Source organism: Rhyacophila brunnea, unplaced genomic scaffold (genome assembly GCF_057557595.1).
Source record: "Rhyacophila brunnea isolate RB1 unplaced genomic scaffold, BYU_Rbru_1.0 scaffold_149, whole genome shotgun sequence".
In the NCBI taxonomy this organism is placed as follows: domain Eukaryota; kingdom Metazoa; phylum Arthropoda; class Insecta; order Trichoptera; family Rhyacophilidae; genus Rhyacophila; species Rhyacophila brunnea.
Window position 1 is genome coordinate 80,911 of NW_028232805.1, and position 72,089 is coordinate 152,999.

Here is a 72,089-nt window from a genome sequence, read left to right on the forward strand (position 1 = left end):
TATCAACGACTGAGCCATCCCTCAAGAGTATTGCAAATATTTCCCCAATCATTTCCAAACCTTTTACAATTAACAATTATACACATTTGATTACTCTTCTAAAGATGAAGCAGATGAAATACAAGAAATATTATATTTCTCCATCACATTTTCCTGTTTTCCTCTCTGCAAAAAGAGAGATCTTCTCTACGGAAACAATCTTCGATGGATTTTTACAAAATTCTTTAAAAAACAAATTTTATGTTTTGAAAAATTCCATCTTGAAATCCCACGACAAAATAGTCTCTGAGAGAATTAAGAACATCAAGAAAGAAAATGAATTGACCATGAGGGCTTCTAGTATCTGTCCAAATACGGAACTGTCTCTCTTTTTGACACCGTCTTCTGTTTCTTTTGGAGATCAACTTCTATTCGATATGTATTCTTATCTTCAAGAGCATATGGCTCCTCTAGAATATTTACAGAAATCATACCTCATTTTTATTGAAAGCTTCTTAAAAAAAACTGATAAAATGAATATCAAGCAAAAAATTACGGAATTTTGTCAACTAAAATTTAATAAAAATGAATTCAATATATCCGTATTTGAAGGCCGGTGCTTATGGGCTGAGATATATATTTTCTATAGAATTGGATATTACACAGAAATCGAAGAGCTATTAGAAGAGTTTGAAAGCTATTTCGAATTTATGAATGAGGGTTTCAAAAGTCGATTTAGAGCCTTTATTGATAGGAATGAATTCTCTAATATCCAATTAAAAACAAATGAAGATAAATTTAAAATATTTCTGATAAATCTCATGAATCAGACCATGGTATCGGATGGATTTGTGATTCAGACTGTAGAAGATTACATTTTTACAGTTCTTAAATTGAACAATGGAAATTGTGATAAGCTAAAGATTGAAGATTTCGAGAGAAAAAACGTAAAGTTAATGGTTAGTCTGTTCAAAAATGAAAAGAAGATGGCAATATCACTCTTATTAAAATCTGATTTTTCGTTAATTTCTAAATTTTATCTTCTTAGAGAACTTTGTTTCAACGATAATAATATGGAAGTGGAAGATTCAACAGTAAGTTTAGTGTCCGAAGCTAATGAAGATACTTTACAGTACAATGTTTCTACTCAATTGAACTATAGAACTGTATTTCTTAAATTTGTGTTCAACATAGCTTCAAATCTATCCTCCCCTGAAAATAAAATCAGGCTGTTATCTCTTCTAAAAGACGTCCCAGATTATCATAACTTTATTCCAGTATATTTGGTTAAATATAGTTTATTTGATCTAATCAAATGCAAGGACAATCCACTTGATCAGAAGATAATTACTGGAGTGATCAGTCTGTTACAAAAGACGAATAAGAAAGGATTACTTCAAATTAGTGAATTAGTTGATGAGCAGATATTATCTAGTGTAATTGAAGAAGTAATAGAACAGTCAATTCTGACTGACTCTCCTATTAAAGAAGAGGTTTTTACTCATATTTCTATTGTAAATAGTAGCTTGAAGGATTTGAAGGGGTTCTATTATTTCAATTTTGATCCTTGTGTTAAAACTCTGAATCGTACTTGTCTATTTGATATTGATTGTGATCTTACAAATTTTAAATTGATAATCGAGCATTTATTTCCCAAGGTGGTGAATATTCTTAAATACAGCTTTGAAAAGGATAAAGCTAGAAAGTTATTTGAAATATGTGGAATACTTGGTTTGAATGAAGAATGTACACAAATGATTGCTCAAGATTTGGTAATGTTAATTTAATAAATATCAATTTCTTTATTTTTACAGCAAAGGAACTTTATTAAGGACTTGGAAAATAAAATCCACGCATAATAAATAATCTGCTAGACTTTGTTTGTGTTTTATATCGAATATATTATTCATTTATGATTCTTTTTCATTTGTTTTTGTCATAGTTACCTAATTAATAGCTATTACTATAATGTTAATACATTATGTTGATGATATTTTTCTAGATAATCAAATTAAAATGTGCAATAAATATTTAAATGCAATATGATTAAATTCCAAAACAACTGATTAGATCTAGTGATGATCTCCATTTCATAAGAGAAATAAGTTAATTTTCAAAACCTTGTATTTAATTCTTCTTATTGAATATAATTGGAATCATTCTATTATGAATACCGATTATCTTTCATTATTTACTGTTATAATTATGATATACTCTTGTGCCTATAGACTTCAGATCTATGTCTATGTTTGAAAAAATTAAACAACTAATTATATTAATATAATGATATAATGACAATTGTTTTAGTTTATCATTCACTCTTACAAATAAAAATATTTTGATGAGATTAAAAAAAATCATATATAATTTTACGGAAGGAATGATATAGATCCCAAAGATAAGCAGTAATAGGAAAACTTATAAGGAAATAGATAAACCTCAATTAACTAATTATGTAGGTTTTACAAATGTTAAGACATTAATCTGTGAAACTTGCATATAGTTCTTTCAGTATGCATTTTTTAATAAAGCCATTGAGGAATAACAAGCATAAAAGTAATATTTAATGATTGCTTTGCTGCTTCTCCTTTTCTACGATTCTGTAAAAATCGGCTGGATTTCCAAAACTAAGCTCCTCCTCCTCATTTTCTGTAGAAATCAATGTTTTCAAATATCTTCTACAGTTTTTAGAACAGTCTAACTCTTCAATATCAATAAATTGAGTAACAAAGTCCTTATTTTTTACAAATGGGCAACCAGTTGCTTGTGGATCATTGGATAGCCCAATCAATTTATGACAAGAAAAACATTGATACTTGGCCCTTTTCCCTTCAAGACCATAGTTATGTCGAATGCTATAGATCAATTCCTTTTCTTTCATTTGGATTAGTTTAGATCTAAAAAAGTTTACAGTGTCCAATACAGGAACATTCAAATCCTTAAAAAATAAGCAAAGGGCATTTCTATCGTTGAATTTCAAATGCTTCTCAACATTCAACTTGTGAAGAATTGCTTTCATACAAAGTGGAATAGAATTACCTTCAATAATTTGGGAAATACTGTTTGTACCCTCCTTTACAATAGCATAGTTTGTAAATACATCTGAATTCAACTTAACCAATCTTTCATCAAAACTGCGTGCAACAGCTTCGTAGAGCAAGTCCATCTTATTTTCTAAATTTTTACGAAATTCAGAAGCTATAAATGCCTTTTTAGTGTCTAAATTCAATGGTAAATACCCATTTATCATCGAATATTGTCTTTTTGGTATAACTTCACTGCATTTAGTGAAATGAATTTGAACTAGATTACACCATGATGATCTTTCAATAAAGATTCTTGAGCTGTTATATGTTGCGTATCTTTCGATTGTATCAAATTGACTAGAGTTGGACTGTAAATCATTAAAATTGGTATTCAGCGATATAGGCTTTGTTGTAGAGTTTATATGGTCTATTTTAGGTAGAAATTTTTCGTAGAAAAATTTCTCGATTTCTGATTCATTCATTTTATTTAATCTAAATTTAAAAAGTTGATGCTCCATATTTGTGAAATAAATCGATGACCACTTTGCTTGTGCTGCAAGTAAACGCAAACAAAAATGTGTTGTGCGATCCATATCCATATCTTCTATTGATGAGGCATCCTTAATATTATTTTCAAATTTACGTAATACCCTAAGACGTTCTGCAGCGCCTCTTCTAAAATCTTCATAATTCATTGTAATTATGTGTAATTGATCATAAAATGATATTTCGACGGGTTCTGGATCTTGCTTAAGCCGTTTCATTTTTAGGATTCAAAAAAGTAATTTTTTTAATTTCACTGGTACAATATATTTGTTGACACAGTGATGGAAATAACTATAGCTTTAAATCTAAATCGTTTATTTCATCTTTAAAGTTTTGAAGGGAAATGGTTATTAAATTTAATGCTTTTATATTGTGTTTTCTAGTATTTGAATTATGAGGATACCGTTTCAATGGAAACTTCAATATTTAAAATATTTTTCTAAATCCTTCAATGGCTCAAATCAACGAAAGAGATTTCTTTCTTAGTAAAATATCATCTACACAGGATAACTTAATAAACTATGATGATCAGAAGTCACAGATAGAGGAAACATGGGAAATGTTAGAAAAAATGAGCTTTCAAAGGAAGCATGATTACCTGGAAATGATTAAACAATGCCAAATTGAAAATATTACTGCCTTAAAAACTTTTGAATTGGCTGACAATGGTGTTTTGGAACTTGTATCCATTAATGACGAAATAGAAATAAATTCAAAAAAGAATTGCTCACTCCATACATCCATTCAATTAAATATCAGAAAAATTTTACAGATTGGAAAAAAACGCTTTGATGAAATGGAAAAAAGAGCAAATAAGATTTATTCTGTATTAAAGGAGCTAAAGCAGCAAATTATTCTCTATAAGGGCGAAATAAGAATATATTTTGATGAAATGAATTTTATTGAATTGAAAGACTTGAAGTTTAATAATATCGAAAATACCCAATCAGATAGCATTGATGTTTCTTCTGATTATACTATATCACCAGTCATTCTTAAGACGATATATGACAAATTTCAATATTCAGACACAAAAAGATTGGCTTGTCAGTTAAGATTTAAAGAGATTAGTCTATTTGGCTATATTGAAGATATTGATGCAATTAGTCTGTTTGATAGATTACAAATCTTTTTTGATCAAACCAAGTGTATACAAAAATATCTTAAAAAGTATCTTGAAATTGAAGTTTTCTTCACCGAAGTAAAGGATACGTACAACAATGAAATATGCTCAAGTATTTTAGTTGAAATTATAAAAGGCATATCTATAGATTTCATTTATCATAAAATTATTTTACTATTATCTCGTTACATTTTGAATAAACTAATCGGATCAAAATATACAATAATGCATTATTCTGGAAAGATTGATGAAGATGGATTACCTGAGATATTTTATGTTAAAGCAGATTCCTGGATATTCAAGGTTGAGAGATGGATGGACGATTTTGGAATAAGTAGAAATGGTGAGAATATTTTATTTAATACTAAATACCATTGAATCATAATAAATTGAATGTTTGTTGAAAGATATGATATAATTCAAGCCAAGATTATTTTTTTATTGGTTTTATGATATCAATGTTAAATTAAAATTCAATTAATGAAATAACCACCTTGGTGTGTATAGTTTATTTATTTTCTATCTTACCACTTTATTGTATTCTTTATATGCTACGAGTATTAGAAGGGCAACAATTACATACACCATGAAGAATATTGTCTTGTCCTTAATTTTTGTATAGGTATAGGGTATTTTTGATATTTCCAGGTTTGCTTCACTGAGATACCTATTTGCGCTTTCAAAATATCTGTCAATTGAATCTATCATGAAGGTATGATTTTTGATATTGATTTTCAAATCCATTAACACATTGGTTAAATTAATTAAGCTGTGGTTTATACCATTTTGAATTCCCAAATCAATACTAATACAATTACTCCCATACATTTGACTATCAACAGACTGTCTTACAGCATTTAATAAATTTTCATTGGATCTATGTGCTATGCCAGATATTATTTCATTAGTCACTGATTTTTTTAAATGATCTTGTAGAATATTGGTATACAGGATTATTAATTTATGTAGGTTTTTTTTAAAATAATTTCGAATAACTTCCTCAAGAATGTCATTTTTCGGCTTTTTTTTGTGTTTAGAAGTATTTGAGAGAAAAATTTGAGCAGTGACATTTTTAATTTCATCTTTAATTTGATTGATTTTCAGATCAATTTCCTGTTTAATACTATCGATTTCTATCAAACACTTTGTTGGTTGTTTAAAGCTTGGTAAAACATTTTTGTTTAAAGCTTTCTGTAGAATACCTATCTTTATGGTTAGCTCTTCAAATAATACCCTTAAAGCTTCAACAGATAATTGCTTTGTAAGTACAGTAGACTTAACATTTCTTAGTTTTATAAAATATGGCGTTTTATTTGTAATCATTTATTTATTCTAAAGTATACAATTTATTTTCAAAATATTTTGAAACATACCATGCTATTTACATAATTTTCACGGTAAAACAGTTAAAAACAAACATTCCACAACTTATTCTAACGAAAAGTAATTTAAAAGCTCAGTTATTTGCACTTTAAAATTGATAGATATCCTTTGTTTATTGATTTATCAAAGTATCTTTTGAATAAAAATCCAACAGCTTATTAAAAACCCAATCCATTATGAAAATAGGGGAAATTAAGTTAACAAATCTTAAAATTCTATAATAAAATGGTACAACTCTTATTTTTGTTCCATTTGCAATATCTTCAATCATAATATCAGCAACATAACCCTTATCCAATACCAATATGTCTTTGATGCAACCAAATAATCCAGTGTTGACTTTTGCAGGATGAATGATATAGCTATCAACACCTTCCCGTCTTAAACTTTCATTCAAAATCCTGATGAAAGATTTACTCGCACAATAAATAGAATTATTTTTTAAACCCGTGAATCCTAGTATTGAGTTGGTAAAAACAACTTTTTTATACTTAAAGATTTTGAGACAGTTCAAATGAACATTGATATTTAAAGACAAATGCTCTGTAACATCACTTAATGACATTTTATCAAATAATTTCAATCCAGGAGTTGATCCAACATTGTTAATTAAAATATCAAAAGAAATATTGGATAAATAGAGGATAATTCCGTTTACTGATGTTTTTGTAGGTCTAAAGTTTATAGACTCTTTACAGATATGATTGCTTGGAATAGTCTCCATCTCCGAAAAACAAATTCTCAAATCGACTGCATATTCATGGAAATTTGGATGATTTAATCCACTCCTTGATCTAGCCAAGTTATAAACAACCGCATCATAGTTTAACAATCGTTTTGAAATCTCCAACCCTATTCCTTTTGACCCTCCAGTAATAAGAATCTTCTTTCCTTTATAAAAATTTCCTATATAAGTCATACTGGGCAAATTTCATAAACTTATTTTTTTATAAGGGAAAAGCATGAAAACTTTATCTAAAATGATTTAAATTTATTTTAGTAGTTATTAGCTTTTTGATTAAATAACCATAGCTATCTATTCATATACAACCATTAGCTTCCTGAGCATCCACTACAGCCACAAATGCTGCATTCCGAAAAGTCTCGATTTTTATGACTAGGTACTCTGCAGATACATATACTTCCTTTTAATGTTTTTGACTCAAGACAACCGGAACAACAGAGAAATTCATAGCCTTTCACTTTCCACAAGTTTATCAGTTGTCTGTCAATAAAATGCATTCGACCTAAAAAATCAAATACTTCCTTTGAAATCAAACCACTACTTTTCAAATGCAATATTTTTTTTGTTTTTTGGGTTGTTAGATGATAAAGTCTCTTTTTAGACACTTCCAAATCAGTTAGAATCTGATCATCTGAATTTTTCACAAGCTGCTCTATTTCTTTTAGAATTTCACCTAAATTTGCCTCAATTATAGCAAGTTCTTTTGAGAATTGAACATTTGTAGTTTTCATAAAAGGGCTTTATATATGAAGTCTCATACTATTGAGGTCCAAATAGTTTTTTAAAATGATATAACACATATGTGACAAATAAAATACAAAATGGATCATAAAATCTACTAGAATACATTTGCTATCTAAATTATTATAATAAATGAAAACCCTAAGCCAAATAATTGAGCTATATATTAAAAAATATATATATATAATAAATCAAATTGATATTTGTTATAAATTAAAAATTTCATTTCTAAAACTTTACTTAGAACAAATAACTATGTTTTTCACAAATTTCATGCGCCAATGGTCTAATGGTATGATAATAGCCTTCCAAGCTGCAGGCCCGGGTTCGATTCCCGGTTGGCGCATTTTTATTTTCAAATAACCTTTTATACTTAATCTCATTTTATCAATTTTTTTATACTTGATGGTTTAACGAAAGAATAATTTATATTATTTTCTTCTATATTTACTAAATTAGCCAATTATAAACTAGTATCATAACTTTCCCACAGTCCTAAACTAAATAGCGTGCAAGCCTATCACAATATTCCCAAAATGTTATAACCAAAGTAATGTATTGTGAGAATTTAACAGTTTCTATGAGTAATCACGGTACTTAGGTGATTTCAGTCTGATGATGAGTTATTAGTAATTTTGCAATAAATAACTCATTAGAAAAATACAATTTAGTAAAAACAAATGTTATTTCACTAAATATTGGTGATACTTAGTTAGTTGTATTGAACCGTATGATTCATGCCAAACATTTGATATAAAAGATTATCTTCTTATTTCCTTGACTGCATCTGGAGATATCTATATATTTGATTTGAGAAATATTGGAAAAGGTCAATCTCCATTTATTGTTCAGACAACATTGACTGATTGTATAGATTTTGAACTAATAAATGATTACATTTATATCAGCACCGGAAAAATGATCCACAAAATGTTTGTAGATTTTAAAAGATTTACAAATGTTTGAAAATGATTAAATTATATTTTGACAATAAATCACTAAAAATATCAGAGTTGTGTAGCTATTGAAATGATACAATATATTACATTTCCAAAGTCTGCTATTATATATAAATCCTATTATCTTTCATGATCAACCTATTAATATACTCTTTAATCACCCTTTTTAAAACAATTCCCTAATTAATATTTTGTAAAAGCTTATTATGATTGAAATTTACCATTTTTTTATATTTCCTTCCATGAAATTGAAATATTAGTTTTACTGGAATCATTTTCTTGCTATTTCCTTCTCAGGAATATTAATTTATAACAAATATAAAATTTTTGAGATGGGAGTATTATGGCATGGCATGGTTTTCAATGGGCTGAAAATTTATATTATCATGGTAGTATAAATGGTGGACCTATACCTCCGGATGTTGCTGAGCAACCGAATAGTGATAGTGTATTCGACATGACTACGCAATTCTTCTATCAGTATAAGGAATTGATAATATTCGCAATTATTGCAGTTATTTTATCTACGATACTCGTAAGTCGTTTACCAAAACATCTCTGTGATAAGAAGTTCCCAAGGAATCAATATATAGGTTTTGTATTAAGTGTGCTTGCAATATCCCTTCTCCCATTTTTATTTTTGAGTCCTATATATGCTGTTATTATGGGGACTGTGATATTCTTAGGTGGTAATGGTGCGATTTATTATCATGCAGTTAAAAGGAGAGAAAATTTTGTTGTAGGTGAGGGTCAATTTTAGTAGTAAAATATGACCTTCTATTGGTGATTTTTACTCATTGCATCAATAAAGAAGTGATTTAAATTCAATTGTTTAGTAATAAAATAAGTTTTATTTAAGAAGATTCTGTAAAATATTCTTTGGAGTAAATAAATGAAATTGCTAATTATGTAAGTAATTCAACTCTTCCAAGAATTGTAAGCTTCTTCTGTATTTTATATCCACCAACAAAAACTGTTAATAATATTTTTCAAATAGTTGAAACTCAAATAAATGTCCTTCGAAAAATCTATAAATGCCCACAATTTTTAGTATCATTACTGTAGAAATAATCTTGGAATAGTTTTCTTCATATATTGATAATGCAGTTGTTAGAGCTGCTGCATTCAATATTTCAATAATTATAAAATATTCGAATTTTGAATAGCTCCAGAAATAAAAAATTATTTTAAAGTAATTGAACAGCGAGCCCAAGAGAATAGCATAAAGGATTTGCCGATGGGAGACATTGTTAAGTACATGTTTTAATACTATCAGCTGTAATAGTAAATTGGATGATTGGCTTACAAAGGATGGGTAAAAACATAGTTTTGAATCGATAGAATTATGTTTGATTATTTGGTTAAGATCCCCATCCATACTCCCTAGGATCTTATCTGATGAATTTTCGTATCTGTAATGTTGGTGGATTATTATTGTTCTAGATACAATGAACTGTATTATTAGCTCCAAATAAAGATATTTTAAAATCTTTTCTGTTGAAATTTCTTTATTTTTCAGGCAATGAAAAAATACTTCGGGCTTCAGTAAAACCAAGTCTAACACTTTGTAGATTGTTGATGTTTCCCTGTATTTATCAGCTCTCTTGCCACAATGACTACAATTTATTTTGGATACATTCAAATACTCTTTGCACTCGAAACAAAAAATTAGGGCTAAATCAAGTACATCTGCATTCCTCAGTCATAAAGATGGCCTTCCATGAGTCATTTCATTTGGACTGATATTTTCAACAACCACAAGTTTTAAGCTCATCAACTTTATTGATTGTTTAACCCTCCTACTTCTTTCAATGGACTCGCTTTACAATGATTCTAAGCTTTTTTATAAGCAGTTAGTTCACAAAATAGTGTCCAAAAATGTTGCTTTTGTTGATAGAGCGAAATTGCAGTCTCTCCAGAGAGAAGAGCTGATTTTTCTAAGAAATCGCTCCATAATACCACCAAGAGATCCAGACCCTAAAAGTACTTTTTTAACAATTACAGATGTCAATTTATACACCGAAGATGATCCAATATTGAGATTTCTCCCATCTGTAAAAACAGATCGTCCAACAGAAATCAACTGGTATGAGGGTACTGTCATGGGTGACAGACCATTTGATGCTCGAGATACAATTGACAAAATATTTTTAACGAAATGCAGACAATTTGGAAGTGAGAATGCTGGAAAGCGTTTTCTAAAGATTGGGGATGAATGTTTGGACAGTAGATTCCTAAAAGAGCCAGATAAATATAAGACTTCGAATGCGAGGAAAAACACCCTAGCTAGTTTTTTCTGTAACGTTTGCCTGATATTTAACTGTGGGTTTCACACAATAAATCCTGGAAAGGTTTTAAAATATAATGAAACTAATGAGTGTATTTGCAATTATATTCAAAGCTATGGTGAAGCAAGTAGTGGAAAGAAAGATCGCTGTAATGGAAGCCAACCAACAGATGGTCATTTGGGTTGTTTAATGGGGAATACACCATGTAGAAATGCATATTTTCCTTCAACTACCTCTGGAATTGAATTCTTATCGAAGAATGCTCCTTATTTAAGCCTGAAAGGATGTGTAATAAAAATGATCGCCAATCTTATCAATTCACCACTTGTGAATATGGATTGCCATAGCCTTCCGAATAAAAAAATTCCCACTAAAGCAATCTCTAATTCCACAAAAAGCACAGTAATTATGGAATACTTCACTCCATGTAAGCATGCTGGCCCATGTAGAAAGGGTATCTGTTCCTGTGCTACAAGGGGAATTGCCTGTGAATTGAGCTGTTTCTGCATTAGATGCAAAAATGTGAGATATTGCAACTGCAGCTCCAACTGTACCTTCTCAGAATATTGTTTTTGTAATGATCACGGAAGAGAGTGTACAGAATTATGTGGCAATCAAATATCGAATGAGCCAGATAAAAGCAAATCTAATGAAATAGAGAGTAAGAGGTTTGTGAAATCAAGTGGATTAGATAGTTTTGCAGGTAGTAATACAGCAAGTTCCATAGAAAAAAACTGCAGAGCAAGGGATGGTAGTTTAATCAAAAAACAATCTCAAGCATGCAACTGTGCAAATCGACCAATCCAAGAGAAGATCAAAAAGTCCACATCAATCTACAAATCGAAATTTCATGGATTTGGACTCTTTTCTAATGAGTCGATGATTAAAAAGGGTGAGTTTGTTTTTGAATATACAGGAGAGGTCATTTCAGATAAGGAAGCCGAAAGAAGAGGTAACTTCTATGAAATCAATCACTGTTCATATTTGTTTGATTTGGTAAAATTTAATGGAGATTGTTTGTTTTCTATCGATGCCTTTTCACTAGGAAATACATCAAGATATATCAATCACTCCAGCAGAGATGATAATTTGGATTCTGAAGTTACGATAGTAAATGGCCTGACTAAAATTGGCTTCCGGGCAAATAGAGACATTTATAAAGGGGAGGAGCTCCTATTCAACTATCGTTTTTCAGAAGAATGCAAAGCTAGGCATGGTATTAGAGAATAAGTCTAAGTAAATTGCATCTTTAAGCCATCCTACCTATTAAATGTAATTTCTATGTGTTATTGAATAAATTGATAATGAAAAGTTTATCAAATTTTATTGTTTTATCACATTGAATAATGTTTAATATTTTATTTATGACAGTTACTATTTATACAGGTGTTAATACTTGTTGGCCCATTGCCTTTTAGCCCTTAGTTATATGCTAGAAATTATTTCAGACACGAAGATATCTCAAAAAGCTATCAAAAAAGTTGTCAGTAGCCCATATGCAGTTGGAGGGCATGAACAATCTGTTACAATTTTGGAAAGTGATCGGCAGGCTCATTCTCATCCAATAATCAAACTTGTTTTCCAATTAACGGCAAACATTAATTCAATGGCAGTACACGATGGCAAGATGGCTATAGGCCTTCAGGATGGACAGGTGGGATTGAGACAAGTCGATGGATCCCTCTTTACAATTTATAGGCATGCACAGAATGTATGCAGTATAGATTTTAATTATGGCTGTATTCTAAGTGGATCTTGGGATAATTCGGCAATATTTTATAAAAATGGAATATGCTATCCTTTTCCACATCCTGCCTCAGTTTGGGCAACATTTATTCTATCTAAAAATTTTCTGAGTAATATGGCTTTTCAGGAAATTTTTTTGTTTCATTAATTATAATTCTTGAACTTTACCCCAATGAAAAGAAATAAAAGAAAATCATTTCCAAAAGTTAGCTATAAGGACAAAACTATCGAAAAAACTGCAGAGATACAGAAAGTGACTGAAGTTACAGCAGAAATATCCAACCCTATAGTTAATTGTGCGATTAAAGAAGAATCTAAAATGGATAAGTTTCAAGTCAGCAGAAGAAATTTACTAGTAAATGACTCCTCTATCGGTACTAGAAATCCAAAAGAAAATAGTTTTGGAGTTGGAAAAGAGAATTTAAACAGTACGCAAATACTAGCGTGTGAGCTACCCATACTTACCATTAATCCATATGAAAAACCTGTTGAGTTGGAAAATTTGAATCAACTAAAAACAAGTATTTCTACGCAAAAAATCGATAATTCTTCCTTAAGCACTTGCTCCATAATGGAAAATGGACCCTTATATTTGTTTTCTGGGAATTTTGTTAGAAGGGGCATTCTTGGAACTCTAATGCTGACTAGCTTTTTATGGATTTGTCATGGATCTATATATAAGCTAGTTATTTTAATACTTTTACTTACAATGATAGTTTGCTATGAAGTAATCCATTTAGTCAAGCCTCCTCATAAACTGTTTTCCTTAAATCCACTATTAATTTTTTATTTATCAGCACTGATTTACATTGGAAACGTTTTACCTCAAATTGGTATGATTTTCCCGGAAATACGTACTGCTTTACAGAGTATAGTACCTATTTGCAGGGTTAAGGTAGTTATTTTTTATGCATATTCTATTGGGTTTATATTGTTTATAAAGGCATTACGCAGAGGAAAATTGAAGGATCAGCTCCTATTATTCACCATAATTCACTTCTCAGCATCCATAACATCAATGACATGCAATGTGGCAGTGTCCAATTTACAGAAAGACAAATACTTTTTTGTCTTTCCAGTATTCTTGGTAATTTCCAATGATATTTCGGCATATTTTACAGGGAAATTATTTGGTCGAACTCAATTGTACTCATTGAGTCCTAAGAAAACTGTTGAAGGGTTTATTGGAGGATTTGTAGTAACTGGGATTGTAGCTATAATAATATCCCACTATCATATGAAAAAAGAAAATAATATCAGCAATATAATTAGCAACGATATAATAGACAAATATAGGGTAAGCACCAATACCACGATACTGCCTCCTTTATTCTTCAATTTCCCACTTATCTATTTCCATAATATAATTTTTGTCTTTGGAGCCTCTTTTCTGGCACCTTTTATGGGATTTTTTGGATCTGCAATTAAACGTTTATTTAAAAAGAAAGACTTTGGATCAATTATTCCTGGCCATGGTGGGGTGGCCGATCGAATGGATTGCCAATTGCTAATGGCCTGGTTCACTTACTATTATCTACAAGGAATGGCTGAGGCTAAGGAGAAGCAGATGTCCAACATATCGAATTATATTTTGAAAAATTTTACATCCGAAGAGATTAAAGAAATAATAAGCAAAATCACTGAATAAATTGATTCAAAGTCGTAAATGAATAGCTAAGATATTTATGTAAATTAGTTAGACATGAAAAATTATTAAGTTAACCATTGGAACTATGATTTATTTGACCTTGAACCTTGAAAGTTGTGTATCTTCATAATGGCTTAATTATTTTGCCTAAATATTAATTATTGTAGAATAATTGATGGATAGACCCCAACCGAGCAACAAATCTGATATTACAAAACTATGAAGTTTTATAATTTTTGTACTGCTAATGTTCTTTTACAGAGAGTAACTTCATTGAATTTTTTCTTTTTCCCCCTGAAATGTCTTTTTTAGAATTCATTGAATCAAACAGAATAAATCACGGGTATTTATCAAACAACTTCAAGGTTTATAAACGATTCTGCAACAAACAGAGTAGGAGAGCTGAAAATTTGCCATTACCCAAATTTGCTTACAAGATGGAGTCAAATTTATGTAAATTTAAAATGCTTAAAAGTAACAAATTTTTGAAGAAAAATACAAAAATATTAAAAAAAATCCAACAAGAAAATTGCAAAGCTTTTACACAAAATACAGAAGATAATTCCTCATCTGATACGTGTGATTTTGTTTCCATTTATGAAAAATACATAGAATGCTTTTTAAATCCATCAGTTCCAAACTTACTAGAATCTAGAACATTTCTCTGTGATTATCACACATTTCTTAATGACTTGTATACTCTTTTAGATGATAAGCATGATTTCACACAGTATAGGTTAAATCATCAGTGGAATGATATTACTCTTCAATTTGAGTCACAGAAACAACTACAGAATTTTGTAGAAGGTAAGTTATTACGGAAAACTTCGAGAAATAAAGGTTATTCTGATAACAGATTTAATGCACATATGGCAAGAAGGGCTGCGTCCTGGGATTTAAATGTGGAAAGATTCATACAAGAATTGATAAGTATTGAAGATGATAATACTACAGATCAAAAAATTATAGATAGCCAAAAAAAACTTTACCTATTTTCCAAAGAGTTGTATATCTCTGCAAATGAGTTTAATACATTTTTAATGGACAATTTTGTAGACTCAAACTATGTTAGAAAGACGACAATAGAATTTCAGAAAGTATATGAGTTTGTAGAGACATTGGTTAAGGGTAGTTCAAAAAGAGACCAAAGTACTATTGATAAATTTGTCGTTCCAGAAATTTTTGGAGCATATAAATCACATTTTGAAAAATTAAAACTCATCATCAAACCAAGTGCAAAGTCACTCAGAAATGTTTTATTAAATATTTTGAGAGACAACTTGACAAGAACTGACCGTACTAGAAATATGCCATTTTTACCTGTTACTTACGACCTAGGATATGATTTTATAAAATATCCCAATGATGAGAATGAAAATAGGGACAAAGCAGGATTTTTTATAAAATAAAGAATGCTTTCGTTTTTCATGCGATTTTGAAGTAAATTGTAGAGATTATGTTACGATTTATAAACCAAATTATTAATTCTAAAAAAGAAGTGGATCTTGTCTTTTAGTAATGGTAATGCATTAAATATCAATTTATTTGGTTTTTTATCTATATAAAACATTGATATTAAATTTATTTTTATCTATAATGCTAAAGAAATTTTCCATTTAATATTACAAAGAGTTATAGCATTTTCTTCAATATTACTATTTATTTATAAATTTATAACGATAAGATGCAACCTAATGAACTACTTTGGGTTAATTTTTATTTATCTGATCAAATAGTTCATTAGGGAGGAAAAAGTTCACATTGTTGAATTAATGGACTACGTAAGTAATAGAATACTAGATAAATTAATGCTTAGAAATAGTATACTGTTATACTGAGTTGTATGGCAACACATATTTCATTTTGTGATTGGTAAAATTTATTTTAGTGTTATTGAATTGTTTAATAATATTTAGATTATGCAAACAAATATCTGTTTTTAAAATGAAAATAATAGAATGCACAACAAGAAAAATACTGTCATTTCATGCTTCCGAGGCTGAAATCTTTAAATATTTTTATTAAATAAATTTGTTCTTTTTTGAAACAAAAATTTAAAATCTCTATTTCATTGTTTGTATTTCAAGTCAATGAAAGTAAATTATTGCTCAATTGTTTTCCAGATTTGGTTAATTTCATTGTTTTCTACAAAAAATAATTTAGTAAGTATAGCCAATTTTCCGGAAATGCAACACGAAGAAGTCAAAACAGAGTTGTCCACAATAACTACACAGAAGGAATCAAAAGTGAATTTATTGGATATCAATGATGAAATAGGTAAAAATAACTCTATGGGTGATTTATCAGATAACTCTATAACAACTCAGTTAAACAATTGCATTGCAGATATGAACGATCCCAAAACTCCTGAAAAAATGAATAACTCTTTGATAATAAATGATTTATCTTCAGTTAGTGACTCGTCATCTAAAAGAAGAATCTCAACCAATGATATATCGAAACTAGATATTCCTGCACATTCAGTCATCGCTTCATTTGATAATTTCTCTGATGATTCAAAATCAGAATTTAAAAAGTATGCCGTAAACACTGAATCTGAGATATGTAGCGATATTGGAGCCAGAATATTAAAAAATGGTGGTAGTGTTACAGATGCTGCTATTGCTTCGGCCATTTGTATTGGAGTAATTAATTCATTTTCAGCTGGAATTGGAGGTGGAGGATTTCTATTAATAAAACAAAAGGATAAGAGCTCCAAGGATGATTTTGTAATGTTTGATTTCAGAGAAGTAGCCCCAGAAAAGATAGAAATTGATCATTTCCAAAAATTTCCATCTGATGCTACAAAAGGTTTAAAATCTGTTTGTACACCGGGGGAAATATTAGGTTTTTATGAGGCTCATAAAAGATTTGGAAAAATTTCATGGAAAAAGCTCTTTGAAGAATCAATAAACATCTGTTTCAATGGGTTCCGAGCAACTCCAATCTTAGTTCAAAAATTGGAAAAAAACAAATCAGATGTTTTATCAGATCCTGGAATGAGGGAAATTTTTACAATGAATGGAGAAATAATTCCAGTGGGCCATTTGGTGGTGCGAAAAAATTTAGGAACAACTCTAAAAGAAATTTCAGAAGATCCCATGTCATTTTATACTGGAAATATTGCTCAAAAGATTGCAGAATATTCAGAGGCAAATGGAGGATATTTAACATTGAATGATCTTAAGTTGTATGAAGTGAAAGAAAGGTCTGTATTAAAAGGCAGATTCAATTCATTCGATGTATATACAACTAACTTACCTACTTCTGGATTGTTTGTGATACAAGCCTTGAATATTTTAGATCATTTTGATACAAATAAATTAAAGAAGCTGATTGGCAAGGACAACATTGCTTACATATACCATATATTAATAGAAGTGTTTAAGTTTATGTATTCTGAAAGAAGTCAAGTGGGTGATCCAGATTTTATGGAGAATTGGAAGCTTAAAGTATCTAAAATCATCACAAAAGTAACAGCTCACGATATTTTTACAAAACTTGATTTTCAGAATGTTCTAAATTCTATAGAATATGATATGAAAAGCCCATTTGCAGAAGATCATGGTACAACACATTTAAATGTGGTGGATGAATTTAATAATGTAGCATTATTAACCACAACAATCAATTTTGAATTTGGCTCTAAAAAGATGGATCCAACCACTGGAATAATATTCAATAATCATATAAGCGACTTTGCAATTCCAAATATAGTGGGTTTTAATGATATTCATAATAATGATGGGTTATCAAATGCGAATATTCTTAAATCTTGGAAAAGGCCCTTTTCATCAGCATCACCTGTTATTCTGATCAAAAATAATGGCAGCATAGATATTGAATCGGCATCTAAACAAAATGTTGATGATTTTTCGGAACTATTGGTCATTGGTGCCGCTGGAGGCACTAGAATTCCTACTTCAGTTGTAGCAACTATTTTTTATAATGCTTTGGGAATTTCTCTATTCCATTCGATATCAGCAACTAGAATTCATAATCAACTTTATCCTGAACATACATTTGTGGAGAAAAATTTCCCAAGTGATTTAATGGAACAACTAGAGCAATTTGGACATAAGTTTGAAGTTTCTGACCAAAATACTACCTTTACATCTGTGCAAGGTATACACATTACAAACGATAATGGACAAAGAAATATCTATGCCATCTCTGATCCACGAAAACATGGAAAATCAGCAGGATTGTGATTAATTGATTTTAGTATATAGAATTATGTATTATATAGTCTTATCATAGCAAAACATTCCATTTTCAATAAAAGATATCTACTTAACCCCAATTTGTCAATGTTAGAGTATTTGAATACTTTTTATTCCAATATTACATATTTCGATGATTCTTTTGTTATTGGAATTGATGAAGCTGGAAGAGGGCCTGTCTTGGGCCCAATGGTATATGCAGTTTATATAATGCCTAAGACTCTTAAGACAGTATATAAGGATTCAAAATTATTGACCCCAAGGCAAAGAACCGATTTTTTCTCTACAATGGTAAATTACGCCTATATTTCTATTGATCCTGTATACATAACAAGTCATATGGAGGGAAATAGTAAGAATTTGAATACAATTGCCAAGGAAACGGTTGTACTGCTGCTGAAAGAAGTTAAAGACAAAATATGCACATCGACTGTTTCTCAAAATTCTATCAGTGTCTATATAGATGGCCTTGGAAATAATGAATCATATAAGTCTTACTTACAGAAATATTTTGATTTTAATTTTATAGTTGAGAATAAAGCTGATTCCAAATATCAAGTTGTAAGTGGTGCAAGTATTGTAGCAAAATGCATTAGAGATGGAGTGGTAAAAAATATAAACAGTAGAGCCAGCACTGTGTGTAGTACTGTTTCCAGTGATTTGGGTAGTGGGTATCCTTCTGATCCAACTACTAAAAAATGGTTAAGAGTAAATCATTCGCCTTTGGGATTTCCTAAATTCGTTAGACATAGTTGGAAGACCATAAAAAATCTTTTACCATGTGTACAAGGGAGGAAGTTAGAAAATTCCTTAAGCGGATTTTATACTGGTCCATTGAAGTGACTTAATAGATGGACTAAAGTTTATAATAAACGATGAATTTGCAATCTGAGATATAATTCTGTTGTTATGATAAATTTGTACCAATAGTAAGCTTTTTGTTGAAGAGTGAGAGTTTATATCCATAGTCTCTTATCTATATTAATTTGTAATTTTTGGATAAGTGTTGTGACAAATTTTTTGCTGCACATATTGAGATTATTTTTCTCGAATCATTCTCACCCTACTTTTATGAAATTGCTAATTACTTCAGATAATCATCTTGGATTTCAAGAAATAGATCCAATACGAAAGAATGATTCTTTTGATACATTTGATGAGATTCTGGAGCTCGCAGTAAAAGAAAAGGCGGATGTCGTCCTACAGGGTGGAGATTTATTTCATTACAATAAGCCCAGCAGGCATACCTACAATCGAATATTACAAATATTAAAAGCTCATTGTTTGCAAGGTGCAAAAAATCGAAGTACATCAAATTCCGGCATTTACCCTTCTGTAAACATCCTTTCAAATGATATTATGGTCAATATTCATAACTCTAATCTTTCCATTTCTTTACCCATTCTTTCCATCCATGGAAATCATGATGATCCTTCTGGGTTTAATTCTGTATCACCTATAGATATTTTACATTCTGCAGGATTTGTAAATTATTTTGGTAAAGTCCATGATGTAGATGATATAGAAATTTATCCTGTTTTGATGGAGAAAGATGGAGTATTTGTAGCGCTATATGGTCTGGGACATATTAAAGATAGAAGATTATACCAGACATTTCTGAAAAAGAAAGTTAAATTTATTAAACCTAGTGAAATGATTCTACAGAAAAAGAAGGAAGATTATGATAGAATAAATAATGAAAAAAACCATAGGGCCGCGGTTGGTGAAAATTTTAATGAATCTATCTTAGATCATTATTCTAATATGGATTCAGATTATTATAATATCTGTATGGTTCATCAGAATAGAGTGCCAAGAGAAATGGAATATCTTCCTGAAGATTTCTTACCTTCTTTCTTTCATTTGGTAATTTATGGTCACGAACACGAAAGTATTAAATTTAGACATAGAAATTTTCACGTGATCCAGGTGGGTAGTTCAGTGAGAACAAGTATTTGCCAAGGTGAAAATGGAGATAAGTATGCTTATATTTTGGAATTGACCAACAAAAACAGATATAAGAATCAACAAAGAATTGATCAAATAGATTCTATCAATGAAGAGTATGTTATTAATCTGAAGAATAGTTTAGAAACAAATTCTAGTACAGAGTACAATTTGAAATTGGATGTCAGTCAAAAATATGGTCTATCAAATATCGATAACCATAAAACCTCATTTGCAGATATGGAGTCTATTAGAAGAATAAAATTGAAAACAGTAAGGCCATGTGTGTTAAGTACAATTAAAATTAAAGAGGCGGATAATGTAGAGAGGATCATTGAAGAAAAGGTAGAAGACATCATTCGTAAAGAATTGGGAATCGTAGGTATCAAAGGAAATAATAATACTTTTTTGGAGTCTATCTGTAAATTGGGTTTAAAACCATTACTTAGAATAAAGGTGGATCTAATTAATTGCAAAAAAGTTAATAGATTTGCCATAAATTCTAAAATTAGTCAGATATGCGCGAATCCGAATGATTGGCTAAGAATTAACAGGAAAAATCAGTCCATTGTAAATGTAGAAAATTCAGTAATAAAACTCAAAAAAAACAATATTTCGGATATTTATTTGCAGATATTAAAAGGCATAAATTTGAAGGTAGTTCCTGATCAAAAAATGATAGATAGTTTGAATGAATTTGTTGAAAAAGATAATAAAATAACATTTACAGAAATGATCTATCAAAATATGGAAAGAATTACAAAATATATCAGTAAAAGAGAATTAATATTGGAGGATTTAGAAAATATGATCAAACTGGTTAAAAATGATATTGATAATATCTCGATTGGTAGCAACAAGTGCTTTATCAAACCTGTTGATGTGATGAACAATGGTGAAATTTCCAATGTTTGCAACAATAAACCAGATTCTCCTCTCATTTATAATTCTTCTATGGATCTTATAAAGCACAATAAGAAACTAAAAATTGATTTTGAGGACAGTTTAGAAAATAATAGAAAAGTTGCCAACGATGAAATGGTTGAAGATATCCCCCCATATGCTAACGAATCAGATATTTCTGATTTTTCCTTCATTAACTATTCATAAATATTTTTTAAAAAAATAATAGTGTTTTTTATCTTGAATATTTATTATGTATTTTTCAATTTATGATAAATAATACAACCGTCAGATCTAGCAAAGTTTCAGACCGGATGTTCTTTGTTTACAACACCTTTTAGAAATAAAAATTGCTCATATCACTAGGATTATGAATATTCAAAGGTACTATGATGATTTCCCATTTTCTTAAAGATATATTCATATCTTTGAAGAGTTCATGGTATTGGATGACTATACTATCGAATGCAAAAAATATTATTTTGATTATTAACATTCTTATATATTCATTTAATTCATTAATAGTCGAAATCTTAGCACTCAAAAACATCTAATTGTTATGTCAACAAATATTTTCGGTAATTGATAAAAATACTAGTTCTTTGACGTCTATGATTATTGTGTTTTAAGCTGTTTCATTTTGTTTCAAATATTTTTTGTTTTAACAACTTCACTATCTCTTACCATGCTTAGTTATCTACTTTCCATTTTGTTGGGATTCTTGATGTTTCCATTGCTTTATTTAACTCTTCCATATTCTGCAAGTTTTATAAAACTAAAAAAGAGATTCTCGATTTTCAAATTAGATTCATTACCTATATCTGACAGATTAAAGGATCATCTAATTCGAGGACAGACACAAGGGCAAGAAATTAGTGTGGTTAATTCTCTTGTGCAGCGTACTTTCATTGAGATGGTAAGAAATCATAACTTTGAAAGTAAAATTAGGCAGTTACTTTTGAAGAATTTTGGACCAGGGTTAAAGATGGGGATTTTTAAGGGAGTAGAAATTGAAAAAATAGAGTTTGGATATGAGGCTCCATATATTAATGATATAAGGATAATTAATGATAAAGAATTTGGCAGAATTATCAATAAAGGAAATAAAACAGCTGAATATTCTCCAAATGATTCTTCAAAACAACTTGAGAAAATCACTTTGGAGTTAAAACATCAATTGGAAGCATCTAACATCACAAGATTTCTAGATAGAAGCCATGATTCAACTGGTATAAATGACAAATCTGAATTGGCTTTATCACATAATAAAGATTCCGTACCTTCTCCAACAAGATTTCCCAGTAAAATAGAGTTTCAACACGATACTTTGAATAATGGAGAAGAAATTACCAATGAAGATTTGATTAATTCGAAAAATTTTTATCGAAACATTTATGAGCATCTAAAAATTTCCGGAAATCTCGATTATTCGGGAGGGTTTATCGTTTCAATTAAAATCGAACTACCGAAGCATATGTTTGTAAATTCCGTAATTTCCTTGAAAAGCCTCAAAGGAACTATTATTATGCAAACACCAGCCAAAAACTATTCCACTCGTTATGAATATTGTTTTGCAGATGATTTGGAATTTGATATTAATGTACATTCTGGGTTGGAAACAGGTTCCAATAAGATTTTTTTTCAAAATAGTATTAGTACTTTTGTTAAAAAGGCAGTGAATTATACATTTCGTCGGTTTTACGAATATCCACAGTGGAACTATTATACTCAACCGTTTATTCCTTATAAATTGAGGGTAGACCATATGAACAATTATATAAATGGAACAGATATACAACAGTTTGCTCCAATTTTGGATAATATACTTAATTTGATGGATTTGGATTATAAAATTTTGGGAAGATACACTCAAAGTTACAGCAGAAATATACTCAACAATAAGTATTCTACTAACTTATATGGTAATTTTTCAAAACACACGTCTTGTATAAATGATATCTGTCATAGGCAAAGCACTTTTAAGGTTAATGGTGCTGATTTTATAGATTTGTTTGAATTTCAACTACCAGATACAATTGAATGCAAGGGAGATGATTTCTTTATCTTCAGCAAACTAAATATTCATGAATCCAAGATTCTAAGTAGTTTTGTTGATTTATCGATTCTCAAATATGCTTTGAGTTCATTTTTGAGTTTGGAAATAGTTCATGGAATTCATGATAATCTTCAAAATAATTTGATGCATTGTGATATACCGAATTCTACTATTTGTGTTGAAGGTAAGGTGTCCCTAGTCAAGATATCATTTAAGAATTCAAAAGGGAAAGGTATTACTACCCATGAGTTTATCAGAGCCATTTGTAATAATGCCATAATATTTCAACGGAATGATGAGTATATTAATGATTTTTTTGCTTTCAAGATCGATCAAAATGGTATCAAAATTTTTTCATTCGCTCAAAATTCAGATTATAGGTTTAAATTAAATAATATCAGAAAATTAAGGAGCAGATTATTCAATAGCCCACTTGACCAACTGAATCCTAACACACTGACCGATTTTCTTCAAAATTTGAATTATAGAAATATTAAGCTCAATAATTCAGATATCAAGATAACGACCTCTGATGGTCACGAAACCAACCGTAGGGAAAACAGTCCCATCATCCAATCTGAAAGTCATTTGTGTAATTCTACCCAGAAATATCCCACTGAGTTAGAAGGTATATTTGAAACTGCATTGAAAATTGATCATGAAAATATTGAAACTTATAAGGCTACGATTGAGGTCTCAAAGGATATTTTAAAGGAAATTATTTTTATGGATAATATTCGAACTAAGATATTTTCAGAATGTGGTAGAATCTGCAGTATAGTTGAGGAATCAGACAAAATCTGTACAATCATTTTGGAGACAAAAAAGATATTAGATGATTTTCCTCGACGTCAAATCAATGAAGACATTGTTATACACTCATTTAAAACCTCAAAATTTATTGTAGATTTATGTCTTGAAAAAAATCTAATATTTCTTTACAAAATATCACCTGATACTATTTATGCAAATCATAGTGTGATTAATATAACCTGTAGAAAGGACATGAATGTGCTGTACCCATCCTATTTTATTGAGACAATTCAGCTTCGTGCTAGTCATATGCGATTTTTAATAATGATGAAAAGCATAGAGTCAGTTCAGCATTGTGGTGTCTTAATGAATGGAATTGCAGTGAAAGAAGGTGCAGTATATTTTGAATTTGATACAAACACAGAGGAAGAGTATAAATTTAAAATATTTAGTTGCAAAAAGGACCAAGCCATTTTTGAAATTCCAAGAATCATTTCACGTGAAAAATTTACTATTTTGATACCTACAGAAAACGATTATTTAAAAATATTTTTAATTCCTAAATCAAAAAAAAGAACAAATGTTTTTTATAAGATGAGTAATTTGGATGTCAAGGTTGATTACTATATCGATGGAATCATTAAACTATCTACAAACTCGCAAATTAACATTCCTATATTTGGAAATCCCACACATGTGATTTTTTGGGATCGTGAAATTGATATGAATAATCATGATTTAAATAACTGTGAATCTTATATTTCTGATGGGATTAACCAAACAAAAATAGAGAAATGTGGTGTACTAAGATCTGAAAGAAAGGAATATACAAGAATTTACAAGAATCGAACAAGAAAAAGCAGAATAGTAAAAATTTTTACTGGACTGACAAAATTAAATTGATCGACTAGTTTAATATAAGCAAAATATTATCGAATTAGTACTTAAATTATCTTAGTAATTATGAAAAAGATATTTTGTAATTATTAATATTAAGCCAATAGAATTTAAATAAATTTGCCTTTTGAATATTTTGAAATAATATCTCTCTACCCATACAATATTTGAGGAAATATAAATTAAAAGAGTTTGCAATAATATATTGTTGATGATAATCTTTATTCATTATCAACCCAAAGAATCATATAATATCTAGATGAGACATAAAAAGTTCAAACATCTAAAAATCATATTTTCTTTTTCTCAATGGTTTAATTTAAAAAATTCCCAACCAGGGAATCGAACCCTGACCCCTAGAGTGAAAATCTAGAATCCTAACCGTTAGACTAATCGGGATACATATTGTCTAATCAAAATAAATGACATAGAAATAGTATGTTGTTCATATTCTCTATCTGAAATTCTTTTAAATAATTAGCTACGAAGAATATTGAATAAGTATTTATTAATTAAAAATCTTGTTTTGAAGGGACTCGCGAAGTAATATATCACATCCTTGATATTTCCTCGTACAACAGATCATATCTAACTTTTTGCAATTTTGAAAAATCATAGCTAGCCTTAGCAATGAATGCAATATTTTCTCCGCGAATTGCAATCAATCCAAGCCTATTTTCAGCATATCTATCTCCAAGAAATATTCTCTCAGTAACAAAATTTAACGAGATACTGTTGTATTGATCGTATGATTTCAAGGTACCATACAAAAACCTGTTATCAGTAAGAAGGACAATAACTTGTTTGTCAATATATTCTTCATACTCCCTTGTGTTAACTTCATCCATGCTGCCATCTAGAGAGTCAATGCCACAATTATTAGCATCTCCAGTGATAGAAGTTTTTTTTTTTGAGTCCATGGGGAACAAAAAATAATAAAATTATAAGAGAAATTCTGGAAATATTTTTTTGATTCAACAGATGGAGCCTCGATAACATAAAAGAGTGATTATGATATACATAGTTGTATAAAAATTTTACTTATGGATACGAGTGTAGTTATTCTATAGAATAGTCAGTTAATAGCTGTTATTAAATTATATGCATTTATTTTAATGTTTTCGTCTATCTACGATCCATTTCAAATATAATTGTAATCATCATACTCGTGATTAAATTCCTCTATTTTCTTTCTAATCTTAGAATGATCAGCCCATACTACAAATTCTTCCATTCCACGACTAATGAGCATTGAGGTATCATTTACAATTCTGTTCCCCAATTTTACATGTCCTTGCTGTACAAATTGATCTGCATTCTGGAAATTGGGCATCATCTTTTTACTTACCATTACCATAGGTAATCTTCTCTGGCAAATTGATGATACTGTTACTTTTGTGCAATCAACTAATTTTTTATTGGAAATAATTCCAACATCATACAATCTATTTATGAGTTTTTTGCCTACAAATTCCTTAATTCCATCATTATCTGCTAATCGAGCAATACTTTCTGATAATTTACGAATCATACCAACAATTCTGTTATATTTTTGATATTCATCCCTGTTCTTTAACAAATATTTGGATGTCACGAGCTGCTCTCTTGTCGTGTTGGTCTTTTTCCACTCATCTAGGTTGACTTTTTTCAGAAGTTTCTTTTCGTGATATTTGAGATTTCTCATACGAATTGGGGAAATTTATAAAAGAAAATTTTAAAATAAAAACTAATATTTTGAATATCTGACACTATAATTTGTTAACTTTAATAGTCTTTTTTGAAATGACTAATACAAACTCTCATGGGGTTTCTATAAATGTATTTAACAAATAATGCTCTAAATGAATAAAAATTGTAGAAATAGTTGGAAACAACGATGAAATTTAAAATGAATTATATCGATAGCTATATATTATGATGAGACTTCATCCTCATAACACAAATGATCTCTATTTCAAAAAGAGTTGATCTACCCACAAATCAAAATATAATTACCATACATACTGCAAACTATTTTCTAACCATTTTTATTATACAATGCTTTGCCAGCCCAAATGGATTTTGGACCAATTTGAATACCTATCATTTCTGAATTTGGTTCTACTATGACAAAATCTCCTAAAATACTACAAGATCCATTTTCAACGGAATGTATTAGAGATCTTTCTTTAATTGTACAACTAAACCCTATTAATGAGTTTCTAATTACACAATTATCTTCGATCACACAATTATCAAAAATTGTACAATTATATAGATCTACATTTCTACCTATCTTAACATTTCTGCCAATACAAATACTCCTTACTGGACAGTAGAAAGGTGATGAAAATACATTGGAGAGTAAACTGTCATCTGATTTTGATCTTTGAATTTGTTTAGTTTTAGAATTATTTTCTTCTACTGTTCTTATTCCAGGAATAGCAGTTACACTTCCACTAGAATTTAAGTAACTTGGATTGATTTTTGATATTATCTTATATAAACCATCAATATCATTGGCTAAAACCTTCTTTTGGCCATTGAGGTATTCAGAGGGAACACCAATATCAAACCAAATTGAATCAATTAAATAATGAGCCATAAGCCCACGTGATGCTATTAATGGAAATACTTCCGTTTCGATGGACATGTTTTTTAATTCAATATATTTTAATATCTCATTTTTAAAAATATATATTCCTCCGTTTATAATATTGCTTATGATATCTTTTTTTCTTTTGGGTTTTTCTAGAAACTCCAATACTGTTTCACCCTCGGTACGAAGTACTCCATATCGTGTGGGATCATCTACCATTGTTGTCATTAGCATTGCAATTATTTTAGGAGACTCTTCAGATTTTTTTATTTTGGAAGATATATCCCATTCTTCAGAATTTGGTCCTAAATCTACACATTTATAGAACTGAGAAACCATAGCATTCAGATCCAAGTTGCAATATATATCTGTGTTCATAACAATAAAATCATCACCTCCAATATATTTTTCTGCAAGTTTTAGAGGTCCAGCAGTTCCAAGAATTATACTTTCTTGAGAATAAATTATTGTTAAATCGTATATCTTTTCCCATAACTTGGATGATTCAATAATTTGTTCAGAAAAATAATTTAACGCCAAAATTATTGTTTTGACATTTGCCTCGGCCAGTTTTTCAATTTGAAACTGAATAATTGGTATATTACAGAACAGGATCAATGGCTTTGGTCGGGTATGAGTGAGAGGATAAAGCCTACTTCCCCTCCCACCAACCAACAACACTGCTTTTTTAATTGTTTTGTTTGGTAAATTCATTAGGGTTTTGGTTTGAAAGTATTATTAAATAAAAATTATACTAATATGATTTGCTACTAGGTAAAGAAAGTTTTTAGTTGGATAATCAAGAAGTATCAATCAAAAGGATTAGTTTTTAAGATTCTACCTAATTACTTTGTGAAAGCAAATATTATTGCTACTGAAGTGATCACTATCGGATTTAAGTGATTGAGTTTGTAATATTATGGTACTTAAAGTCTAGATTAATATAGGCGATTGGTTTAGTTTTGATTAAAATTGCTTTTACTTACAGTACACTTGAATAATATTTTTATAAGAAACTCGTAAATTAATTTTTAGACTATATCTAACAATAAAAGATATCTAAATAATAAACTGAAAACGCTCTGTACATTGTACTTTATTTTCAGATGTTTTAAAATTAAAAGATTCAATCTGGACATTAAATTACTATCTTAAAGTATTTTTAAATATACATGGTATTTTTTAATCCATATCCCTTCAAATTATAAGTTTTTTCATCCCTGTTTTGTGTATGAGTAATGATTCCTCTTCTACCAATAGAACTAGAATAAGCTCTTCTTATATGATAGATGAAAATCCTTTTAATGCTGTAAAGTACACTGAAGTAAATTCAAAAGAAATCTGCACAAATCAAAAAATAGTAAAACCAATCCTTTCTATGGAGCTGTTAACAACAAAGAAGGTAGATAACATAAAGATTGTAAATACTATCAAGAAGATAGATGGCATTTACAATGAGATTCATATTTTTTCCAAAAGCCCATTAAACATTTCAGAGTTGAAATATTACGTTTTTCCAATGGATTTGGATACTAAGAATGATGATAGTGACAGTTTTTTGAAAAACCATCAAGCATATTTGAAAGCTCTTAAATCTGCATTCAATAACTTTAAGAAATTTGGACATAAATTTACTGTACAATTTGAGGGAGGTTTGATCTTTTTTCTGAATAAATTGAAATGTACATTAAATCTAAAATCTATCCTTAAGACTAATGATATTAATTATTCTATAAACTCTACAATGTTATTAATTGAAGATAGTCCCAATTTAGTTGTGGATTTATTGATAAATTACAATATTCGAAAGGGAACAACAATTCCATTTATTCTAGGATACTATGAGTTTAACTATTCATTTGTTAGGTTTATCACGGTAAGAAACGGTCCAATTGTGGAGAGTGGTAATAGTAGGGAATATATGTACAGTATTGATGGACCGGTGTATTCAGGTGATTTAGAATTTTCAGAACATATTAGATTGCAATATAAATAATGAATGGTATAATATATATCAGTTTTTCCTTATAACTTTATGATATTATCTTTAGAGTCACTTAAATATATATTTGCTTTTAAATATGGCTCATTTGACTGTTACCAATTCTGCTTTGTTGATTACCTTGCAAAATGGTACTTGTAATCATATTTTTGGATTTGATTATTTATTCATTTGTTTTTCGCATACAGTGTGCTGAACAGACCATTTTTTCAACCACAAACTGGCTTTCAGAGTCAAAATAACTATTCTGATAAACATAAAACGGTTCTACTACAAACATCTTTCTACACAGATCACATCGATTTTGATGCTTAAACATGGCATTCTGCCATGCTTCGAGTTTATGGTTCTTTCTTAGCATCTTTGTAAAACAAATTTGAGCCAAGCTATTTCCAATAGGTATTTTATTGGAAATTTTTTCATAAGGGTTATTTGACAATCTGATTGTAGTAGACTCACAGAACGATTTAAATAATTTAAATGGGATATATTTTAGCAAATTATCACTAAGGTCAATCATATTTACGCTGCTGAGTGTTTCAGAAAATGCCTCCCCAGAAATGTTTGAAATTTTATTGTTCCTTAAGTTTAAATATCTCAATTGGCTACAATAGATACCGTCAACAGGAAATTCAGTCAACAGATTATCACTAAAATCTAATTTTTCGATATTTTTCAATCGAAAAAGACCGGGGTGAATTTTTGTAATTTTGTTTTTAAATAAAGGAAGTATTTTTAAGGAAGTTAAACTTGACATGTCAGGAACTTCATTAATTTCATTCATACCCAATCCAAATTCTTCAAGCTTAATTAGTCTGTTAATACACCTAGGAATCACCTTGATTGCATTGTTGGATAGATTTAACCAGCTTAGATTTGTTAACAGACATAGTTCATCTGGAATTTCCTTAATTCGATTGTTACTAAGATCAATTTTAATTAAATTTTGCAAAAATTTGATATCAGGTGATAAATGAGTGACTTGGTTACTAAAGAATCCAAATTTTCTTAAATTTTTTAATTTGTAGACTGATTTTGGGATTTCAGAAAACTCATTTTCCGAAAGCCCTAAACCTGTTATCTTTGTTAAATTGCCAAATTCATCAGGTAGAGATTTTAATTTGTTTCTTGTCAAATCAATCCAATTAATATGGTTACAATTTCCTATTTCTTTGTCAATACATACAATTCTATTATCATTTAAGGCCAGTCTAGTCAAATACCTTAATGTCTTGATACTACTATCAATGTTTCTGATTTTATTATCACTTAGTATTAGCCAATTTATATCTGAATCAATCGATTTGTATGGTATTTCTGTCAAGTCAGATTTCGTTAGATCGATACTAGATATTTCCATTATGTTTATACAAACTATTTTTTTATAACTTGTTTTGGGTTTCAAAAAATAAATAATGTAAAAATAGTTTCAAGAACATCTTATTTAAAGGTAAATATTATAGGCATAAAAAATAGTTAGTCGATCAAAATAAACAAAATGATTTTAGATCTCGTTTAACAGTTAAAGTATTTAGTAAGTTGTTGTATGTATCTGAAGTTTTGATAATTCAATAAAATAAACCATGATTAAAAGCCTATTTATAATCAACTCAAGTTAAAATTACAAGAAATTACTAAACTAATTTATTATTTCAATTAGCTATTGATTAATACATATATTCAAACATTAAAGTTCAATAGAAAACCATCTGTATTTATTCAAGCATTGTATATATTTGGTGAGTCTAATTTGTTGAAGCCTTATATTTTGGAAGGTATATTATTAAAATATCATTTGTAATCCTAAGTGGTTTTTTAATAATAAAACATTTGGTTGGTGGAATCAGATTAACAGTTTCTCTATTGGCCCAATAAGATTCATGATGATCTTTAGAATCATAAATCAAGTAAAAAAGAAAATTATTTGGCAACAAAATACCCCGTACCAACTAACTGCATTGTTTCAAGTAACTATCCCCTACTAAAAATGTCTATGACATCTCAAACCAGTTTCATCATTTTCGATAGTTTTAGAAGCCATGAATTTATCAAAATCAATTTTGTTTCAGTGGTATTTTTATAAAAAAATCTTTGGATTTTTCTATGGGTTCACGTACCAGTATTCCTAATAGACCGATAGCAATTGCAAAGATTAACAGAAATGCCCCTTCGATGCATAGATTATTCCGAGTTCCAGATCATTTATTCCAATTTGACATAGATAAACCCCGAGTACCATCATTCAGAATGCTTTTAAATGTGATGATGGAGGAATTTGACAATCTTATAAAGTATAATATAGAAAAAGTTCCAATAAGCGAACTACGGTTTGAGTCATATGAGCTGTACAAAGAAGAAATTCAACCTGAGATAATACTTGAGGCTTGTATTGAATCTGATGAAAATACTGTAGATTACATGCTAGATCCAACATCAGACAACAAGCATATCTATCTGTGTAGGCATTTCATTACAAATCTAAATGAAAGCATAGGGCTTGTAAAGGAACTAGATGTATTACAAATATGCTGTAACTATTTATATAGAATCCCATATTCGATAAAAAATCTGACAAAACTCAAGTTACTTATTTTATCAAGAAATAGACTAAGAGACTTACCAGAAGAAATTGGATGTTGTAGAGATTTGAGAGAGATAGATGTCTCCAGCAATCAACTAACTAACCTTCCAAAATCAATCGCATCTTTAAAACAACTAAATACGCTACAAATATCAAACAATAAATTTGATATTTTGCCCTCTGAGATTGGTAAAATGACTTCTCTTAAATACCTTCACTTTTCAAACAATCCAGTGTCTACCATTCCATTTGAAATTTTAAAACTGCCCTTCCTGGCTGCTATATCATACGAAAACTGTCCTCTTGATTTAAAGACAACATTTTTGAAAGAAATAGGGCAACATACACTTTTGGAAATATCTGCAAGATCAATAATACGTAATAATTGTAGAGTTTATAAAAGTTTATCTTCACAATGTAGGGCTTATCTTCTTTCAGTCAAAGAATGTGCATTTTGTGGAGGTCCATTTTTTGAATATCATTTTGATGTAAGAGATATGCACGAATTTGATGGGAGGCTTATGCCAATAAATTACAAAATGTGTTCAGAACACTATTCGGATCACAGATTAAGAATCTCAACCCTTTTTCAGCATGAATTGGAAACATCGCCTACAAAATTATTAAGGGATAAAATGCCCAATATTACAGAGTTGTTTGAACCATATTGTCATAACCCTGAGCAGAAAAGCATTGCAGAAAAAGAGTTTGATTCAATAGATGGAAAAATTCCGCTAATCTGTCTTTCCTTATGGAATACTCGTTTTTATAAGTCCTATTATAATGAGCAGAGAAAGGACACCTCTGTATTTGGTTGGAACAGCAAGATACGTGGAGATTCCAGGGATGAAACAAGTTAATTGTTAATAAAAATTGTAAAAAGAATATAATAGTATTTAAGTAATTGATTCTCCAAAATTTGGAAATGCATTAATTATTAGCATTAAACTTTATTTTAAAAAAGTAGTTTTTTTCTCATTAGAATTATAGGTTGTGATGATAATCTAGAGAAAATTTAATTTTGATGGTAAAATTCCAGATAGTTCGTTCAAAAGCAACTCTAAATATCCTTACTGTCATGAACTACATCTCTACCACATATTCTTTAAAAAAATTTTTATTGATTTAGGAGTTAGAAAGTTAATTCATCTAAACTGTTGACACATCACAACAATTATGGGATCTAGAGGCTTTACTTTACTTAAGAAAAAAGATATGAAGCAAATATAGAAATCTAATAATACGTTGAAGTATAGCTATAGTACATTCATAATGTCATAAAATATTCTTTCATAAAAGTTTTTATGAAGGAACGACACCACCATTAAACTTCCGAATGCTGTTTATTATTAAATTTCCTGATCTTCCCATTCATCAACTTTCATTTTATCTATTTTATCTTTCAAATTTTGCTCAGAGTTTCTCGATTTCGTTTTAAAAATACCAGCTAAGCTTCTAACCGACCACTCTTTGTTTTCAATCTCATCTTTATTGGCTTTGAGATACTTTAGTATTTTTTCAATGATTCCAAAACATTTATCCTGAGCTTCCTTATCACTCAATTTAGAGCATAGTAGAGGAAGTAATTCAGAACTAAGCTTATATTTATCGAAGAATGGAAAATACTTTTCCAAGCAGGAATAAGTGGCAGGCTTGTTTTTATTTGCTAGCAAAAAACTTACAAATAGCTTATAGATATTTCTGTAAAAACTACGAGGATAAGTAATTGGAATACTAGTTGTATCCTTACTTAGAAACTTTTGACAGATTATTCCAATAGAATCCGAATCTGAGATATTTCCAGTCATTATTTCTACAAATCTGTTCATGGATTGCTCACTAAAATTGATTTCATTTTTAAAAATAAATGCGATAGTCTCCAGCTTTAGTGATTTATCCTTCACCCGTAATCCTAGACCAATTTCCTCTACTGCATCATCCAAATTGTCAATTTCATTTATATTTGTAAGAAGATAAAATCGAACGCTTGTATCAATAACCTTGAACAATTTTATCAAATTTTTTGCAAATATTCCATCGTCTAACTCCTTCAAAAATTCCAAAATCTCCAATTTAAATGGCTTTTCAATATCATCTCTACTTAACTCGCAGATAAATATAGAAAAGATATTTTTTTTTACAAAATCAATTATTTGAAATTTGTTCGTTATTATTTTATGCATAGTTTCCTTTTTTTTTAAAATATCCATTGTTCTTAAATCTGATAGTAAATGCTCGATATCGAAATATATTCCCTCATCTTTAATTCTATCAGCAGATATATTAATTATTTGTTGGGAAATATTGTTCAGTTGGGTGATATCATGACTGATGAATCCTGATGTATCATCATGTGGGCTATAAGATATAATATCTGAATCTTTATGAGATAGTTGTATAGCTGGCTGAACATTGGTTGAATGCTTCTTTAAAGAGTTGTGCTCAGTACATTCTAGTAAATTATTGTCTTGGTTGCATGGGTTATCATCAAAAGTATGGATTTGTGCTAAGATAAAATTTCCTAACAGAGGATTTCCTATTTCATCGATAAAAATGGATTCTAATTTAATATTATTATGGCTTATATGATTACTATGGATGATGTCAATCGCATTTATAATCTTAAACATTACGAATTTATTAAACTCCCTATTACTTTCTGAGTATATGGATGAGAAAGGTATCACTTTTTTGGTAAATATAGAGTGTGCAGTTATTCTAAAAACGGGCAAAATATTCGAATTCATTACAGCCAATGACTTTACTTTGGAGTATATCTCACCAATATCTCCAATGCTTATTTCTCTGTAAAATGATATTTTGCTGGCACTTTTATTGTTATATTTTGTTTTATATATTTGACAATCGCTAAAATTAAATTCCAGTGTCTCTTTTGTGCCAAAAAGCGATTTAAACATTTCTGGGTAATTTTTTGTTTGTCATTTGCAAACAAAATATACAAACTTCATAATAGTTTTAAAGAATTAAATTGTAATAGTAGAAGGAATCAATTTTAAGCCTTTTAAAGTGAAAAATTGTATCCAAATAATTTATTAATGGATTTCCGAAGATTACGATGCCTGGAAGACAGACTTATTCCAATACCAACTCCCTTTTCTGAACTTTTCTGGTATATTCTTTCAATATTGATTTTTTAATAACCTTATCAGTATTTAAAAGATATATATAGCAATACATAGTCATACATTGCATTTCTACATCTAATATCTCACATGCATCTAACATGCAAGCCATAAAATAATCCTGAAACTCCCTAGAATCCTGTATTTCTTCTCTCAGTAGATTGAAGAAAATACTTGCCCTGGATATCACATCCTCTATGTTATTTGTAGAATTAATTTCAGAATCAGCAACAATCTCTATGAAAAAAAGAGCAAATGCCTCAATGCACTCCATCTTGTTAGCATTCCAGAATATCTTGAAATGTGTAATAGTTTGTTGAGCGGAACTTTCAATAATTTGTTGAATGGGCTTTTTTATTGTTTTTTTCATATAATTTATGAAATCATCAAAAAATGAATCTTGAGTTTTGCAATCAAGTTCTTTGATACACACATCAATATATGTGTCTATTTCAAAATTGTCAATAACACCACCATTACACAGAATAATTTTACATTCTCCAATATTTTGTGCATAACACACCTCCCATGCTGAAGATTCGATAAGTACATCTTCATTTACAAGATAGATGGATTCATCATACCCAGCGTTTTGGGACAATTCAATATTAGAATGGATGTAAACCATGCTTGGATTTACTGTGATCGTATTCCTATTCCTGAGCCTATTACTATCTTGAAAGGCAATACTTGCCAACCCTTCAAATTCTCCATTTATCATCAAATAATCCCATAGTGTTATGATCTCTCTGCTATAATAGTTGTTATTCCCAGAAGATATGTACTTCTTACTTTCAAAATTATCCACTGAATTGTTAAATTTAAAATTTAATAACTCATGATCGCGGATCGTAAAAAACTTCATTGATGGAAGAAATGCCTCCCCAATGGAATTAATCAAATCAGGAATATTTCTACAATCAAAATTATCTATAAATAATTCAAATAAGTGTGGATTGGCAAAAAATATTGTGGGCGAAGAAAGAATCTCCAATCTATATCCATAAGATGCGCTATCCAATGATGATGGTGAACTAAAATATTTATCGCATATTCCATTTAATTGAGATACTTGACTAAAGATACTATTTTCAGAGCTTTTACTTATTCCTCTGTGTTTTTGAGCTCTTTCTAATCCTAAAATTTTGTTGTCTTTTGTTAATTTATATATAAATTCTTCTGGATCATTTGACTCTCTTTTATATACAAAAAATGTACAAATTTTATCACTAAGCTTGTGAAATTTTTCAAGTTTCTTCAAATTAACATTTGAGAAATGATTTGAATGAATTACAAGAAAGTCCTTTTTGAAATCGAATTTCACTAGTCCTCTAAAAAGCGTTCCAAGGTCTTCCAAGTAGGAGCTCTCACTCTTGACTTCATAGGTATCATTATAGTAGGCAAATTCCATGCTATTGAAAAGTATTGTAGATTCAATCATTTTGATGATCGGCTTTAAATGTTTTCCTGCAATAATAACTTTTGTAAAATTCTGTTCTTTTAGATTTTGCAAAATATAATAGATTAGCGGACAATTGTCGACGGGAAAAAGTGAAATATTTTCTAAAATATTTGTCATGGCTAATGGAATTTCTTTAGCTTCATAAAAATCACAAATCAGTAATACAAGGTTATTGTTATATGCGAACTCTTTTGTTAATGGTTTCATAGAAGAAGGGTGGTTAAAGAGAAAAATTGTACAGGAATTGGCTATAGATAGAAATCTATCCAACAACACAAAGATTTGATATCTTTTAATGTATTTATAAATCTTTTATTTCGAAATTTATTTCAGAGCTTTCAATTGATCTTGTTTCCTGTATTTTTCATCTTAAAATATTTTTTGAGAATATAAACACTACAAAATCTATATTTAATATTCAATATATTGCTTGTTTCCAATTTATAGAAATTTTTTATTTTCCTTTTTGCCCATGATAGATGATTCCTCGAGCAGTGATGATGATTTTTTGCCAGTGGGATTATCTAAAATGAGTTTAAATAAACTCAAACCACAAACTGTATCTGTGTTGGCTCGGAAAAAAGTTTCAACCAATGAGGAAGGTGTTATTTCCAATTTGCGATATGAATCCCTATTGAATAGAGCTAAGGATATTTTGAAAGCAAATAGCTCTGACGAATCAAGAAAGAAATTAAAACTCGTGGTAACTCGAAAAAATCGTAAAACACAGGTCAACATCAATGAGTTGGCAGTTCAGATGAATCGCCAGGTAGAACACTTAACCAAATTTATTCTTTCCCATCTGTATTCTGAAGGTTCTGTCAATGAAAATGGAATTTTGAATATTGATGGAAGATTTGTTCAAAGTGAGATTGAGAATGTTTTACGAAATTTTATAGAGTTGTATGTTGTGTGTAAATCATGTGATAATGTAGATTCAACCGTTATAATTAGAGAAAATCGACTTTATTTCCTAAAGTGTGAAGTATGTAATTCCAAAAGGTGTGTAGGGAATACAATAGAGGGATTTAATTTGAAAGAAGATGCTAAGCAAAAAATGAGAAATATTTTATAGAATAAACCTGATCAATTTTATATAAATGTGTTTAATTAGATATGTGGTTTTCTTGAACTCTTAATGCTAGGAACGATCTTGGATATTCAATCTATATGTATGAAAAATGGGGGATGATATTGGTCAAAGATTGTTATATCTTCAGCTTCATAATATATGCAATTTTTTAGCTCTCATTTATATAATTCAACAAATATAATTCAAATAAATATATCTTGCATTGTTAAAAATAGGAATTTATACTTAAACCATTTAATAAAAAGCAATGTATTGTATCAATTTCCAAATAAAACTATGTTGATTCATTGAATGAGAATGATCATATTATAAAAGATTATCGATATAAACTTACTATTAAGTGGTTTGTTCAAGCATATAGGGCCTTTTACAATATAAATTACATTATAATCATCTATTTTTCAATAGTTTTATTGTTTTGAAATATCGTCAATTTTCACATAAGGTTTTGCTGGTAGTTCTGGACCATAGGTATTGAAGCTTTGGGATATAAAATAGTAGAACGCTAGTAACTACCCAAAGTAAAAATGATCCAAAGCTTTGGCTTTTTTTCTTAAGACATAGATCATCAAAAAATTCCTTAAAGCCGTATGGAATTCCAAAAGTGATATCAGAGATAGTTAGTAGTAATATTGCCCCGATAATAGAATAAGATATGGAAATTAAAATAGTGTTGAGCAGAAAAAAGGTTGCAGATGTAAATATAATTCCCAGAACTGGATGGCTCATATTGAGCAATGCTAATTTAAGTTCATCAGGAACATCTTCAGAGATATTCTTAATCATAGGTTCAAAAAATCCGAGCAATGTAATCAAAGTGCATGTGTAAAGAACAAAGCATATATAGTATATCACACTATTAAATGTAAGTATGATGGTAGTTGATATGATCAATGTAAATACGAAAATACTTGAATTTTGAAAATTTTCAAACGTCTTTGATAGTAATTCATTGTCTATAAACCTACGAGAATATGATTCAAGATATGCCTTGATTTTTGCGCTGCTAGAAAATACTACCATAACAATCAATGGATATGTAGCAAATACCCTTTTGGAAGGTTTTACCATAATTGCAGTCAAAATGGAAATTGGAATTAGGGTGGTCCAAAAAAGAGGGACAAGAGAGTTAAATGAATTGTCCGAGAGAACCTTTTTTAAATTTTCTTCATACGTATCAATTATAAATTTAAGTGTAAATGACAAAAACGAGAAAGCAAATAGCAGAGTTGAGCTGAAAAATTCCATTTGGGGTCAAAAAAGTATTGATTTTCAAAAATCAAAATTAGGAAATAGTAAATTCATCCAAAGAATTATTAATTGAAACGAATGGGATTATCAAACCTTATTGTTCTATATCTCACAAATAAATGTTTATAAATTTTCTTTTGTTATAAAAATAAATAAAAAAATGATCGTTGAGCTGTGATAATATTTCATTCAAATCTTTTATACTATGAAAAGCATACTGTAATATGGAAACTGTAATATGGAAATAGAGTTTGAGTAGTATACTTATTAAGTTTTTAATTACTGTAGATATATGTGAAAAATAAATAAAAAGGTTAATATCAGATATTAACAACTTACTAAACCAAGGTTGTAGCTCTTTTTCGATATATTAATGACATTAAATCATCAATATTTCACTTTTGATACATTAAAAAATCAATTAATTAAGCTGAACGAGTGTTATTTTAGACACTTTGTGTTACCTATTCAAAAAAGCTATTAGGGTTTAAAGAAGGAATAAAACAGTGATATTTTAAAATAGTTACTTCTACTGTTAAAAACATCTAAATAATGGTGATATGCTTATAAAAGATTATACTGTTAGATTTCAAACCAATTAATTATTTTTTCATGATTTATTACAAAATCATCTTAATTAAAACCAACTTGATCCAAATAAACCAAGGGATATCGGATGATGGTGTAGCTAGATTACTTTTCTTAAGAATTTAAAATTTAGTTTTGTAATTATAAAGGGATATTATTGTATTAGCCAATCATTGATCCTGAAACTAGGAATGAAAAAATACCAGTAGATATAAGTTTAATATATTTAATCGTTAAAAATTTTCTTATAAGGTGGTATTCTCATTATAATGAATATATTTCTATTTATTATCCAATTTATTCAACCAAGCTTACATATGATTAAATTTTCCAATATAAACCAACCATTTATTGATACTTTCCCTCCTTTTAGTAATAAATTCTAAATTTCTATTACCCCTTAATGGAAGTTCAAATGATGATATTTTCTTTGCTTATTGCTTTTGGTAGTCTGTCATTTTGCTTTCTACCAAGAGTTATAGCAAAGACAACATCATTTCGTGATTCATATGCACATATAACAGTTTTTACTGCAGGACTACAACTTGCAACAATGCTCGTTGATATTATTCCTCATATGACAAATCCACATGATAGTCACGATAAGTCTCATGCAGAACATACTCATACACATTCTGAGCATAATCATGGCCCTAAAGGACCATTTATTCTGACTGGAATAGTATTTATCTTTCTACTTGCAGTTGATGTATTGGTTTTACATAGTAAAAAATCTCATAGTCATGATGATAAGAACAATTCCTCGAATAATCAGCATTCACATGACCAAGATGATGAAGCCCATCATAACGAAAATTCAAGCCATATGAATGAGTTTCATAGTGAACATAAGCATGGATCTTGTGGTGAAAATATTGGGACCTGTAATACAGCAACTTTATCGAAATCAAAGTCAAAGCTTCAAGCATTGATAACTCTTATGGCCATTTCCATACATTCATTTTTTGAGGGATTAGCAGTTGACTCCGCTAAAATTCAATCATCCTATAATGTTGGACTTATTCTTCATAAGTTTTTAGAATCATTTTCTGTCGGTGCTTCTATTTTTGATTCATCGTTTACACTTTCAACGAACTCTCAATTGGTTATTATTTATTCTTTCCTAACACCTTTCGGTATAGTCTGTGGAAATATTTTAAGAGAAAAAAGTATGAAATTTGCTCCATACTTCCATGCAGCATCCCTGGGATCTATGCTGTTTGTTGTTTTTATAGAAATGATTGGTCATTCATTTTCTGGAAGAAAAAATGAGGTAAAGTTGCTATCGCTCGCATCTGGTTACGTAATTGGTTGTGCTGTTATAGATCAAGTTCACGAATAAATACTTTAGAAGCTATTGTACAATTTAATCTAATACAATCTTTTGATTAAATGGATTATTTGCATCATTAGATGCTACCAAGATAATGTTCGTTTACTAATACTTATAATTGGGTAAATTTTTGTAGAAAATAGGTATGAAGCCTGAAGCCCATTCTGTTTACTATTTTTAAATAAACTAGAAAATTATTTGTTTGAGGAGGGGATATACTTATGCACTCACATCTTCTCAAAATACTATTTTTAAATTTAAGTAAATATTAAAAACGTCAACGACAGGAATCGAACCTGCGCGGGATATCCCACTGGATTTCAAATCCAACGCCTTAACCACTCGGCCACGTTGACTACAAGATCCCCGCATAGGTGTTAAGAAGTAAATAACTTAATAATTATATGTAAACTTCTACACTATAACAAGTTGCACAAATGGCCAAACACCATATTTTCCTTGCCATCACGTATTATTTTTGTGTAATTATATATATTCCAGGATTATTAACAATTTAATTTTAATATTAGTAGAAAATTGAAGGGTTGTACAAATTTCATTTATTTTTTTTCTCTGTTTTTTCATATAACTTATTATATTCATCAATATAAGAAAATCCACTCACCGAAGTGTCAGTAACTGCTGAATCTTCAATATAGGTATTCTCTATAAAAGTATTATTAAGCTGATGTTTTTTTCTGCCTCTACGAAATGTGATATTATGCTTACCTAATAGTCCTTTTTTATAATTAGTAGGCTTATGATTATTTAGCAGAGGCTTTACTTTAGTACTTCCATCAGCCGGTGAATTATAAGCTTTTTTAAATAGATGTTCATTAGAACTTGATATTCGCTTTTTATTGTTTTTTAGTTCTTTTTTATTCGACGGTTCTTCCACTTCATAAGCTTCTTCGATTTCATCTGAACGATGTTTATCATCATCCTTCAATTCTATTTTAGGCATTTTACACTCTAAATCCTCTTTATTATTTCCAATATTTCTCTTATCCATTTTTTCTTGAAAGACTTCTACTAAACTAATAAATGGAATATCTAGATCCAACTCTTCTAACTCCGTTCTAATGTCATGAACCATTTGTTTTCTCAATGCAATTAACCTATATTTACAATTCATTTTAGATTTAATAATCTCCGGGGAAATATCCATTATTTAAGGGTGGAAACTCATTTAATGAGTTTAGTATCAAAACAATCTGTGTGGTAAATATAAATTATTTAATGATTTAAAAAAATCAGCTTACAATTAGTAATCATCAAGCTGAATCCTGATTGAAAAACTATTTAATCAAATTTGACTAATAAATAACACAGCCATTAGAAATATAGAGTTTTTAAAATTCCTAAAAATTTGTTGAACTATTGTAAGAGATATTCACAAAGAAAACTAAAATTTAAAATAAAAATCCGTTGGTTTATTTAAAGTTTTTTTAATATTATATTGTGAAATGGAAGGTCAGTGAATTAGGTTCAAAGCATATAATCTATGGTGAGTAAATAATTGAAAATTCCAAACACAATCCGATACCTTATAACTTTTAATAGATATTGTAATAGTTTAATTGGAGTCATTTATTATTAAATCATCATTGAAGACACTGTAATTCAAAAAATCAACTAACTCCTTTATTCATCATCTGATAAACAAATCGACTTAATCCACCCAGGTCGTTGAATAAATTAATTTTAGCTCTAAGATGACTATCATCACACTCATCAATTCTCATACTATTAATACCCTCACAAATACTGTTTCTAGCAACACAAGTATTAATATTTTGATAGTTTGTCTCTTCAATTTCATATGGTTTTGATTTTTCAAAATTATTAATATTTTTACATTTCTTTACATCCTCAATAGTTTCATCTACCTCAATTTCTAGGTTACTTTTTATGAAAAACACGTGACTGATTCTGCTTTCGGGGATTATTTTAATGTGATATTTGTTATTTGAGTAAAATGATTCTATTTTGAATTTTTCTTCTAATTTTTCCACTTCTTTCCTTAATCCATTTAATATGTATATTGTATGTATAATTTTATAAACAAAAGATTTTAGATTAATTTTTTGATTAAAAATTAATTGAGTTGTCAATAATCGCGTTGAAATAGATGCATTATTGTTCAACTCTGTGGAAAAATGGTCAAAATTAGCATTTAGTTGAACGTTATTGGTATTTTTCACAGTTTTAGCGTCTACAATATGATTAAGCGTTGTTGCATTCTCACTTTGATTGCTTAGCTTTATACAATCTTTCACAAACTCCGTAAATGAGTTTCTTATATTACTTTTTACCGAATATTCTATGATGATATTATCACATAACTTACAAGTAAATTCAAAACCACATACTTCAAGTGTTAATTCACTCGAGTGGATTTTTTTGATTTGAATTTTAAGTAGTTTTACTCCGAAAATATTTTCAAAAGAATTTGCTCTATTTTTCATTTCAAATAACTGACTTTCATCAACATTTTTCAGGTAAATTTGGTTGTTCAGTTTTGATATATCTCCTTTTAGGATTTCGAGTCTATCACTTATGATTCTGATTTCCATTTCCTTCTCCATTTGGTGCTTTTGGATTTCCTCATATTCTTTCTTAATATTTTGAAGAATTCTTTTATGATCAATAACTTTACTCTGAATTTGAGATAAAATAGGATTATTAGAGTTTAGTAGATCATTATTTTTTAATAGATGGTCATTATTCCCCATGGTGCTACTATTAGTAATATTAAGCACATCATTTAAATTGATGTTCATAATAGAATTGCCATTTACACCCTCTAAATCATTATCTACATTTATAGCAATCCCATGATTGCTTTTCATTATACAGTTATTTATTTCCTCTTTCTTTTGTATTTCCTTTGTCACTATTCTCAATATTTCTTCTTTCTCTAAATCCTTCTCCTCTTTTTTCCTCTTCAGTTCATGCAGTATAAATATTAATTTATTTTTATTTTCACAGATTATTTTGTTGAATTGTATTTCTTGAATTCTTCTATACTGATACCATTCAATTTTACTTCGATTTCTAGCCTCATTTCTAAGTCTTTTTAGAGTAGTAATGTCATTAAGTAGGTTTGCAGTATTACAGTCCTGCTGTTTGCCTATTATCTGTTTTTGTAATTCCTCCATTTTATTATTTAAGAATTTACTACAATTATTTAGAAATATTACTCTCTCTTTTCGAGAATATTCAACATATACTTTCAGTGATCTATCTACTTTGTTGGTGCTTTTAGAAATTGTTTCTCTTCGACCCATTTCAGAAATTATTTTATCCAAAAATCTAATACCAAGATTGGCAAAGTACTCATCAATATTTATTGAGTTTACTGATTTGGAATTGATTCTAAAATCTGAAGTATTTAATAGACTAACATTCTCATCATTATAAGTACCAATAATGCCATTATTAGCATTACAATAATTACTAGAATTTGAATTAAAACCATTACCTTCATCTAATTTATCCTTAATATTTTTGTAGTTAGATCCATCAATTTGTAACATGTTCCCATCAATTTCATTCTTTGCCAATAGTAAATCTTTCTGTAAATTATCCATATCATCTACTATTTCCCCTAATAGTGAATATTTCAGAGGATCCAAACTCATCCTACCTCCCATTCCACTATTAGCACACATTTCTTTATTAGATTGCTCTTCATACTCTAAAAAAGTTCTCTCTGGAAACTTTTCCTTATTATTAAAAATATTATCCAAATCCAACTCATTAATATTATAAGAAGAGTCATCATTCTCCTCATAACAGAATACTGTCATATCTGACGCATGCTCATCATCTTCAATCCTATCCTTGTATATGTAATCTACTTTTGGATCTGGCATAAAGGAAACACGTCTCTTTCTAGAAGTATCTTCAGCTTTATCTTTATTGGTCATACAAAATAAGGGGGTGGTCGAGATACAATTGATCTCTAAGGTGAGATTTCCAATGATATACAAAGGAATTGGAAGAATAGTATAAAATTAATGTATATTTTAACCAAATAGTAGTGGATCTATATCGTAGTATCATTTTATACAAAAACACTTTGAATAACAAAACAGTTGATAAATATGGCTTTATACGAAATCCTTATTAGTTTAATTTTAAAATTACCGGGTTTTCAAGTTAAAAAGCAAATTGTAATAATCCTGCTTTAAAATTTATGGATACTTTGAAAATGTTACATAATTTTAATGTGATGACTAGGTTACTCCTTCCAAGTATGACCACTCATACTTTTCTTAAAGATGTATATATAATCAATCTTTTTTATTTACAATAGTTTAGACTGAAGATGTATTTATTGTTAGGAATTTTTTTCCTTCTTTGCTCAAATATTTTTCTAGAACATATCTACATATCCTATTAAAATTATTAATATATTTCTTCTCCTCCATGGTTAGCATAGAAATATCTAACAATCTTAATTGATAAGGAACAAGCGTAATATTAATCAATTTTATTTGAGAAGCTTGACAATTGCAAACATTTGTAAAATACCTATTAATGGCATTATTATCAGGAACTGTCACAGAAGAAGCACCGCCACTATTATCATCACTATCTGCTTGCAAAGATATCATGTGTGATTGGGTGTTTGATTTTGCATTCTCTTCTTCAGTATCATTATGGCCACATTTAAACGCTGGTCCAACTATCTTTGAAAATACCAAATTCTCAACCCTTATTCCATATTCATTTTCCTTATAATATCCAGGTTCAATTGAAAATACCATATTTCCCTTGATTAGCTCTTCAGACTTTGGGCCTACACAAGGGGGATGCTCATGGACACATAAATAATGACCTACTCCATGAGATAATCCATGCCCATATTCCATATTTTCATCCTTTAACTTTTTACGGCCAATTTGGTCCAATTTACTAAATTTATCAGTAGATAGGTAAGAATTCATCATACAATTGATATGGCATTGAAAAACTAAGGTATTTGAGTGAATCATATCAGGCAGCAAACTAGTATCACCACCAAAGTATAAAGTTCTTGTTGTATCAGTAGTACCAAATGGGTATTGAGAGCCACTATCAATAAGATAAATTTGATTTTTATCTATAATTTTATCACTTGCTTTATGATGTACTATCGCTGCATTTGAACCAGTTGCTGAAATTGTCTCAAATGAAGGCTGTAAAAAAAAGGAATTCTTTCTTTTAAGTTCTAGCAATTTTTTCGAAACATCTATTTCACTGATATTTTCACCAATATTTTGTTCCAAATAAGCAAAAAGTTCTGTGAGTGCAATTCCATCATATAAATAAGATAGAGCCATTCCAGCAAGTTCGATTAAATTTTTTGTAGCTTGCATCAATCTAATTTCATCCGTTTTTTCAATAGAAAGAGGAAGGGAATCATATTTTTCCACAAAAGGCTCCTTAGAAAAATCTTCATTAGTTTTAAAATTCTTAACTAAGGACTTATCATCATGCTGATCATTCATACCATCCTTATCTTGTTTAATATTCTCTATAATCATATTATTGTCTTTTTCATGATAATTCCTGATAATAAATTTGTTAAAAATATATTGATTGCAATCTCCTGAAATTACAACAGGCGTATCAATTTTGCTCAAAAATGATTCAAAATCATCATATTTTTTAACATCTACATCTGTCAAATATATTTCACAGTCCGTAAAAAGAATATTTGAAACAGGGCTAATTAGCAGATATGAATAGAACACTGGGTTATATTCGATGTCTGTCCCCCTCAAATTTAAAACATAAGCTATAGTATCTAGTTCTGTAATAATAACTGTTTTTCCAGAAAATTTCCTTCTAATTTCTGATAATTTTATTTTAAAGGAGGATCCTGTTACGTTGGGACATCTATCAAATTTACGTTTGACAATTGATAGATCGGAAAGGCATTTTCCATTTTCATTTAAACCATCACACGATGCTATTCCTACAGTATTTTCATCACAAATACATTTGGGGCAGCTAAGCTCTTCTCTGGTTATAGCATGATTTGCACATATATAACCCAACCCTAGTGATCTTAGATATTTAATTATATCAAGATCATTCTTAATATAATCACAAAGCAACCTATTTTCGAGGTATTCTATCTCTAAGGAAGTTTTATGAAAGTAATCTTTTTTAAAGCTTTCCATTTCCAATTTTTCATTATTACATTCACTACTAAGCATCTCAGTTACGCAAATATCAACTAAATTTTGTTCGATGTAAACAAATTCTACATTGTTTGCATCTAATTTTTCCTTAATTTTCCTAAATATTTTCGATGACACCTTTCTTAAATCAAAACTAACTGATTTATATTTTATAAGTGAATCGGTTAATGTTTCAAGAGATAATTCATAGGAAGATTGCTCTTTTGCTTGGATGTAATATCTGGAGTCGGTAAGTAGTACCGGATTATCAGATGTTAAGGCTGTACCATTCGATCCTGTAAATCCTGTAATGAACTCTACTCTAGAATCCTTTGGCCCTAGGTATTCACTTAGGTGATTGTCAGATGTAAAAGTGGCATAACAGCCTATTTTAAGCTTCTTCATCTTCTTCAGAAGTTTATGATGAATTTCGTTGTTGAATATTTTATTTGTTGTCATGGTGTAAAAATATAATTATTATTTTAACTAAAATTTTAAAAAACAATTGAATAAAAATATCAATTAGATAAATACAATTTACAAATGGCTAAATAGAAGTATTAAGGGTAAAACAATACCTTATTATCAATATCGCAATCGAATGCATTTTAGAAATATTGTTTTGCCAATCAAAAAATCATACATAAATTGATTTGGGAAGATAGCTCATGGAATCTACTAAATATACATTTAGCTGCTATTAAATATAGAAATTGATCTTGGCATTGCTTCGTTATCTTTTAAAATCAAATAAATAATTAAAAAAACCTTATATCAATAACCAAAATAGAAAAATTAGAGAAGACACTAACTATTAGTTAAATTATGGTGTAAAATCATATTCTATTAATTAAATGACAAAATAGACTAATTATAGTGGCCTGTTTATATTTGACAAATACAAAAAAACGTTGAAAAATATCAATGAAAGGTACGAAAGGGATATCAGAAATCTTGGGCGTTTAATTTTAGTTAGTTTACCTGAAATTTTTGATGGATGATGGTTACAAATTATATTAATTGAATTTATTATTTCTACAACTCTAGAGTATTTTTATAATTTCAATCATTATTACAAATGGTGGCACATTAGTTAACGATCCATTACAAACAACCAAAAGAATAAAGAGCTGTGAAATAATATAAAAGTAGGTATCGTTGATAGTATCAGACAATTGCTTCAAATATTCTTGGTTAGAGAAATGAAGTTGCTGTGATCATGATACTGTACACTAAAAGTTTTGATGAACACATATTTTATCCACAAAATTAAAAATTCTTCAACTCAATTTATTTATGTAGCAATTCTGACAAATCTTTAACTGTGGCCTTCTTGCCAATATTTGTGAATTTACATAAACTAGAGTAATGTTCATTTGATATCTCAGATACTGAAACAGTATCGCATCTTAGAAGCTTAAAAATTCCAGGTAGCACTGACTTTGTGTATGATGCAAACGAAAGGTCTAATACCAAATTTCGCACCTGCTCAATAGTATAGGCCTCAACTTCACTTAAATCAATCATATCGAAATCCTTCTGATTAATTGAGTGGCCAATCTTTTTAATGACTTGGAAAGAAATAGTATCTTTCTCGCTAAATTTATTAAAAATAGCTTCAGCATTCTTTAAATTCTCTTCTAGCACACTTTTTACTGTGTTCAATCGATTGATTCTTTCAAAGCTAATACCAGATATTTTTTTTATTGCTGGAAGAATTAGCAGATTGTTTTTGTTTTCATAAGTTGATTCCAAAAGCTCTAAAATAACTTTTGGCATACTTAGATCTTTATCACATTCTTTTCCATGGAGTGATTTTGTTTCATTTGTCAAATATTGTTGAAAAATGAACTTTATATTTTCTAATTTGATCAAATCGTCTGTTTTACACTCTTTTACTACATCATTGAACCCATTAATGTCTATTACTTGGTCAATATGATAGTGATCATAGGTAACAAGATAGTCAGTAAGGGTATCATCAAACTTATGATTTTCAGCCATATCAAGAGCCCTTATTGAATAGTAACTAGAATTGATATCAAATGCATCTTTCATAAGAATGGTATTTAATTTGTCAATCCTTTGAATTGAAGTTAAAAGAGTATTGAATATATCTTTTACCTTTTCCACTTCTTCGTAAAATGTGACTTTATTTTTATTGAAATTTTCAGATTTGGATTTAAAAATATTTCTTTCCTTAAATGTTAGATCAAGATTAGCAAAAAGATTTTTCATTCCATATTTTGCATTATTTACCTTTTCTACATCTTTAAACTTTTCATAAAACATCATCAAATAAGTCATAATACTTTTTTCATCAGGATAAAGTTCTGTTGTAAGGTCTTCCACATCGATTAACTGGGAAATCCCAAGATGAGACTCCGCAATTGAAAATGCTTGTCCAAGATTTTCAACTGAATTCTCCTTTTTCAGTTGATAGAAATTTTTGACCAGTTCTGGATGAAAGTTATGGATAATAGCATTAAATCCTAAACCATCCTTCCAAGAAGTTGTAAAATTATCAATTTGAACATTTTCATAATTGCGAGTGACAAATTTCACCCACTCAAGAAGTTCTGATTTAAATCCCATATTGATATTTGAGGATAAATCTTCTGAAAATACCATTTTAGAAATAAGAGTCCAAACAAAACCAAGAATTAACTTTTCATCTCCATATACGATATCCTCTGCTCCAATATTTACCAATGTTATGCCCCTACTTTTAATGAAATCTAGCAGGGTATTTACATTTTCCATTTTTTGTATTTTAATCATTGGCTTCATTTGAATGGCTGGTGGGTTTCTGTGCAAACATTCAAGTAAATTGTATATTTGGGTTCCATCTCGTAAATCCTCAAAAAGGTTTTTAATAGCGCAATATCCACCTTTAATCAACTTACTATTAAACCATTTGGTAAATGTTTTTACTTGCATTTGAACCCAATGTTCTGGATTAGTAGTGTTAGTCGTGGTAAAGGACATTTGAGGGCAAAAAAGAACTAATCTTTTAAATGTCAGGGTTTGTTTATTTCTCCAAAAGCGTAATTAATACAAAATAAACATAAGTAGTTGAGCAGTATAGTCATCATTTTATAGATATTAGCTCTGTACAAAGGTTAATGTAAAATCAATTACCATCTGTTTTTTGGTTTATTCTTATCGTGTTTATATTGTCAAATGGTTATTGACATATTATTCTTATATTATTTTTGATGTTGATATAAAATTACTTAAAAATTCCAAACAGAACAATATTATTTCAAATATTCAACTTTAATATATAACTATCTTCTAACCATGAAACAATTCTTATCTCTTTTTCCAAAACTTTAAAAGTGAATGAAGTTTGAATTATTTATGTGAGAGTAAGCGAATACTGTCAACCAGATGTTTATAGTTTCGATTAAAAGATTCATCCTAAACACTAAGTGATTGATAATAGGTTGTTGGATATTAAGGTTCTTATAATTTCAAAAACAAGCAAGAGAATATTTATTTGTTTGGAAAATTTTCATAAACTTGATTTATTTAGTATTTTCCAATGTTTCGAATTACTTTTGCAATGATAAAATTGTTAAATTTGATTAAAACAGCCATCGAAATCACAAGTTTCCATACTTCCATTTTAGCTCCTAAATATTTAGTTTCGTAATCAATTCTGGCAGGAAATTCGTTATCTTCATCAAAATAAATAGAAATATCCTCAACTTCATAAATTCTATGGCCTAACTCTTTAAGTACACAAATATGCTGGCCACTAAAAGATATCTTTACCCAGTTAAAATCTTTAGCATCATATGAATATATCTGTTTATCACCTACATTCAGAATATCAAATTCCTTAGTAGAAATCTCAATATTATCACTACTTACCCTTAATAGAACCAATACTATATAGAATACTCCAGCAGGAAATGGAATTAGGCTATGGAACTTCATTATAGGGGTTGAACCAAGAATAGTTAAATTAACAAATACTAAATAATATAGACAAGTTTTAGGAACATTAAAATCAAAATAAATACAGTGAATGATGGGCTATTATATTAAATTCTGATTATATTTTTATAGATTAAAAGTTGATTAACAAATTAAAATTTTAGCACCTGAATTATACGACTTTGTCAAATAGCCTTCTTTACTCAAATTTTATCTTTTTAAGGCTGCAAAGACCCAAGTTATCAAAAGCTACTTTAGCCATACTTTCTATCTTTTCATGGTCAAGAATTACTTGTCTGTAATCTACGATTTTTGTTACACTATTTACAATTTCATTTAATATTTCACTTAAAAATTTCATATTTATAAACCGAGCTCTCAAAAATAAAATCTTTACTCTTCTACCCAGGCAATAAAAAATATCATAAATATTCTGGCCAACTTTCTTATTGTATCTATTAATATAAATAATCCCGCATCTAACTTTTATATCTCGTCTAATTTTATCACGAATTAGATTTCCCGTTGATTTAACAGGGACATATATTGATTGCCTGAAAAACGGGATGTCTAAATTGGCTTTTATGGCAAATCCCTGATTAAATATTTTTAATCCACACCATTCCAAATTATCTTTCAAAAATGGTGGGTCTAAGAAACCCTGAACTGATTTTGATTTTATAGTATCACTAAATGATGTTCCATTATCAATTTTGGTGATTTGTGGCATTTTTTCTATTACATTTACGAATGAATCTGAAGTAGATTTTTCGTGAAGGAACCGAATATCAAAATTAGATTCTGTTTTCATCTGATTCAGAATGATACCATATTCTTGCAAAGTATTTATTCTATTAAAAAATGTTACAATTTCTTTAAAACATGGACTAATAATCAAAAAATCATCTATATAATGGCATATCATTCCCTTTTCAAAAATTTGATTAAAATAAACCCTATCGATATATGAAAGATACAATGAACACAAAACGGCGGAAATACAACATCCTTGTGGTAATCCTCTTTCTATTCTATAGTAGTTATCTCCTTTTTGAAAAACAAAATTCGAAAGTCTATTGATGAGTAATTCTTTAAATTCACTATTGCTATATACTTTATGGCGATATTCCTTGAAAATTTTTTCAGTATAATTTTTCAGAATAGGAAATTGAGGTAGTTCTTTGGTAAACAAGTTGTCACCAGAAAACTCCGCAGAAATATTTTCAAAGTTTATTTTAAAAATAGGTCGTAAATATGCAAATGATTTCCTGATACTCGAACTTTTGAATCGATTCGTTAATAGATTAAGCTCAAGGGTTTTGTATTCAGAGTAGCTATAAACAGGCTCATTAAATATATTATTGATCATATCAACTATGTGTGACTGTGGAATATTATCAAAACATTTGAAAAGGTCTAGAGTAAGAATATAAACTTTTCGAGTAGAGTTTGTTAAAAATGGATACAATTTTCTGTAAATATCATCAAATCCCAGAAGTGATGTTCCCATAAATGCTTTCTTAGGTATAGAATCTGAATTATAGGAATAGGACATTTTAAAAAGTTCTCTACGTAAAATTGGAAGTGTTTGGCTCAATACACTATTAATAGAGACATTCCTATAATCAGATCTGTTTAATATTCCACAGTTAGTTATTGCCCTACATCCTGTTAGTTTAGGAACCATTCTTACAGTTGCAGAAGGAATAGTTCTGCCAGTTAGATGACAATCTATTAGGTATCTTTCGTAAAATTTAGAGGTGTAGACTAGCCATGTGTATCGTTTAAAAAAACACAATTGATATTTTTTACCTGATAGAGTAGTTGTATAGAAAAAATATGAAATAATCTTTAAAAAGACATTGTTAATAACGCAAAACAAAATATTGTCTACAACCTTAATTCTTTCCAGATATTCTTTCACTTCACACTTTCCATTAAATATTTTTAATTTAGAAAGCTTTATATATGATCTGAGCTCTTCAAGACTAATCTTTTCATAAACATTTCTCTTTATAAGAATAGTGAGCTTTCCTTTTAAAACTTTGAAGTTCTCAAAGTCAAAAATCGGGGTAAGGAATTTTTTTGAAATTATAAACAAAAAATCAATAATTTGTTCAGGTTCTGTTTCTACAAGTTCAATTGCTGGATCAGCAACAATTGAGTTAATATCTTCAATTTGGCACAAGAGATATGAGTTACTAGATAATTCAGAATGCTTTTCTATGGAAGATTTTATACCCATATTCTTTGTTCTTTTTATAATATCTGTATTATCATAATTAATATTTTTCGTTCGATCATAACAACCCTTATTTTGATTAACACCGTCATCTTTTATGACATTCATAATTTTCTGATTAAAATCTGAAGGTTTAGATTCTAATGGAGTATTATCCCGACTCAGCTTGCTATCATTTTGCTTAACATTGATACTTTCTTTAAGACATATTGACTCCGATTTTGCTTTATTACTTTTATCTTTAAAGAGTGATTTAAAAATGGCTTTAATACAAATTTTATTGTATTTTTTGCAAGCTATTTCTACTGATTTTGATATTAAATTTGTATCAATCAAAGATTGATCAATATTCTCCAATATGGAATGAATAATATGTGAATAATTCATTGTGGGCAACTCAGAACGAGTAATAAATAAAGAATCTCTAAATATCGATCGAACTGGTGTAGAACCATCATAAAGCTCATAAAATAGACCCGCTGTATAAATAAGTTGGCCTCTACATTCTTCAATAATATGGCACTTAGTTATAAGAAATACAGAATATTCATCACCTATTGTTTCAAACACATGTACCCATTTGGGGGTAAAGAATAAATTTCTAGAAGTATTTAGATTATACCAAGTCCTTTTAGAAGTGTCAAATCCTCTACAATATTGATTTTGTGGATCAGAAAGGTAGATACATCTCTCCAATATATCAAATGGGCTAAGGATACTCTCAACTGGTAATTTTGGTATTTCACACTTGCACAGAATAAATACATTGACAATATTCAAATCTATACCAAATTTTTCTTTCGAGAAGTTTTTCAAAGTAACAAACTTTAGCTTTTTTAAAATTTCCTTCATTTTTTAGGTGAAAATTTTTTTCAATTATTTGTTAGAAAAATTAAAAAAATTTCTACTTTATTGCCGTGATAATATTCAAAACATTTAATGTTATGTAATTCCAGATACTTTCGATGATATTTTTAAAGAATAAAGTTGTTCGATCAATTTTAAGGTGGAATATCTTATTAAAATGTTCCAGACTTTTAAAAAATTTATTTAGAGTTGATATATTTTAAATCATTTTTCTAAAATAATAAAATTAAACGCAAATTTTCAACACATGAATAATTAATAATAATACAACTTGGATTATATTGGAGAATGGATTTATCATATGAAATTTTATTCTCAACTTTATATAAATATAACCTTAAAAACATTAAATCAATTTCTACAATTTATTATAGTTCCTGGAAGTTAATATTGCAGACATCTAAATCCTGTAATATGATTTTAATCCCTACTTTACAGCAGCAAATAATCCCTATACTCCAATAAAATTTTATGCCCACATCCATGTACCAGGATAATATCAAAGAAATTAATGTTCCTTTTACTGTTCCATACAAAACATGCCCTACACCGTACAATAGCCTAATGTGTAATTCTGATAGAACATTTATTGCAATTTTTTCCTACGGAAAACCCGATTTTTCATTTTTCAACATTCCAAAGCATACAATACAACTTATAACAACAGAAAACAATGCAATTGTAGGAGTAAGTTTTATGAATCAAAAATTGACCATTTCTTATGAAGATAGGCTTAAAATATTCGATATCGAGTGCCTGAAATATGAAAATGTTGGATCTCCTGTGGTTATGAATAAACTTCCGTTCGTATTAGGAGAGCAGCCAACTCACAAAACCTTTCAAATTAAACATGTGGAAACTATTACACTAATTCTTGATAGATATTTGATTTTAAAGGATACTTTGTGTGTTTTTCCTTTAAAGGAATCCCAATTATTATATCTATTTCATAGAACATTTGCAGTTTCAGGAAAAAATTCACATTTAAAAAATAATCGATCTTTTGAGAAATTTTCTTTTGTTAATGATGACTGTTTAATAATGTATTTATCTGAAGGCATTGAAATATATAAATTAAACGAAGGGTTGGTTTATGAAGGAAGATATGAAGATGTTTGTCATTACAAATGCTTGGAAGAATCACTTTATACTGAATATAGCAGTAAAAAGATTAAAAAAAGCAAGGATGAGAATTTTGGAGATAGTAGGTATCAAACAAGACCGTACTATGATGTAAGAGAGAGCAAAATATATAAGCTCCAAAATGAAAAAATTGTGGGACATGACCTTAATTTATATTTGGAGGATTTGAATAATTTTCATCCCACAGAGTTTCAAAATCTGGATAATTCAATATTGTTATTTGATGCTAAGTTAAGTAATCTTAGAATTTATTCAAAGAACTTGAAAAAATGCATCCTTAATATTTTGTCTAACAAATGGATCTGCTTTGATGAGGATCTTTTTTCAGTCCATTCAGGTAATTTTGAAGTATATAAAATCCAAAACCAGTATAAAGCTCCATTTGAATTAATTACAGATAGTATTCCTTACTATGAAGAAGAAGACGAGTTAGACTGGTCAGATACAAACTATTCTGATTTTAAAACGCCAGATAATGATAAGTAATAAACCAAGGGTAATTATTCAGTATCTTTGACTTGCTTGACATAAGAGAGATTCTTTCTTAAATTCTAACTATTGTACCTAAAAATTTGGTATATTTGGAACTCAAATATCATTCATAAATAATTATTCTCTTCTAAAACAAATTTAGAGCATTCTCTAAGTTTTCAACATTGGAATCTTATATTCTTGCCATCTTTCCTTGTATAACTTTGGTTAAGTGTTGTCTCCATTATAAATAGAAAAGAGAGATTTTCCCATCTATCATTCTTGAATTTTACCTTAAAAATATAATATCCTTATAAATGAAATAACAAATGTAATCTCTTTATAATTTGTTGTAATGCTCCCTTGTATTTTAGAAGAATTATATTTTTGCACAAACAACTAGTCAAAATAATGTGCAATGCTGAATTTACGGAAAATGGTTCAAAATGTCTATTTTTCATAGCCAAATAACTCCCTTCTAGTAAAATTTATTGATATTTAATATAAATCTATAAAACTAATTCCTGCAATGATGTAAATTGATGAATATACCTCCGATAATAATGAGCATAGAGTAAATAATAGCTTCCAACAGAACATATGCTTAATTAGAAGCAGTAAACCTGATAAATTTATAATCTTGCTAAAATGGTTTGTATAGCAAGGTTCCTTATTAAAGATATAGTAACTAATAATGGACATGGTGGATGGTATCATCAATCATAGATTGGACTAACAAAGAATTGTCTAATAAAAGTATTATCAGAATATGGTAAGATGTGATAATTTGAAACCGTTTATTTAATCAAAGGATAGTTCTCGAGCATTAATATGGGATTTTTCGTTTGATGCAGGATGAATTCTTTTGATTCTCGAGTTAAAAGGTGAAATCCCTGTTGCTTTTAAACCTGGTGACGAAGAATGCGGAGTCTCAATATCACGAAGAAGATGTGTATAAATAACTCCAGAGCGTGTTTTTATAACATTGGAATGGCCATTTTCAATAGAGTAGTTGTATTTTGGATCGAAAAATGGTATTGAGATCATATACAATGATCGAATGATTACCTTAAACTCATATTTAAATATTTTTAATATTTCCAGTAAATTACATCGGTAGCCATCAATGCTCAAATCCCATCTGAGATCTCCAATAACAAAAACTTCAATAAGTCTACACATCTTTGGTCGAAAATTGTATGAGCTGCAAAGAACACAGAAAAAGAGAATCGCATCACTATAGCTTGAAATTTTTGGAATTTTATCTCTGATAATTAAAATCAAAGAATACATAAAAATTGTGATATCAAGATTACTAGAATTAAGAAGCTTTCGTGAAATCGCTCCATTAATTGCATTAATCTTTACTTCAATAAACTTAGATATTTCTTTGATATCATTTTCGGTAATGTCCTTGGTCAAATATGCTACTTCATAATAATTAAATAGGTTAATTAAATAAATCTCAATGAATCGTCTAGCAATATAGACGATGTATTTGTCAGATTTAAACTGCTCTCTAGCATATGTATAAAACACTGATAGCCGATAGAATGAAACATTTGGATTATGATCTCCAATAAATACAACATTAAAAAATATTTTGATTGATTCATCTGGAGAAACTATTGTATACTTATCGAAGGTATTAGCAAAATTTTCATATAGAGACAGCTCTTTATCACATTTTTGTGTGAATTTTCCTAAAAATTTTAAAAATTCTACCGATACTATTTCTGTTATATTTTGAATATTTTTAGTTGCATCAAGAAGCTCTTTCAGACTATATTCTAAATCAGAAAGTAGTTCAACAGTAATAGAATCGAATGCATCCCCTATCATTCTTTCAAAGAAGTTCAATTTCTCAGACATCTCTTCGCTTCTCTTTATAGAATTACTTTCCAGATTTACATTTTCCAAAACGATACTACCATTCATTAACTTGCCCTTCATTTTTTTAATAACCTCTATTAAGCAGATATATTGTGAAATACAATCGACTGTATGCTTAGGCTGTAACTCTATAAATCCAGGTTTCCAATCTTGTGGATTAGTTAATTTTGAATTATTATTCATTTTGTAAGGGGCTACATTTTTGATTAGTTTAGAAATGATGGCCAAAAAAGGAGAGAAAGGAGATCAAACCAATTTATCAAACATATCTTACTGGACCTTTCAATAGTAATTTAAGAGTATTATTAAATATTAATTACTTTTTTGAAAAAGGAAAACTTTTAATTTGATAATATATATATCAGTTATAAAAACTGGAAGTAAGAGAGAAATTAATATCCAGTATAGCTTTATTAAAATTTAAGACATATATTTCCTACTATTGATGGCTATTTTTCGTTATCTACTCTAATATTTTATATGATAATTTACCATACTTATGACTAATTAAATATATCCAAATCATAAAATTAAAACTGCATAATTTACTATATCTGATTGGCTATTAGATACAACTATTTAAATAAAGAAATCATTAATAATAGTTATCGTCTTTTAACAAACTTTACTGTTAGTATTAATGATGATATATTCAAAGCAATATTTTATCTAATATTGCTACCATTGTGTAATTTTAATTAAAATGATTAAAAAAACCTAAAAAATTATTGGTATTGAAATCTGAAGATGGAAAAGATTATTAAGTGAGACTTATTTGAATAAAGTGCAGGAGGTATTTAATAACTAGATAGTATGTTAATTGAAGTCTGTAAATATAAAGTAGAATTACAATCTTTATATTTTGAATTATGGTATTACCATACTAAAGATTTAACAAATATTTCCTACTATTTCAAAAGTACCAAATCTTTAAATTAAAAATATGTAAGATAAATAATTACTATTCGAAAAAAGAACTACTCAAAATTTAGTTCCATTATGAGTCATCGGTTTTAAAAATTCCTTTTAAATAATTTTAATTAAGAGAAATAAAGTTGATAAATATGAGAATCACACAAAGATTTATACATAAGAAATAATTACAAAAGACATCAAATTATTAATTACCATATAAAAAGAATGCAAATAAAATAAAAGGATTAAATGATACAACTAGGAGAAGATATGTGCAAATACAATAGTAAATTAAGTTTTACAGATGAATATCGAACTATATTCTATAAGTAGCATTTTTATTTGGGATTTTTAACCCTAATTTTAATTCTACAATAAATGAGGAAATTATATAATTTGATATCTTTCGTAATTCTTGATATAAAAATGGCCCTAACTCTTTTCTTGCTGATTGGGACTACATTACTAAATACATTTATGGCAAATCGTAACATAAAAATAAGACAAAACTTTTTTAATTCTACTCAAGTGAATTCACTTTCAGATTTAATTTTTTCAAAAATTTGCTTAGATTTATGCTCATCGGCTATTGCCATCTGGATGAAATTATTTGAATATGTTTCATCAAATCAAATATCTAACGCTGTTTTAGATAGTCTATTAAAATCCAATACCAGAAATAAGATCTCCATTCAATATGTTAGGTTCAATGTAAAAGCTATCAGAAACTTCTATAAATGTGCATTATCGGCTCCAAAAAATGCTTTAGAAATTATAATAACGTTTTGGCAATTTAGAGAGTTTCCTATATTCTTTATAATAATCCCATTGTATATTCTATTGATGTATAAGTTTATGGATCAACGTCGTCAAATTGATAAGCGGAGAAAACTATTTACATCAGAGAAAATTCAATATTTGGAGAAATCATTTGATATGTTTTATGTGGTTAAATCATCTAATACCGAATTAGAAATGCAAAAAATTCTCGAGAAGTTTCCAGTTGCTGATGGAAAATATTTTCTGGTTTCTGAAATTTATAGATTTTTTATGAGAGAAATATTTATAATCATTCAGACTTTGATAATTATGGACAAAGTTGTAGGATCAAATTATCTTGAAGACAAAAGTAAAGAATTTTTCGATCAGTTGATATTTCTTTCAAAGGCCTTGACAACATTTAGAAATTCATTTGCTTTTCTTATGGAAGAATGGTTTATCATTCCTGAATCTTTTAATTCTGATTATCCTATGAATATTCTAAACTCTCATGTTGGAAATTTAGCCAGTCGGGATACTGATGTTGCGGTAGACAAATTATTGAACATTGTTAAAGGTAAAATTCGATTATCTAGTTCAGTTGTTTTCACCGATCAAAGGCAAGTTTTTGACTGTTTTATATTAAAACTGATGAACATGGGGTATCCAACCATAAAGAACATATCATACATGCCTGATGATCAAATGTTATTTGATGAGTCGGTAATATTCAATATGAACTATGGAACTCATAATTGTGAATCACAAACAATAGAGAGACTTGAATTGTTAGGACTTCTAAGTCTTCTTTTTGATGTTTTAAAAATCGATAATGTCATTGAATTAAAACAGAATACAAAGCTTTTGAGTCATGGACAAAAGCAACTCGTATGCTTTTGTAGAACAATAAACAAGGCCGCTGATATTTATATCTTCAACAATCCTTTAAACTATATTAGTGAAGTATTTCATAAACATATGGTTGAAATATTGGATAAATTACCTATCGTCATAGTTCTTTTAAATGAATCATTTCAAAAAAAATATTTTAAGCACAAATTTTGTTGAAATTGTTGCAATAAATTTGAATATTTAAAAAAAATTCAATATGCAATGCAATTTTCAATCATGCTAAAAAGCCAATGGTAATTTGAGTTGATACAGCAGTTAATTAGTTACATTTAAAATTCTTTATAAATTTCATTTACTATATGTATTATTTACGTTATAATAAGTGATTAAAACAATATAAAATTAACTTTTGATCTTGCTCTTAACGGTTGTTTCCAATTGAACAAGTGATATATAATTCTACCGGAGCCCTCGAGAAATCCAAAATTTTCAATCACATCAACTTCATTTCTGGCAATATTCAATATATCAAACATATCCACTCCTTTCATTTGTGCCAGTGCAAATAGGTCTCTTAGAATTAACTCAGAACCTTTCCAATAATACAAATATGCATTTTTAATTGGTTCCATACTTTCCCAACAGAATTTATCAATGATAAAGAAAGATGCATATTCATTGGTCTCTTTGTTATATATAGTATAAATTGTGTTCTCAACTTCCGTAAGTGTCATTTCTAATTCTTCCCTGCTAAAATCCTCATAAATAGAATAGTTTTTCAGATCACTTTTAAAAAGGTCAAAAATCCGGTCAAAATCATCTCCTTGTGGCGATTTTGTGCTATTTCTCATTTTATACTCGATTTTATCGCATGATCTTGGTATATAAATTATCTTCTTTAATTTATCTACATTAATAGGCAAATGGTAATAAGTTGCCTCTGTAAATCCAAAACCCCGATTTTCACTATTTGTAAAAATGGCTCTGTAAATTCCTCTGTTAAATGCCAATCTCTTAATTTCACTAATAAGCATAGGAGCCAAGGCCATACTTCTGTGTGTTTTTCTCAAACATAGGAAGTTGATGCTGATTACTAGCTCTTTTTTGTCATCTACGACTAATTTGTGTTCTTTTGCAAAAATATATCCTATAATGTTCTTTTCCATAACTAATCCAAGTGAATATTCTTTGTGATGATTTGGAAGTTCAAATAGACGACTAAAAATGTTCTTTGAATAGGATAAACTTAATTCATCATTCACATCTGGAATATAATTAAATTTCAAAAATTCCACAATTTGATTTACATCTTCAATAAACTGCCACTCAAATCCACTTGGGAGTGGTGTCTGTTCATTATTCATTTTCTTTGGTTCATAAATGATTCCTTCTTCATCTTCACCTACTCCAACAGGCTGAGTTGGCCAAAAAGTCTTTGACATTTGAGGGTTTTACAAACAAAAAATCTTCTATAGGGATACTATCAAGTTAAGGCTTTAATGATTGATTTGACGATTTTGGAGAAACAACTTCCCAAGTTGATGTTATTATCAATATATAAAGTTTCTTACTAGTACCTTCACAAAAATATATTCTAGAATAGTTTAAACATGCAGATATAAAATTAATTTCTCCAAAAATTAAAAAGGTTATATTGATTGTATCCAATGACCAGTAGCATTTATCATTTATAGTTATAGAAAACAAAATATTTATCAATTAGCAGATGTTAAGCATTATTTGAACGAATTTAATTACAAATATTTTCTAAATAAGAAATACTCATAAGTCGGCTTGGACGGAATTTTATCAATGTCGTTAATCTTGAGATCATACATTTTTTTGTTTTTAAGATCAAAATCTTTAAAATCCAAATCATAGGTTACCTCCAACTTTTTAATCAATGCATTGTATGGTTCAATATATCGAATACATCGTGATTGTAGTAACCTCTGAATAAGTGCATTCACCCTAAGAGAAGATTGTCTAGTATTCAGAAACAGGTTTTCAACGATCACTACAATTTTGGCAAAGTCTTCTATTTCCACAGAATAATTCATAGGATAAGTCAGCTCAAAAAGAACTAGAAATACTTTTTTCATGTCTAATCCATTACCACCGAAAATGTACAAAATCGTATTGACACATTCTATTTTAGCCTTTACAGAATAATTGTTGTCTTCTTTCCACAAGAGATTATCATTTAGCAATGTATAAAGGCCCTCATGGAACTCTTTACGGATAATTCTAAAGTATTTTCGAATTCCCAAAAATACTTCAAAAAGACAGTCTCTTCTTCTTTCTTTTAAAATTGTAAAATACAATCTTTGGAGAGCATTTACTGTCTTGATATAGTTCTTCTCATCTAATATATCAATTTCTTTTTTTTCGTCATCCCTAACATCATTCTGTAACTTAACTCGTTTTTTATCCTCCCTTTTTACTACGCCATTAAACTTTTGTTTTCTAAAAAATTCCTTATCTTGCTTGTCGGTTCTAACAGTATTCTTTTTACTGGGCTTCTTTTCATATTTCTCTTCTTTGTCGATTCGTCTTTGAACACACTTTTCCAAATATTGGCAATTTTTAAGAGCTTCAATAATTTTGTATCCGAATTTATAATCTAAGCATTGATTGATTATCAAAAATACTGTCTCACCTGTTTGGTCATTTTCAATTCGATCAATTAAACTTTCTAAGCAAGACTCTGCACAATTTTTTTTTGTCGTTCCAATGAGAACTTTACTTACCAATCTATCTACAAAATTAAAGTGATCAAGTGTCTTTAATAAAAGTGAAGCACATTTGAAGCTTTCTTCAATATGGCTATTACATATTTGCTTTATATATAAGTTGTATTGTTTCAATAATTCTCTATCAAAATCTGATATTTTCAAATCTGCTATTCTATGCTTTATTTTCTCAGTACCCATTCGAATTTTATAAAGTGGTGTTATGGATTTAAACACTTTTACCAAAGCCAAAAAAATAACTGCAGTATTTTCAGTTTGTTTCAAAAGCTCTGCAACTTTCGAGATTTTATTTTCTGGATCATTTATTATTTCCGTACATGTAGAAGCAACATACTCTAAAAAATCAGTCATAGAACGGTAAACAAAAATATTTAAAAATATAAAATTATTTTTGAACTAAGATCATATCCACTTAATAGTTAATATTTATTGTTAAATAGTTGTGTTTGTAACTGACTATATACTTTATTTGATATTTGATTGAAACTATGAATTTATCGATAGAAAATCAATTTTCTAATACGATTACTGATGTTTTTAAATTTTATTTTTTGTACAAATTTTAACATCTAAAGGCAAATATTTTCCATGTGTGACTATATCACTTGGCCAAGGTTCAGTATTTGGGGGTTTTCAGTCAATCTTTATGGTAAGATTGCTTTTATCTAAAAGATAGGATAAATAAGTCGACTCAAAAGTGAAATTTGCCACGAATATCATAGATTTGAAAACAGTGTAGTTATAGTATATTCTAACAACGGTTATCTCTGTTTCCAAAATTTAATATTTTCTTTGCAATTTTTTATCCTCAATGAAGGCAGTTTTTGATGCTAATTTCTTTATAAATAAAGAACTCCCAAGAACTGGTATTTCCCACGGTTTTATTCCAAGATCTGTAGAAAAAGAAATACGTGACAAGTCATCCAGAGAGTTTTACGAATTTTATAGTTTTAATATAGAAATTAGAGATCCACAACAAAAATTCGTCGATGAAGTTCAAAACTTTATCAAAGATAAACATTTTGGACTCAGCAATCAAGATATTGATGTTGTGGCACTTATGTTGGAATTTTTTGATGAAGGAGTTGACTCATGGATTGGTCCTGATAACATATCATCATTTGAAGAAACTGTTTGTCTGACTAAGGACAATGGAATTAGAAATATTCTATCACAGATGGGACTTCTTGAAGATAATAGATTCATTAGTAAAAAATTTAAACTTCGTTGCTATTGTTGCTTTAAAACATACAATTCTCATGTAGATTTCTGCCGTAATTGTGGATATAACACTATCACAAAAGTTTCAATAATCGAGGAAGGTGACAAGGAGATATTGTGTTTAAAAAAAAATTATGATCCAAAGCCTAGGATATTAAAGGACTTTCATGGAAATGCTATTTTAACTGAAGATTCTAAAATGTATTCGGATTACCAAATAGAACAAAGGCGAAGAGAACGGGTGGATGCTCGAATTAAAAAACTGAACAAAATGTGATAGAGATGATTATCTATTTACTAACGGTAATTTGCCACAGTTAAAATTGACATTCCAATAAATTTCCATTGAATTAGTTTTTCTTAAAAATATTATCTTTAAAAAACAAGACTTGTTTTTAATCCTCAAATATGCATATAAAGTTGAAGGGAATTTCAGGAAAGGACAAAGATCTAGAAGTAGATGGAACTTACACACTCAATGAACTTAAAGAAATAATTCAAGAGTATGAGCTAATTCCTCCACAACAACAACGGCTTATTTGCAATGGTAAAATATTAGTTCAAGGTGATAAAACTTTACTCGAATACAAGATTTCATCAAATAATGTTATACATGTGGTCTTAGCAATGAGAGGAGGCTGAATAAATGCATAAAATTGGAGCTTAAAAAGCCGTCAGACTAACGGTATATAATATTTTTATGTTCATACAAATATTAATATTTTAAAAGAAAAGAAATAACTTCAGCTCTAATAATACTTAAAGCAGAAATAATTTAATAAATTTTTAACTTTACCGTTCTCCAATTTCTTCTTGCCTTATTGTAGTCTTGTTTGTTTTCTGGCAATCGCCTTTTCCAAGCTGGAATCGTTCCATTCGATCTAAACGCTTTGGTCAATCTCCTCTTTATCAATGATGATTTTCTTGAACCCATTTGGGGTAAAAATTAAAAAAATATTTTAACAAATTTTGAAGATTGTTTATTATTCGTGAACATATAAATTTCAAGATAATCCACGAGCAAGTCTTGATATATGTTAATGAAGCAATAATTTGAATAGTTGTATAATATAGCATCGGTTTATTCGTTTTTATTTGATAAGAATATCGAAGTTTTAATCAAATATGCATTAGCCTTATTATTGAATATCAAAAGTATCAATGTATTGAAGTTATTTTTAAAAATAGTTATCAAACTAATTAACCATCAACAATCACAGGAGCTATTCAACAGAAAATATTTATACTACTGAAAATTTTATTAAGTATAAATTTTTGATTAGCATTCAATCAAATATGAACTTGACTATAGCCGCCACAAGTTGCAACCAAAATTCAAACCACAGAACTGCGGTTAAGAATAGTTACTATCTTCTAAAACTCATATTCTTAGGATCTTTAAGCCTTATTAATTTCAATATTTTATGAGTGTATAGTAAATATCCAATAAAACCAAAAATTTTATCATCTTAATTAGAAAAAGAACAATATAAAATTAAATATTATTGAATTTATTATTTTATGTGTTTTCAACTGATTAAACGTTATAGAGATTCAAAAATAGCCAATAAAACCATTAAGTTACACTAGTTTGATGGAGAGCAATAGAATGAAAGATTCTTGATTACAATGACTGAATATTACAAAGGCTTAATATATTGACTGAAGATATAAAACTATAAAATGAGTTACAATATTTCTTTCCATTAATCGCTGAAGAAATGTTTATTAATAGTTAATAGATGGCATACTTTTAAAATGTCAAGACTTACCACGGTAAATAAAAAACTAAATAACCTTTAGGATGACCAATTGATTATTTTGGAAAAGAACTAAAAAAGAGTTAATAATAGACTTGTTTGGTTTAAAATTAGTACTATTCCCTACTGTATAATGGTAATTTTGTGCAAACGCAATTAATTAATCAAAATAGTCTATTTTGAGCCTGTTTCTTAAAATTTATTGCATCTATATAAAAGAATAATAAATAGCTTATACGAGATTGTGAACATTTTATCTCTTTAAGATTAAAAATTTCGTAATTTCAAAGTTATGAGAAATACGAATTATTGTACTCGTAAAAAACATACTATGATGAGTGTATAGTAACTACCATAGTCTTCAATCGAATAGATTTTGTTTTATAAGGAACTAGGAATTAAATATAAGTTGATGATTTTAAAACGAAATATCAAGTTATATTGATGAAGAAAATGTATTCTTAGTAATTGAATTGTAAAGAATCAACTCACTCATGCCCTATCGAAAATCTTTCAACTAAAAAATTAGTAGTAATCATTTATTAAATTCCTACATTTCATTATCCTCCTATATAGTATGAACTGCAACATATTGTTTTGGTTGTTTTGGATACTGTGCCATTGTTTCTGATCCAATTTTAATAAGCGAATTTAATATAAAAAGGCATGAAGTGTAGGTAATTAGCACAATGGACAAATTTAGCAAAAAGTTTACGAATGGATGAATGTCTGTTATTAACGATGGATTATCAAACTTGGTCCAGTTTACGGAAAGTCCAAATATACCAAGTTTAACACCAGCGAAGAACATTAGAATGATAAGAATGAGTGAAGTTGGACTAAAAAAGTTGATAGAGTTAAAGTGATAATAATGGAACCAGATAATCAAAATAACAACAGCTGTGAAAACCACCCAATGATCTACTGTCCAATCTTCCTTTAGGCAGTTGGGTAGCTAGCATCTTCCAGATTGTTGAGACATAACCACTTAAATCCGAAGTAGTAGTAGCAGCGTTAATTTGTTGGCCAGTTAAGATTTCATCCTTATTGGCATTATAACTAGATATTGGAATAGCTTTTGGATCGCTATAATCTCTACAAACAGGTTCGCATCCAGGTAAGATTTCTCCGGTTTCATTGAAAACAGTTTCACAACGAATTGACTTATCATTTGAGCTTGGACCGTTTCTTGATGAATTATCAAATATGTGTTTGATGCTTTGTATTGTAGATCCATCTTTACAAACACCCACGTGGTTTGGTGGAAGTCCTCCACTTTTAACAGGGTTGTCACCAGAACTATCAACAGACATTGGAACAACCTTTGCATTTTTATAACCTCCACAAACTGGTTTGCATTCAGGTGAAATTTCTCGATTTTTATTGAAAAAACCTCTACAACTATCCGATTCTGGATTTGGATTGAATATTGATTTATAATCATTTCTTGCTTTGATTTTAGCTATAAACCCATCATCTTCACAGATTGGCATGTGACCAGGTGGAAGTCCTCCACTGGTAACAGGGCCATCAACAGATATTGGAATGGCTTTTACGCCATAAGTCTCACAAACTGGTTTACATCCCTGTAAGATTTCTCCTGTTTCATCGAAAACAGTTTTACAATGAATTGAATCTTCATTTTGCTCTGGGCTGCCCCTTGATGAATAATCATTGTTTGCCCTGATTGATGGTATAAGTCCATCATCCTTACAAACAGGTATGTGACCAGGTAAAAGTCCCCCACTGGTAACATGAGAGTTGGTAGATACTGGAACGAATTTTGGAATGTCATCATATTCACAGACTGCTTTACATTCAGGTAAAATTTTTTTTTCTTCATTGAAAGCAGTTACACAAAGAGTTGAATCCTTACTTAGGTGATCTGTGTTGCTCATTAATGAATAGTCATTGTTTGCCCTGATTTTTGCTAAAAATCCACTTTCCTCACAGATTGGTACACTGACAAATGAAGACTCTTCATTTTTAACTGAATTACTACTTTCCGCAAAACAAAAATTACATACAGCAATCAGATACTCTGCTAGCATATTCATTGGGGCTGACTTTTCTTTTAAAAAATTAAAATCACAAATTTTTATGTTGATTCTCATAAGAAAATTGAGATATTGAAAATTTTCATCAAAGTATAAATACTAGAATATCGAGCACTGTTTCTCTTAATTATTCAAGTATCTGAACATCAATATCTTTAAATGGAAAATCAATGAATTAACAAACCATTTTAAAATTTTGAAGAAGTATTTACAATCATTAATTGTTAGTGATGATATTTTGAATCAATTAAAATAGCCAGGTAATATAAGTATTTTATACTGCAAATTAATTTTTCAATTAACAACATATGGGGAAATTCATATTAATGAAGACAGTTACAAATCTATTATTATGATATGCTTTATTGTTTTAGTTGTATTATATGTCCCGTAATACTCTCTCGGACCTATGGTATAAATTTCATAGTTTGATATTTTATATCAAGGATTGGAGTAAAATCTAACATAAGATCCTTCTAAAATATGTTGTGGAAGTGTGATGGACTACTTACCTTTTTTTATTGTAAAGAACAAAAACTACAGTACCATGTGTTCCCGAGTGATCTCTCAACTAAGTACTTACAATGGCTCACACAGGCTTGACTGCCGAGTTCTGAAGGGATCGGGTATTTTACTGAAGATATGACCGTAGTTAAAATTAAGACCATAGTAGGATAAATGCACATATACCACAGTGGATAAGAATAATAATGGGATATGAGTTCCCATTATTTTTGCTACACAAATTATAAATATGATATAGATGACTCAGACTTCATGGAGTGGGATAGGACTTATAAATTTAGATAAGAAGTCAGTGGTCAACGATTGAATATATAATTGGAAACAGAACAATATCCCCTACTATTATCAAAAATAATTGTTTTATTGAGTATCTGTCAATTACAAAAAATAAATCCATGATCTTTGGAGATGAAAACTTTATTAAAATGTCAAACGTATATAACAGTTGTTCCATCACTAATTATTTGTTTTATAGCACCATCTTCAACTGTTGGTGTAGGAGTTACTAATGCCTTAACTAACTCAAGAATACCAAAAAGATGTGCAATAATTACCAATGAATCTAAAATCAGCTTACTACTTCCAATCGAAATAAAGAAAAGCATAAGTATTATGGATACACATAAAATTTTAAGTAAATTATCTAGCATATTAGTTCTTTGAGGCTTTGGAACTATCATTATCATACATATAAAAACAGCATATGTCCAATGCCTTAATAATATACCATTGAAAAACACCAACAGAAGAAAACTAAATACACTAAGACCATCATAATCCTGAGAGGAATCAGACTTTTCTTGTTGTTGGATTATATTATTCATCTCTTTATCTTGATTTAGTAGATGTAGATTATTCACTATGTTGGCTTGGCTAGATAGATATTTTTCCACTTTTCCATATGTTGGATCATTCTCATAATATAAAGGAGATTGATCTATGCTACATTCTACAGGAGGTATTGATGGTTCTGTGCAGAATACTAATGCAGTTAAGAATAGTGGTACTGTTAGCATTTTAATTCCAATAAAGTGTTGAATATTATATATAGCTCAAAATAATTAATTTCTCAGAAAAATATTTTGAATCAAAGGATTATTGTAAATATTTTAATATATGTAATATAAAGATGATAAATTAAGATATATGACCCTTTTTTTAATTAATTTTGAATCAAATCAAAAGTATGGAAGAAAAGTAGTAATATACCAATCGATACAGTAAAGGGTGCCATTTCATCAATATTTAAAGGAGAAATGAAATATAATTAATTAATATTTTAATTAATCACAAATAAAGGAGTAGATAAGTACATATATAAGACATTAACTCTCAGACCCATGAAATACAATTATCAACTATTATACAGCTTGTTGTTTCTACATTATATATTTGCAGACATATCGATAGATCAGATAGCTGATATATTTAATATAACAGAATACAAACATATTGAAAACACAATAGTGAATCCAATATTTGGATATATTTATCTAATGAATTGTCTTCCCAACTTACGAATGTATAATCCAGAAATAGGAATTACATATGAGAATAATGGTAAAAGAAATTTTGGAAAAGATATAAGTGATGATGCTTTTACAAGTCTTATAATAGATTTATTCCCATCTCCTACCGGGATATTGTGTCCAGTTAGGAATATGGAAAGTAATTTTGCATACCATCATTTCTTCAAAGCTAATGACAAGAAAGATGACAAAATTAAACGTAAGAAGAAGGGTATAGAAGTAATGGCAGATATATTTTCCAGAATCTTGACAGAAGATAAAACAGATACAGCCAAGTTATCTAGACAACACAAAATCAATCTTACTATTAATCGAATAATGGACAATTCCATAAAGGAATCAAATTCTAAATTGTTCAAGGACAAGGATAAAGATCTTAAACTTCTCTTGATTCATGGATTTATGATCAAAGTATTGGATTCCGAAAAAGATCTAGAATTATATCTCAAAACAATATTAAAGAAAATTAAAAATAAAATACCTGATGGATATAAATATAATATGTGTGATAAATTCACAAGAACATTTAGTGAATTTTATAAGAATGTTAACATATTTCCATATTCCAGAGTGAATACACCAGTTTCGAATGCTTCAGTTCCAATATACATAAGAAGTAAAAATACTTTCGATACAAAACAGAAATTTTCAGATTGTGCTGAAATTGCACTCCTCCATCTTTGTAACTGCTTGTTCTGGGACATGGAAGCAAAATGTTATTCACTAGAACATTTAGAATTAAGTGAAGACTCACCATTGATGGAATTCTACAAAAAAGTTAGTTTTCAACAATTTACAATCACAAGTGACATCCGAGAAGAATGGTTTCGAGTAGTACAAGATTTGGAAGATTTAACAGTTATTAACGAAGGAAAATATTCAATAAACAAGATTGTATATATGAGAGAAAAAGTGAGAAATGAAGTGAAATCAGGGTTGATAAATATGATGAATGTACTGATGACAATTGCAGTACATTCAATGAAGCCAGAGAAGTTTTGGGAAAATATTAGCCAAGAGAATATAGAAGAAAAGTTTGAGATATTGATTGATAAGTTAAAACATCCCAATTGTAAAGTTGAATGTGAATTTAAGTCAATCGGAGAGTTTATAAGGAATAATACAACAGATTTTAGTGGGTATAATGTTTACTTTTGTAAATGGAGCCAGTTCAAGTGAAATACAAATGGAATTAGAAATTACTAGTGGACATTCTGCAATGCATTTTATCTCAGATAATAAAGAGGATGAATTATCACAATTTGTTAATGCACTTACTTTCAGTGGATATAAGGATACACTACCATTTCCTATTTCATATATTATGAGATATTCAATAATACTCTTTAAAAAGATATTAAACTCAACCATACCTAATGAAATAGGAAATACAAGACCATTTCCTATTTCATTGACCATGAAGTACTTGATGCTCTGTGGAAAGAAATTCAAATTTACCATGCCCAATGATTTTTTCACAAATATATATAATAGAATGATCTACAACAATGAAGACAAAATAGAAGTACTGAAGTACTTATTTGAGCAGAAGGACGATAAAGAATTTGGAAAGTACTCAAAGGAAATTACAGAACAAATATTAGATACAGTGGAGTTAACAGATGCAGCCACACAAAAGATGTTCTCACCATTTTTACCCAATAACACACCATATATAGGATATAATACATTTGATGTGTTTATAAAAGCATGCCAATTAAAATGCAATGGTTTGAAAGAGTATTGGAAGGAAGAGATATCAGAACTTAAGTTAATTGACCTAAGAGAGTCATATAATTATAGTGATATACTCGATGAAATATCAGAATGTGTGCCATATGATACATTGGAAATATTGAAGATTTCAATTACTGAGGATAAAGATGTATCGTTTGTAGTAAATTTGCTTGAGAAAGCTACAAATTTAAAAGATTTGGAATTGGATATAGATGTAGATGATAAAGATCTGGATCTTGTTGTAGAATCG

General features: G+C 28.9%; 1 protein-coding gene, 3 non-coding genes and 1 pseudogene across 4 annotated transcripts; 1 reads left to right on the plus strand and 4 right to left on the minus strand.

Annotated features, from left to right (window-relative positions):
• The first annotated feature begins 7,818 nt into the window (after positions 1-7,818).
• Positions 7,819-7,889, plus strand: TRNAG-UCC (transfer RNA glycine (anticodon UCC)). Its single transcript has one exon. It is a non-coding gene; the product is annotated as a tRNA-Gly (tRNA).
• Positions 7,890-25,290: 17,401 nt separating this feature from the next.
• Positions 25,291-25,362, minus strand: TRNAE-UUC (transfer RNA glutamic acid (anticodon UUC)). The gene has a single exon. It is a non-coding gene; the product is annotated as a tRNA-Glu (tRNA).
• A 15,907-nt stretch (positions 25,363-41,269) lies between these two features.
• On the minus strand, positions 41,270-41,350 carry TRNAS-UGA (transfer RNA serine (anticodon UGA)). Its single transcript has one exon. It is a non-coding gene; the product is annotated as a tRNA-Ser (tRNA).
• Positions 41,351-45,235: 3,885 nt separating this feature from the next.
• Positions 45,236-47,575, minus strand: LOC147075331 (uncharacterized). The gene is made up of 4 exons (XM_085942515.1): positions 47,458-47,575; positions 46,684-46,866; positions 46,255-46,437; positions 45,236-45,273 (listed from the first exon to the last, which is right to left on the minus strand). The coding sequence occupies exons 1-4, from the start codon at positions 47,573-47,575 to the stop codon at positions 45,236-45,238; spliced, it is 522 nt and encodes a 173-aa protein (XP_085798641.1).
• Positions 47,576-68,582: 21,007 nt separating this feature from the next.
• LOC147075332 (5S ribosomal RNA) lies at positions 68,583-68,702 on the minus strand (annotated as a pseudogene).
• Positions 68,703-72,089: the final 3,387 nt, after the last annotated feature.

Coding starts and splice junctions, on each gene's coding strand:
- LOC147075331 (XM_085942515.1), bottom strand. CDS start 47,575: ATGAAGAAGCTTAAAATAGGCTGTTATGCCACTTTTACATCTGACAAT. Junction 46,867..47,457: donor AGGATTTACAGGATCGAATG/GTACAGCCTTAA, acceptor CCAACGTAACAG/GATCCTCCTTTAAAATAAAA. Junction 46,438..46,683: donor AAATATTCTTTTTACGGACT/GTGAAATATATT, acceptor AAACTAATGAAG/ATTTTTCTAAGGAGCCTTTT.